Here is a 70,918-nt window from a genome sequence, read left to right on the forward strand (position 1 = left end):
TGCTAACTGCACAGACATTTAGGGAGGAATTTTTTTTTTAGTGCTCGATATTGAAATGAACAGGTTTGGGGATTGACAAAAGGAAAACATAGGATAGGATCCCCATAAAACGGTCCAAGCCTATGAGCATTTGGGAATTGTACGCGCGCGCTGTTTTGCCCCGCTCAGGAAGTCTGGACCTTAATTCTTAATTCTTCAAGATAATGTTGAAATTTGTCATCATTGACCTATCCACGCTTAGGTTATGGGCAAATTTTTTTGTGAAGTTGTTAACAAGATTAGAATTAGGTTTCGAGTCTGAGTCCAAATAACTCATTAGATAAACAGAAGGAAGCCATCCCCGATCCGGAGGGTTCGAGGGCACTCTAAAGGTTCTGGAAATCCATCAGAAGAACATTAAGTAGCTTTAAAGAGCATCCAGGCTTGTAAAAAATTTGCTGGCTGATTAACATTTAGTAAATCCACTTAAGTGTCTTCAAATCCAGCAGGCATACAAACTGGGATTACCACTGACCAAGCCTTCAGTAATGCACTAAGATAAAAGGCTTAACGTATTAACCTTAAGCATAAAGATAGATTGAAATTTAAAATCTGGTTTCAATAGGATCCAAACACAAAACAGGTCATTGCTTAGGTGAACGCAGTGTTTGAACTACATGCTATTTCGATATTTGTATCATCACTCATTCTGTTTGTATCATACAGGCCTTAGTCCTCTCCTCTCCACAGCACAGGTGTTTGTATTTGTATGTGTGTGTACAAGTGTGACTGATCCCATTTATCAGGCCAGTTAACCCTTGGCAGCAAATAGTAATTCGGAGGAGGACACCAGAGGGGGATGCAGGCACTTGCTCTAATTAAATTCCCCCTTTCTTACCCACTCGAACCTATGCTGACTGCTTCCCTTCCGCCGGCAGCGGAGACACTGACCTTCCAACCCTGCCTTCCCTTCCCTCCTACCTCAGCGCTGAAAACTGCAAAGTGACACAAAAATGGTTTTATGTTCTAAAGAAGTGTTTGTATCTCTAACTTCATGTCTCTTACTCTTGCAAAAAACAAAAAAAGGAAAAAAAAAACATTATAAACAACTAATCTGAATGAAACAAATGAAAAAAGAACCACTTTTAGCAAGAACAAACCCGGTGGTCGAACCAGGGTCACGGAGGACAACCATTTGCCTCGAGTGGTTGAAGTGATTAGGGGAAGGAGAGAAAAAAGCAAACCTCTGAAATACAAAAGACAACAAACACTGAGCAGGTTGGTCAGGCCACTACCTGCAGCTCATAAACATGAAACTCCCATCCACAGACATCTGCAGAAACGTGCAGTGACAGAGAGGACAAAAGCATTGTTGATGACATGCAGTTGTGTCTTATAAAGGCATGTGGAGTGTAAGGCAGATGGATGAGCTGGCAACTCTTAGAATAAAAGGATATTATTATCCTTATTATGATCTGTAAGCAAGGGAGTTTTTTTGTTGATGTAATAAACATACTTTCCCAGGTGTGTTTGGCTAATCAACATATGATGATGATGGTTTTCTCCTTTCAGCTATGGATACTTTCACTGAACTGTTGACCTTTTCTAATTCAGCCTGCTTTCAGTGTGAGTGACATATTATCTAAATAATGACTCAGAACAAATGTGTCCTTCCTCCACTTGTGAAGTAACGACAGCGAATAAAATGGCATTAATGTGAATAAGTGTTTGCACTGGCATGATGGTGTACTGCAGGCTTTTGTGTGGCATGCTTAGTTCAAAAGATGGTTAAAAGCAGGGTAATCTGTCTGGCTGACAGCATCAAAGAGGCTGGGATCACTAACAGTGACAGTCCCGGGCTGAGGCGTAGCCGCAACGGCTCCACTCGACTGTTTGTGAAGGCTGAACCTGCGTGTCCGCATGTAGGCACAGGTACTGGTATTTGAATATGCACAGAAATAAGCACAGGTTAGCAGAACAACTGCAGCCTCAGCTGTTTTAACTACACATTGGAAGACTGATGGAGATGACCCTTATTAAATTACTTATCCATGTTACTGTAAATTATTGCAAAAGCTGCTTTCAAACGGATGTGCACCGTTTGATCAGCTTGTGCCCGTGTACGAGCTAACTAGTAACTAGCTTTTGTGTCTGTACACAACTACAGTGCATTTTTAAATCAAACATTCCAGCTGTGTTTGAAGTCCCAAGAGATGTTGATGAAAGTGAGGGAGCCCATTATTAACCTTAAAAAACAAAAAACAAAAAAAACAACAAAAAAAAAACCTAATACAGCTAAGACTATAAAAAACAAACAAACAAAAACCTAAGGGGTGGCCAAATGAACGACCTGGTATATTGTAAAAAGGAGGAATGCACGGGTCACCTCTGCCACAAAGACCTGGAAGATATTTCAAGTTGCTGATTGTAAAAATCTTTCTTTGTTTAAGAAAAACCAAATCAAAGAAAGCTCTAGAGGAGGCAACGTGTAAACTTCTGGTTACCCTCAACAACGGTATGTCGATATTAGACTTTCCATCAAAACAGACTGATGAAACCAAGATCAACTTGGACCAGATGATGGGATGTGAAAAAAGAAAGCATGGAGAAGGAGAGAAACTGCTCATGATTGTCTAAAAACTGGATTTATAAGACCTTTCTTCACTGCACTTGTTGGATACTGAATGTTGGGGAACTTTGTGACTTTGATGCTGTTTGTATGCAACACAGAGATTTTAGGTCTGACCAACGGTCTCAGTCGCAGGCAAAAGATGACAGTCAAAATTCTAAGAGATCATTTATTAATACAATGACTCAAAAATGAAGGATAAAACAGTCCAGTGTCCCACTTGAGTACAGAATAAAACACACAGTTCAAGGCCAGAGCAAGCTATGTCACAAGCCAGTTGCACTTCACATGTTGACTGCTTTAACAGGGATCAGCAATTGTCTTCCAAGACCCACCACCCTGTAAGAAGAATGCCAGTAATCACTGTGCCTCAGCAACTCAACTCTGCCTTTAGGCTGTGGCATGTAGTAGGTCCTGGCCTGCACAGAGAGACAATATCACCCAGTTTCATCATACAAGTTACAGAGTAACAAGCTATCCATCATAAACACACCAGGTCATATCACATACCTGCACAGAGAGACAATATCACAGCAGTGTCTGCAGTGTGGGCTATAAGTAGACTAGAGTATCAGTGCAATCAAATACACCTGCCTTCAATTAGTCCAACCCATCACAGCCATAGGGAAACAGCAAATGTGACACACAAAACCACTCCCACTTCACACAATAAACATGGAGATTAATTGATACAGGCAACATTGGCAACATTAGTCCACCACCATGTTACAAATACCTCCTCTTTCAATGTGCATCCCCTGTGGTGCTCGAGGGTGTAACTCCCACACAGTTATGCAAACGTTTTGCAAAACCCCTTTAAATGAAAGCTAAAAGTCTGCACATCTTGATTGGTTGATTTAAAATGCAATGATGTAGTGATGGACAGAAGTATAAGAAAAAGTGCCATTGCCTAAAAACTTTTGGTCCTAACTCTAAATATATTTGCTGCTTGTAAACCTCTAACTTTTGTATTAGTGTACATTCTTTTGTATTATAAGCTTTTCTATGAAAATACTTTACAAATAGCCAAAAACTACACAAGACGATAATCTCGGCCACTAACCCAATTTTGGTTTAGGACTTACACTTAAAACAAACAAACAAAGCAAAACAACTTTTATAACAAAAGAGATGTTTTTCTATTCTAGGCTCGTTTACTATTGACATAAAACTAAAGCGACACGGGTGAGTGTATCTGCATGCATGCATAGAAAGGGTCACGCCAACATCTCATTTATGTAATGGCTCCACATTTATCGCCGCTGACATGACTGACGGGTGGAAATGACATCACTAACATTTAAATTGTTGTCCTTCTCTCTGCAAAGTAATACACGCTAAGTGATGCATATTCCACCAACAAGCTATTTTCTACTCTCATTCCCTATGTCTTTACTCCATGTTTCATACACACACGCACACACACACTCTCTGCGTTTCATTTGGCTGTCCCCACAACCTCTCTGTGTCTCTGTGATATCCAATTGGCATAATTGAGCCAGGTCAGATGATAAAGGGACCCATAACAATCTATGCAAGTAAAATAAAAAGCAGCTCCCACTTATTACTTTTGTACTCTTCCTGTGCCAATCACCAATCAGCCTTCCCTTGCACAACAGCAGATTTAACAGACTGACATGTCTGCATTCATTAGAAGAAAAAAAGTGTGACATCCCAGAAGAAGTAAAGCGAAACGAGGAGAGGTGAAGGCAGCAAAAGTTCAGCAGAGTGTGAGCTGAGATAGATGAGATGTGACAGGCTGCCACTCTTCTCAGCACCTTCTCATCAGCATGACACAGCTGTCACAGCCCTATTTCAGGAAAATTAAACGGCCTTACGGTAAACTGGCCTGCCTTGGGAGGAGGGGCTGGAGGAGCAAGGAGAGTATGTGTGTGTGCGAGAGAGAAAATGAATAAGCTTATAGTATGCAGATGGGCTTTCAGTGTCTCTCCTCCCCCAATCTGTTCCCCTCCAGCAAGTGCCACCCTCTCCTTTTGACATGATAATGGCTCCAAATTGATGAAGACACTTCACTCACTCGATGACAACTCTACCAGCAAGCGACATGAACGCCTCCTCCACGCCCCCTCGTCCATCACTGTGAAGGCCTTCCTTTCTGCTTGCATGACACAGGCTGGGTGGGAAGTTGTTTAATCAGCTAATTTGCTCTCCTCTGGCCACCTTTAATGACCATGCCACCTCTGGATTATCTTGTCATCCTATCCTCTTAATTCTCGCTGATGAACTGCTCATCAAACTGTTAGCCTCTTTGTACCTTTGCCACACTTAGCAAAGGTTATAGGCCTGCAATTAAAACTAATATGTCAGAGCACATTCTTCTCTTTAATTGACAGAAAAGGAAGCATTTCTACAACAGCCAAGACATCCCCCAGTTTGGAGAACATAGTTGTGAAGATGATGTCATTGTGTGTCTGAGGTTGTGTATGTCTGCCTAAAAACTGAGCAAACACAGCTCCTCATAAACAAATTTCCCACGTGTGGGACTAATAAAGGTTATCTTATCTTATCTTATTTAAAGACATCAGAAACTAAATTTAAGCCCTTTATCTGTGTGGCCTTTGCATGTTGAGGTGGGAACATGCTTAATTTTGATGGAAATGCAAACTGTACAATGCATGTAAATCAAATAATATGGCTTTAGCAGTGATTCTAGATGTCATCCCTTTAGATTGGAACCACGTTGTGAGGGCTAAAACTAAAAGTTCCTACATTTAGGGTCCGCTAAGCTACAGTGAGTTTGCTTGAAAAAAAGAGGAAGAAAAAGTAGCATGCGCACTTGTAAGGGGTATCTCTCCAGCACTTTAAAAAGAGTCAACCTAGCTCTGTGTCCTGGTTTGCTTGACTCGGGTAGCCTAACCTGCCCCACATGTCTCTGTTATGAGCTGAAGATCAGTCCTATAGCTGCCCATTTAAGCCACTCTCTTGCAGATTCAGCACAACCACAACAAGGTGGCCACGCTGCCGGTGAAGGAGTTGTGATGCCTTTAAAATAATTCATAACATCCGACCTGTGTTGACCTTATACAGCAAATAAAAACTATCGATCCACCTCCCCCAACTCCCACTTTAAAAGACTTATTGTGGAGCTCCATTTCATCTAATCACTTGGCAAAAGAGTCCAGTGTCTAGATAAAAAAAGAATAAATAAAAAAGTCCCCGGGCCAACGTGTTGCTCTCACCTTTGCAGATGAAATTACCCGAAAAGCTGTTACAAATCAATATAATCAATGCAATCAGCTAACTGACACAGGCAATCTCCTGCCAGTAAGTAAAATACCCCCGGCGGAGATCTTTCAATCTCTGGTGCCATAATTGCCCCCAAGGGCGACGTTAGGGTGTACCGTTTTGTACACTTAATTAAATTAGTGAGCTCTGTGGACAGGGTGGGTTGCCGGTCTCAGGGAGAAGGGATAGGTCTGGCTCTGTGCCAGTAATTAAGCCAATACCTTTCTTGATTACGCCAATCCCCCTTAATGAACTCATTATGCATTTTAACCCAAACACTCCCATGAATTAATGAGCGCACAGAAAGCTCCTTCTTCAAAAGGACGCCCCGATCACAAGCCCGGGCTGTAACTCATCCACTCTACGAGGGAGACGTAATGTCCATATTTCTCCCTCTTTCAGCCGCAGCCAAGACTAATCTGGACTTGAGTGACAGCAAAAGTTTTCAGTCTGTACACATAAAGCTTTAAAGAAACACGGGCCCTCATCTGGCAAGTGGCAACAGGAACTTACTGGGCGACTTTACAAGGTCTCCCCGGGATCGTGTCTGAATTCAAGGTCCAAAACAAAGACCACGTGACTTCTGTGTGGTCATTTTTGCAGAGATATGATGACGTGCACATACGCACACGGGTCCCAAACATATGTGCAAAATGATTTAAAGAGACCCAGGAGCACTGCGGGGTGGGAGCAGCCCTGCACTGACCCATAATGTTTTGCTAATTAAATAATTCACTAATTGATTCATCGCCAAATCAATAAAGCCTGCAGATGGTTTATGGTGTGAGAGCTAAAGTGTGCTTGTGATTCAAGTCTTGGAAGGAGGAATGCAGATCACTCAGGCACACACAGCATCCGAACCAGCGGTGTGGGTCCACTTAATGAGTGATAACCAAAAGCATGTGAAACTGTGCTAAAACGCAGGCGGCCGCTCTGTTGACCTTGCACTTGTGTTGTATGACATCATTCAGCCCCTCACATGGACATGATCGTGAATATAAAAGGTAGGCCCAGAGTGTGTCTGTATCCCTGTTGAACCCATAAAAACAGCTCTGTCCTGAACCCAGCACCCCCACTCAGGGGAGGCTGGGATTTGTAGGTGGGCCTGAGGAAAAAATTAGATGGAATATTATTAATTCAAGTGTAATGATTCCTTAGGGTGTTTGTGTATAAGAGGGCATACGCACTGTAAATATGCGAGGCGGGTGAACTTTACGGCTGGTCATATTTGTGTGTTTGCGCCCGCGGAGGTAGACATTACCTCTGAAAGTAATTGGGGCAGCCGTGAAGTGTGACACCTCAGTGATCTGAGTGGGTGTTAAGGCTGTAAATTCAGCTACATGTGCGATTGGATATTTGTTTGCGAACACAAGCGCAGGAGGAAAGATGCAGAGAACGGCCACCAGCGCTCGGTGCCATCAAATGAAGGCTGTGATTGTCAGCCACTGGATACAATTTAACGGAGACTGAGACAGCTTGATTGAAATATAGAATTCTTTTAATTTAAAAGTGTGCGCAAAAAAACAAAAACGTATTTGAAAACCACATAACACCGCAGATTAATCTTTTAAAGGCCGGGTTTTGGAGCCAGGCAGCAGGCATTTCCTTCTGTTCAGCCACTACTTAATTTATACTTCTGCAGTGAATATGATGCTTACGGGAGATTTATGCTTCTGCATTAAATCTACATATAGGTATATAGTAACCACGACTACACCACCATCAAAAACACTGGTATAAATACTTGGTAGTGCCGTTGGCCACTTTAATCATTGATGCATTGTAGTCACTACATGGATTCACCACAGAAGTATGCTGGCCAGATCCCCCAGAAAACTAAATGTGAGGTAGACAAATGTGTTCCTGTGGGACAAATGGGACACAATGTTGTAGTCTAAATATTTTGATTATATTTTGGTGTTATCTCAGCTGCTCTTCTGTCCCGTAACAAATTTTGCCCTTCACTTTAGGTGTGTCCAAAGATTGTTACCCTTACCCTTTTTTTAAAGCTATATCTGACAATTTTAGCGATTTTCATAACCCGGATATTCTGTGCTACGCCACATACACAGTTAATTTGGGCACTGTCATGTGATACCTCAGTGATTTCTGTAGCTTGATAACCAATATAGGTAAGATGTAACCTCAAATGTAGAAATTAGGTTTTATTCGTCATTAGCTCATTTGGCTAAAACACTGATGGGCTCATGGTAAGGCATCTGTCCAACTGCCCACAGTTCACAAGACCCCTACAGTACTGGACACAATGACACCTAATGCATCATTACCAAAATTGTGCTCAAGGTCCTATTTGTTGTTTTTTGGGCACTTTTCCATTTCATAGCATAACATCCCTTCCTACTACAAGCTCATCAGATTCTCACTCCTGATGTATCAAAATGAGATTCAAACCATTTAGCAAAGACGTTAACATACTGCTGATAAAATTACGCATGCAAAAATGATAAAGGAAGAACTTAAAATATTGCTTTGCCACACAGTGCATACCACTGGTGTCGTGTTAGGTGGTGATGATCATGGAGGGAGTGGTTGACTCTCACATTAATTAGGCAGGGTTGGGGCTTTCATCAGTAATATGTAATCAATGCTATGACATGCTGATACATTCACGTATTTTCATGCTTTTTGTGTCCATGGTTACTACTGACCACATGATCACATAACACTCCTAAACTCACACACACTTTAATTTGGTGGTGAACGAGATTAACCTTTTACTGGAGGAGACTGTTTGTAAGCAAACTAATTTTAATTCTCATTAATTTGTAGAGCCAACTAATGACACGGAAATTGATAACTTGCTTTCTGTACATCATAAATTACTATTATCTGCGAATTGTGATTGATCATCCACCATAATATCACATTTACAAATAAAATTTTATAGGCTGCAAATTGATGCTGCATCACAAAACATCAGGTTATCAAAACAATTGAAATGCAAATATCTGATGATCCCCTAGGTTGAATTTATGAAGTTTAACCAACTAATTAATGCTTTCAGAATGCTTTTTTTGTTTGTTTTTTTAAATTGGGCGATGTGTCGTAGCGGTAACTATACTTAAACACAGATTCACATAATTTATTTGACAGACTACTTTTAAAATGCCACGATGCCATTTTATTTCACAAGTATATTAAAAACTGTGTACATAGTGCTACAGTACATATTTACCACATTTATCCTTTTACTTGACAGTGAATAAACACAACTTCAAAAGGATTTTACAAAATCAAATAACACACTCATCTGTGATCTTCACCACTGTGTCTGTAATACAGGAGAGATTTCTTACTGCAGGCATCAAGCCAGTTTGTGCGCCATTAACAGCCACACAGAAGTTCATAGTCAGTTTACATAGACAGGCTTAGTAGGAGGTGGTGATACAGTTAAATGCTGTGTTAATTACTGTTCCAGTACATACCAACAATTAACTGGACTTCTTAGTTTTATTATAATGTACTTCATCACTGCAGGACAGCCAAAAATGAAATTTAAAACGCCTAAAAATTTACTGTGTCTAGTAACCATTTAAAAAGTATCATTAGGGTCTAATGAGAAACACCATCAGACCCTTTGGGATGTTTGCGTACCCTGAGAAAACAAAAGTGTCAAACTAATCACTCATGAGTGAAAACGCAGGATTCAACACAAACATAGCTGGAATGGAAAATATTTAACTGTTAAAACACAATACAGTGAAAAGTGAAGTTTAATAAAAAACAAAACAAAAACCAACCCTATAAGGTCACATAAAATTGCAATTTTGATGACAAGCATGCCATGAAGTGATTCCTCAGTGTCATTAAAATTTGAATTTACCGTTGTAACATTAGAACCTGACATCTCCAATCATTCTCTTTTCTTTTTTGTGTGTGCAAGTAATTGAATATGTGGAGAAATGCAGACGAGGAGACTCCTGCCTCTTTTCTCCATCTCTGCTAAAACGAGAAAGCTGACGATTACGGTACACACGTGTAACTAAGTGTTACACATAATAAGGAATAATAAGGAATTAAAGGGGGAAAAAGAAAGAAAGAAAGTGGAACATATTCCTTCTTGCTAGGGAATGTCATCTGGGGCAGCTTTCACTCACAGGAAATTTTGGCAAAGCTTTTATGTTTATCTTTTATCTTTACACCATTGTCATTAAGAAAACAAAAAACAACCACACTATAACTGAGAAAACAAAAAGTTGAATATCTTAAAGTATTATTATAGAAATATGCTTATTTTGTAAGGCCACAGCCAGTAGCTAGGCAGCTTTTCTTCATAACTGAATTTTAAGTTAATGTACACCGATTTTAACCTTCATATAGAGTAATAAAGCTAGCCTGTTGCCCTCATCATAGTCCCAAACTAAAATTCCACCCTGCTAGTTCCAGCCTCAAACTGAATTGACAGAGTGGTGTCCTCTTTATTCTACTCTTGGAAGAACGTTGAGATTACAAAACAGACCCACTTCATTATCAGATGCACATAGCCTCAGCCATAATTGGCTTCTGGGTGTAATTACATGTAAGGCTTCTCTGATTCTTCAGAGCTTTAGGAGGACTATACAAATGTTTTGTGATACCCAAACTGAACTGGAACATTCAAACTAAACTCATGCCAAGCTCCCCAAGATGAGTGAAAATTGGTATATTAGAGTCAATAAATAAATCAAAGAATTTTAACCTGGAACTAAGATGTTCCTTTCAAAGGTCTACATGACCACACATTTGGTTCACTGTGCAGGATCAGACCATGTTGGTTTGGGTGTTTGGGCTGCGACTCTGCAGGTCCTGTACTTGATCAAGAACCCAGTTGATGTTCGGTCTCTCCTGAGGATTTGACACCATTATGGAGCTCAGCAGCATCTGCAGACCCTCTGAGTATCTGGGTACAAGACAAATACCAACTTTAGGTTTGATACAGTGCTGTCAAAGGTCTTGAGTTACCCCCTCGCTTCTTTAGATTTTGGTTCCAAGGAGTCAGAATTTCTTGTAAGCTTTTTTCACTCATTTTCAGTCCAGTCCTTGTACCGAGCATTTTCAGAGGAATCTTTTTTGTTTGTTAAGCAACTTCACACTGACATATGAATGATTCAAGCAGAAAAAGGCACCTAACTCAAAGGATGAACTAGTGTCTATAGATGACAGACAACTCGGCACAGAACCCATTCTAAATGGTTATTTTAGGCACTTTGTTAAGAGCAGCATGTCACAACTTTAGTTCAAACTTCAAAAAAGAAAAAAAAAAAAGTGTTCACTGAAGCCTAATCAGAAACGGTCTTTGGGGAAGGATGGCTGTCAAGAAGCCATTGTTAAAGAAGGGAATAAACATGGAGAAAATGTTCAGGGTGACCAAATTACACAAGAACTGGACTGAAAATCAGTAGGAACAGGTCTTATTGGGTGATTAATCCAGATTTGATAACTGTGGTTCAAATCTTAGTCAGTGTGTTTGGAGAAGTACAGGTGAGAGGTACAATAGAGTGTCCACACCAATCTATGACGCATGGTGGAGGCTCTATCATGATTCGGGGCTGCATTTCAACCAGTGGTGTTGGAGAACAACATTTGTGAAATTATCAACACAGAAAAGTGAGGTTAGATACACCATACAGTGCCATGAGGAAAGCATCTGGTTGGCAACTGCTTCATTTTTCAGCATGTAAATGATCCTAAAGCTCAAACTTCAACATTACTGAAAAACTATTCCTGAAGACTACTTTTAAAAAAAATGACAGAAAGCTTGTCTAAGAGAGTTCAAGCTGTGTTGAAGAATAAAAGGTGGTGATACCAAATCTTGACTTTCAAACTTTTGAAAGAACTTCAAAGAACTGCAATACCTTTTCCTTCCTATGAAAATATGATGAAAGGAGGGGTAGCTTAAGACTTCTACACCGCACTGTAAAGCATGTGCGGTGTTAAGCATGCACAATTTTTATTAACAGTGAAAAGGTTTCCAGGGTGTAGCCAGGCTCACAGCCACATAGCTTTTTTTTTTAAAAATGAAAGAGAAACTAAACTTAGTTTTTTTGTACTACATTTGAGAGGTCAGTGTTGTGTTAGCTTAACTGAACAGTACCAAAGAAAATTCAAGCATACAAAAATCTTGGTAAGGTACCTATTCCTGTTACTATCGGTCCTAAAATCAGTTGCACGCCATTTGAACTGGAACATGCTTTTATTCTCCAGGGCTTCTCAATTCAAAACAACTGTTTTTTCCTACTACTCTGCAAAGCAGTAACACAAACATTTAAATAAATAGGAAACTTTCAAGCTACAGCCTGAAGACTGACCTGCAAGAGGGAGGGATGGATACTGGATTCTGGACAGCCAGAGCAACACTGTCTCCCTTCTGAAATATCAGATCGTACGGCCCTTCCAACATCATCATACAGTAAAGCACACAGCCAAGTGACTGGAACGGTGGGGACAGCAAAGCACAAGAAAGAGGTTTCATCTGTGAGTGACATTTACTGAGAACAAACATACGCAACACAGACAAGCCAAGAGGAAAAAGGTCTACACAGCTTTACCCAGATATCAGTGCGCTCATCTATAATGCAGTGGCTCTCAACATTGAAGAGTTCAGGAGCCCTGTACGAAATGGTGCACCGCTGGGCGGCCCAGTCCTGTATGGTCATGGCTTCTCTGGATCCTTTTACCTGCAATGAAGTCATTTTTATTAAATCCATTGTGGGTTAAGTAGTTTAGGGGCTCTAGCGGTAAGACGTTGGATGGATGTGTTAAAGAACCACAAAGTAGTTTCAGAGACATACAAAAAGCAAATCTAACAATAAAAGCTATGGAAATGTTAAAAGTCACATGTGACATTGCTCATTACACAGTCAATTATGTTTAAAAAGAAAAAAAAAGAAAATCTAGAAAGAAAACAGCTGTGTCCTGAGAAACTAAAGACAAAACCCAGACATTTAGCTGTATAACCTAAATATGAGCTTCACTACTCTGCCATCTAGTGGTGGAGCTCAGCAACATTTAAATTCAATAAAATTGAATTGAATTCAATTAAATAAAAGCCTGAAAATTACTTTTCAGTATAAACAAACACAAAAAAAGTAGTGAGGACGGCACTTTGTTCTTACACATTCAGAGCACAAAAATGCTGTGGTGACCAGTCTCACCTCAGGCTTCAGTTAAACTAACTAAGTCTTTTTTTCCACAAAAAAACCCATAAAGTCACAAATCTTAAAAATCCTTCTTAGACCCTGGATTTTACCTCAATCCTGGCACGGTTCATTGAGCCAAGGTCCATCAGAACTGGCCTGTCATCCTCATCAAGAAGCACATTTGTGGGCTTTATGTCTCTGTCAAATTATAGCACACAGCAGGCATTTAGATGTAGACAACTCTGTCGGGTTAAAAACAAAAAACACAAAAGCAGGTTGACTGTTGCATCAGTCACTCATGCCTGGAGGCCTGTTGCTGACCATCTGGCAACAACCAGTCACTCGGGTAAGCTGTGGGACGTTGGACAAGAAGTAAAAATGCTGTGCAGTCCCACATAAAGAGGAACATCTGGTCACTCGAGCTGAAATTGCCATTTTGATGATAACCAAACTACCTTTAGTTTGTTTTTCAAAAGAAGTACAACTATTTAGACAAATAATCTTGAGACAATGTGCTACATTTTGACTGGTTCTTCAATACATGCACTTTTCTAAAGCCTGGCTTTTAGTCAATGTGTATGAAGGGAAGTATTTTTAGCATAGTCACATTGGGTATAACATTAGTCAGGCTAAAGTTCCAAATAACCAAAAAGTAAGAAGCTTTGCAAATTTTTGTGAAAATGATAGAAACTACAACACAGAAAATGAAAAGGTAGTATATAGTGAGAAATTTGTTTTTCTAAAGTTATTTTTACATTTTGCACAAGAACAATTATTCTGTGAAGTGACATCGTCTGTGTGCATGTGCCATAACTTGTTAAAAATTACTAAAATTGTCAGATATGAGATATACAGATGCTACTGACAACTATTTAGTAAGTTGGCAAGAAAGTTTAAAAGGTTACGTTCAAATATATTGCATTTGAACACGTCCCAGCATTGTAAACGTGTCCCACTTTGACCCACACAAACACTGTGTTTGTCCCATATGTTTGTTGGAATGTGGTCAAGCTATTTGCAGCTGACCATCAATAAAGACAATATGGCAATGAGCTGCAAGACACACAACTGGTTCAACTTATTTAAGTGGTGAAATAATGTTTTTGTTTCTAAATGCATAAGTATTGTGGAGCTTTCTAAAAGATAAAAATTATGGATTTCCCCCCTTTATGGGAGTAATGAATCTGAATATGGCAAAATAATCTGGTATTTCTTTTGAAATGTGTGAAACATGATATGCATGTAGTGCACTCGCTTGTCATTTCTGCACCACCATGCACTGCTGCTGAAAAACTGCATACCCCAAGTCAAAAATAAACAGATCGGAAGTAAGATTAAAGTTTTAATCAAATAATGCATAACAGCACAATGATGTTTATTCTTTTTTTCATATAGTTTCTCATTCAACATCTCAGATGGTTAGGGATTACCTGTGTGCATAGCCTTTGTCGTGAATGGCCTTGAGTCCAGAGCAGATACCACGAAAGATTTGCAAAATTTGTTTTTCAGGCATTGAGCTCCCCTTGTCTCTCAGCTTCTCCAGAACAGACCACAGACTGCCTTTCTGTTTGCATAAGCACGCAAGCATATCAGACCAAGATCATTTCTCTCAAGATTATGCTAATGATAACTGCTGCAAAAACTTACTCTCATATATGGCAGAAGTAGCCGGGCTTCAGTCTTGCCTCCATGATCAACAAAGGAATGTGCAACCAGGCTCAAGACGTTGGGATGGTTAAACATCTGGTGCATCTCCACCTCTGTCTGAGCCTCCTGGCGACCCTCACGGTCATGACATAGGATTCTCTTCAGGGCATAGAAGTGCCCATCCTTTACCCCTTCAACCAGATCAACGAAACTGAACCCACTGAAAAGAGAAAAAGGTTTATCAATGCAAAACTGACTTAAAAGGAAAGGAACAGTGACATGCCATACATACTTGCTTTGGTTTGAACAAAGGAGGTGAAGAAAAGTGTGCATGTAGTGGGTTGGAGTTTGTTGAGACAACTATCAGGGGGATTTATGACAAAAGGATAGCAAATTAATCAAAGTTAAGGTTTGCAAGATGGTAGTGAAACCTGCTATGATGTATGCCTTGGAGCCTGTGATACTGCCCCCCCCCCCAAAAAAAAAACACCCACAAAAAGAAACAAAATAAAAACAAAGAGTGGGCAGAGTTGAAGATGCTAAGATTTTCACTGGGAGTGACCTGATTAGACAGGATTAGAAATAAGTAGATCAGAGGGACGGCTTTGGAAACACAGGTAGAAAACAAAGATTGTTTGGACATGCACAGAGGAGGGATAGTAGATATGTGTCAGACAGCAGGAAAAGAGGAAGGCCACAGAGAAGACTCATGGATGTAGTGAAGGAGGATATACAAAGGGTTTGTGTGACAGAGGAAGACTATGGCTAAGGTGAGACAAAGGGAGATAACCACTGTTATCCTAAAAGGGAACAGGTAAAAGAAGAAACTGGAGCCAAAAAGTTTTAATAATCAACAATGCATTAATCCATCTTTCATTGCCTTATGATTTCCCAGCATATCTGAGGTTATAAACTTGATTCGTCCCTGTTAATAAAATAAAATAACGAAGAGAGTGTATAGGATCTGTTTACAAACTAACAACCAGTGCCCATGTTCCCAGTAAGTTGAGATGCGGTCACCAAGTGCAGCTATGAGACTCATGAATGAAGGTCACAGTAATGAGCTACATCGGGATAACTCTTAGAGGATTAATTATTCATTTGTTTCTTTTTCTAATTTAGGATTTGGTGACAAATATAAAATCTTATGATATACTTCTGCGTAGTTAAAGTCATACAGTGTGAAAATGTTTTCTTACCCTTCGTCGAGCTTCTGGACAAAATAATACTTTTTGTTATCAATGGTGATGGAGGCACGGGAGCATACGCACATTGTCTGTCCCATCTTGACTGGTACATTGTCTTAGGGCAAGCTTTTAAAGGGACTGGGAATTTAAAAAACAAACAAACAACAAAAGACAGAAAGTTATCCAAGGGTGACAGAAATGCATAAAGTCTATCAATTGTATTAACTATGTAAAATAACCGTTACTGGAAGTAATCTAAAAGATATCGGCCGTGTATATAAAACACACTGGGTCTTACAGCGCTAATGAACTGTAACATAAATGTTAGCCAACACAGCATTACATTAACACGTAGCATAGCTGAGGATAGCAAAGCTACAACAGGTAATATTTCCCATTAGGGTCAACTTTTAATATTAACTCAAGTCGACCTGTAGCTTTACCTAAATACCTACAAGCTATAAATAACACGCTATGCGATTAAACTCGTTAAGTTCCTTATTCTTACCAGTTTCTGTTTACCAGGTTAGCTCGCTGTCATATTGCTACGTCTATTTTCCTCTTCTTCTATTATCAGAGTGGGAGGGTTGTACTGCTAACAGCGCCAGAAGACGACTAGCGGTGAAATTGAGTGGAGAAAAAAATGGCGGATAACGAGCGTAAAAGGAGGGGTAACACCGACGACAGAGGTGATATGTGTGCTGTTTTATAGTGTATAATATGGTTGAAAAATATAAAGTAGTCAGTGTTAGCTTGATATGCCCCCTGTTTATTAAAACTAAGAAGAGACGTTAGCAGAAGGTGTCTTAAGACAACTTCATGCTAAGTAGATAAGCTTGCTAATGACAAGTTAGCAGTTAATATTGTGTTGACGTTAACCTATTTAGGTGCGTGTCAGATGTACTATTAATTAACAGTTGATAAGCCAAAGGCATCACTCTTTACTACAGTCCACTGTTTTGTTTTTAGCTTCATAACTCGCCGGAATAGCTGGTGTGCTATTAGCTAACTAATGCTAGTTAGCGCTGGCATCTTAGCTTGGGGTTACCTGGTCTTATACATCATGTAGAGTGCTTCAAACACCAAATTCTGATAAGGTTGCGACTTACTACGCACACAGTCGTCACGTGGATTGATAAAGCACCAAATTAAATGGTAGAGTGGTACTTATGTTTCGTTGCTTCATTAATGGCTAGCCATACAGGTAAAGATGATGGATTTATTAACGCCCAGGAAACAGTTGTTCACCTTGGTGAGTTGTCTTGCCTCAAGCAGGGCCGCAGGAGGAGGGAGGCAGAGTGAAAACTAAGCCTGTCTCTTGTAGCACTGTGGGGGGAGAAGGGACCGCAGTCAAACGCACATCCCAGCATCTCACCCACGAAGATGAAGACGAGTCTTCAGCAGACCCACCAGCACCAACCAAAGTCTCCAAAATAGGCTTCAGCATGAGCAGTCAATTGGGGAAGAAAACAAACCCCATATCTATTAAACTGGGAGCACCGGTGAGTATGTGAGACTGTAGACTAACACTGTGCAACGCTGTTATTTAAAAATCTGTACCCTATTAATATAATGGGTGTTGTAACACCCATGAAATTGTTGTACACAGTCTCTGAATAGCATAAAAGTTAGAGCATGGGATTGTAAATGATCATGGCACACTGCTCAGAAAAGTCCTAGAGAGTTTTTAAAAAGTAGTAGTGAAGTTTTTAAAAGTTTTAAAAAGACATGTCATTTGAATCTGGCCACCAGTGTGAAAGGTGTTGAAAGAATAAGGAATTTACCTCATCCAAGATTTGCATGTTGCTGTGTTTATGCTTCCAAAAGACACTGTGACTGCAATCGCAATTTATTACCTTGAGTGAAGTTCTTCAAAATTGTCATTAACAGTCAATAGACCATAAGAATCAAATGACTAGTTTTGGATGATCAGCCATCACTATGACGGTTGCCTCACAAAACACATTTCATCCCTATTTTCTCCATTTTATGAATGTGTTCATATGCATGTTGGTGTTGGTAATATCCAAAATATCAGAGGTCAGTTTCACGTTGACCTTCTGTGTTGTTACATAAACTTCTTTATTCACTGCTATAATTCAGAAGCTGAAGGAAGGATTGTGATTTCTGAGCATGGAGGTGTGATGCTTGATGCTAAGTTGTGGTGTTTTATTTTGTTTTCCTAATTGTCATGTCCCCCAACCTGTTTTTAGAAGCCCAAAGAGACTGCGCCATCACTTCCTGCAAAAAAGCTGGGCCTAGCGTCTGTTTTTAACGAAGATGATGATGTAAGTGTCTGTGCATGCAGGCATGTCACGATCACAAAAAATGCTTGAACAGTAGATGTTCAGAGGCTGATATTAACTTTCTTTTGTCATGTAGAGTGAACCTGAGGAGATGCCTCCAGAAGCAAAGATGAGGATGAAGAACATTGGGAGGTACAGACTGTACTTTACAATTTTGCACTTGGCTTCTGTGGTCAGCTTTGAAATCTTTAATTTCTTTACTTCTGTCACCTTTTTAGGGAAACGCCAACATCTGCAGGACCTAATTCCTTCAACAAGGGCAAACAGGGATTTTCCGATCATCAAAAGCTTTGGGAAAGGAAGCTCAAGTCCCAAGCAGAAAACTTGTAAATAACTACAGCAAATTTTGTCACTACTAGCTAATTTTGTATAGGTTAACCATGTTAAATATCAGTGAAGGCTCAGATAATTAGTCATTAGAGTCCTAGTTTTTCCAACTTCTCTGTGGGTCTGTGATGATGAATACTTTAAGCCTGCTTTGATTGTGACTGAATTTGTTTCCACTTTGAAATACTGGTTGACCTCTGTGTAAAAGGTGTGAACTGGTGATGAAAAGAAATTCCCCAGTATGATGGCTACAATTGTATTTGCTTTTTCAGGTTAATGAAAAAAACAAAACTCTCACCTTACGCCCCACATTTTCCTTTGCTCCTCTCCAAAGCTGGTGAGCAAGTGTGCTGCTTGCTTAATTTCTGTGTAAAAATGTAAATAGGAGTGCCACAGTGTTTTATTTTTAAAATGCCACAAATCAGAGTGTGAGACCTATGCTGTCTTGAGTGTGAAGTACACTAGACATGGCATGAGCTTGTCAGTTCCAGATCCTTGGTTTTCACCGGCTGTGCCACCTCAGTGTTTATGTTATGCTTGCTTTCTTTTACCCATTCAGGCTAATTACTGTAGAAATATGTCTGATTTCATTTTTATGTCCAAAACTAATATGTCTGTAGTTGACCTCTGTGTGAAACCCAGACTGAATGCGGCATGATGTGGATACCAGGGTGCGGGTAACAGTGCTGTTGATATGTTAATCAGGCCCATTTTAAGTTGCACCTCACTGATATACATTGTGCTTTACAGTCTGGGGGAAATCCATCTTAATGAGAAATATGAACTTTGAATTTCTGTGGGTTGAGTCTTCTGTTAACGTCCCCTAATAAATTCAATCAACGTTATGCTGAAATCTGTTTCCATTAAATATTTCCTTTTTTAAAGTGTGTATTTATAAGTCAGTCTTTGTAACATGTGAAACCAGGTACATACTCACGGACACTAATAAAGTCAGTATAGGAGGTGACTATAGTATAGTAGGGCTGAGTTTCGATAATCGATTTTCCAATTAAAATCAATTTCACCTTGAATAAAGCGACATCGATTCATTTCTCACCCGATGGCACGTACACGCCGTTGGGGCTGAAAGCTGACAGCTCACAGATCCTGATGCTGCAGATTGTGTCACTCTCCATCCAAAATTGACTGAACCAGCAGCAAAAGAAGATCCAAACTATGCTTCACATTTCGCTTCACATAAACATCATTGTGAATTTCCTCTTACTTTTGCTTTTTTTGGCTTCTACCACAATAAAATCACACTTCCTACACAGCTTTCTCTCTCTGTGTTTTTCAAGAACAGTTTCTCATCTCAAATCTCTTTTTTTTCTGCATTCGTTTGCTTATTACCCACCAGTCTACTGTCGTTTACAGCGGTAGACTGGTTTAAAAAAAAAAAAAAAGAGACATCCAACAAGAAAGCCTCATTTTTTTATGTTCAATACCAAAGAAATGTAAATTTTTTTAAATTATGCCAAATTGCAAAACGCTTAGCTGTGTCTCTAATAAAACCTCTAACATTGCTCTGCTTCACTTCAGCAGCATTAGGTAATGATCGTATGCTGATTCATGTTTTTTTTTTTTCGGTTTTTGTTCTACTGCAGAATATTTTTAAGGTTATCTGCTTTAAAGCCAGGCCAGGAAAATCTCCTTCATGTTTTTCTGTGTTTTATCCTCAGTTACTTTGACACAAAGGCATCTGCTGTGATGCTCACACCTCTGATAAAGTCTTATAGGTGTCAGTACTGACAATTGATCAGACTTATAATATTTCTGACTTAGTCAAAATTGACTGAATCGAATCGAATCGTGAGATTATGAAAAAGAATCGAATTGATTCTAGAAATAGGGGCGATACCCAGCCCTATAGTGTAGGAGGTGACTCACCCTTTTTTCCCTCCCAAAATGTTAAAATGATAGCTATGAATCCACATCTGTGTCATGGAAATTTCCTTAACGTGTGTTTTTGTTCTGACCTTGAGAATCAAAATACATTATTAAAGCCAGGAAGAATTTTTTTTTTTATTGCAGACGCTCAGAAAATAAATATGAATGATAAACTGTGAGCTCTATATAAGAAAAATAAGTACAAAGCAAAACCAAGGTGTTAAACAGTATTTCAAAGTTAAAAAAATACTATGCACAGTATACACATGAAAATATTTCAGGTATCATAAGGATTTCTGTTTTTTTTTATGATGATTTCCGTTGACGTTCTGTGGTTAATTGTGGTTGAATGGCTTTTGCTGAAAGTGCTTGCAACATTTTAATGAAAACTATATTAAGAGAACTTTCACCTTTACAGTACACAGTAAATAAATATAATGTACAGTAAGAAAAGAAGAGTAACCTTATAAATTCTATAGTTTCTTCCAACACCAAAAAAAATCAGTAATGCTACCTCACTGAAACTAGCTTCACTTTGTTTTTGGGCATGGTCTTCCTTAAAGATCTCCAGAAGTTGCTGTGGGAAGGTTCCCCTGACCTCCAATCCAGGCTGGGTAGCACTCCCAAGGCCCTTTGCACAAGTGTGGGCAGGGGGGGATCAGGCTGGATAAGAGATGGCGAGGCTTTAGTGGTCCATAAAAGCAGGAGTTTTAGGACAGAGTTTTGCAGCAAAGCCTAAAAATGTGTAAAACCCCCAAAAACAAAACAATAATGATAAATAAACGATAACAATCTAATTGTTAAGAAATTATAAATATTTTCTTGTTTAAAAAAATTGCACCTTCATCGTAAAAGAAGATTCACACAGCTATTGGTTTCAATTTAAGTCACTGAAGTGATTAAATGAAACTTACAGGATTGTATTCGGGTTGTGCTTCTTGCAAAATGAAAGTTTTCCACTGGCAACTTCTACATAGTCATTATTTGCTAAACATAAGTGTGAAGTTTGGAAGGAAAATTGCATGTTTTCATAATGTGTCCAGGGAAAAAATAAAGCTTTAGAAGGTACACTTAACTGCCAAAAGTATTCAATTACCATCAAAACATTTGTTAAAATGAAGTCCACAGCCACAGGTGTATAAAACCAAGCATCTAGGCATGGAGACCGCTTCATCTTCCTCCAAGAGACCTAGAAACACTTATTCATGCCTTAATCACCTCTAGACTGGACTACTGCAACTCACTCTATTTGGGTCCTTAACACTCATCTCTCCATCGCTTGCAGTTAGTCCAAAATGATGCTGCACTTCTTTTAACAGGTGTTAGAATGCATGAACACATCATTCCAGTTTTAGCAAATTTACACTGGCTTCCTGTAAAGTATCGTATTGATTTTAAGATTCTTTTACTTACTTTTAAAGTTTTAAATAATATGGCGCCCAGTTATTTAAACAAACTCCTCAACATGTATGACCCCAAAAGAGGGCTGAGATCACCTAACCAGATGCTCTTAGCACAACCGAGGCCTTGATTGAAGCATAGAGGAGATCGGGCCTTCGTAGCAGCAGCACCCAGACTCTGGAATAATCTGCCAGTGGAGATTCGTACTTCAGAGTCTTCAGTCTTTTAAGTCGCGTCTTAAAACTCACTTTTTTACTTTGGCTTTTAATTCGAGTTCAGTTTGAGTACCTGTTTTATGTTTTTAATGTTAATTCATTGTCTTCTCATTTATCAGTATTTGTTTCTAATTTATCTATATTTGTTTCCTATTGCTTTCTCTTGTTCTTAACTGATTGTGAAGCACTTTGATTAACTGTTAGTTAACCAAAGGGTTAGTTGTTTTTAAATGTGCTATACAAATAAATTTTGAATTGAATTGAATGGAATCTGGAGCTCAGTGAACTCCAGTGCGGTACCGTGATATGATGTGTATAAGAATGTCTTTTATTTATGTATTATTCACATTATTTTATTGTATAATGCCTTAGTGCCACTGGATTTTAGCATGTCTCACACTCAAGCAGTTAGACAGATGGTGGGGGTCTGGTAAGGAAGTTGGGGGGAAGCAGACAACTCCACAGGAAGAGTCTTTTGTGTCTTCGAGGACTCTGGGAGGTAGCAAGGGAGTGTGAACCTTAAGGTGTGAAACAGCTGTGTACTGCCTTTTGTTCCTAGAGAAGGTATTTAACTGAGAGCCATGCAAGGCTCAGAGAGGGACTCTGCTGACCGTCTGCCCCACGGTCATGCATCCTCTCCACCAAGCTTAGTTTTCTGTTCTTTGATTTGATTAAAGAATGTTAGCTACCGCTCACCACTTGTCTGCAGGCTTTATTTAATGGAAAACTTCCGCAATAAGATGATGTCACAAACAGGATGGTCCGTGTGATCGCTGAACAACGGTTCCGTGGACGGGCTGATCACCCCTGAGAGAAAAGGTACCGTTGGGGGTGTCCAAATTCATGGGCTGCATTTGTAGGCCGATTACGCCACAGCGATGCGACAAAGGCTGCCCAAATTCGTAGACTCCTCCGAATGCAGACAAATGCGTTCTCCTTTTCCACGAATTTTAAGGATGGGTCGGGTGTGTCCTTTATGGCCCACCATATCGCAGAATTCATAGCGTGGATCAGCCAATTCCAGTTTTCAACAATAGCGGCCGCTACTAAGTTTTTAATATTACTCTTATTACTCTTTCTGGGTCACAAAATAAACTTTTAACATATTTTCAGGGGAGAACGTAGCTGTGTAAACTTCAAATATCTACAAAGCTGTTGAAGCAAGTAAGGTGGCCAATTTTTGTATGCGATTGCAGAAGAGATTTAAAACTGTGACCTAGAAGTGTGATTGTGAGAGTCGTTTTTGCCACAGGTTATCCCGGGGGGATCAGTAATCAATGAATTTTAACCTGTCTTACATGTAACAGTCCATCTGGTCTGATTACTACTAGAGATGGACCGATCCGATATTACGTATCGGTATCGGTCCGATACTGACTTAAATTACTGGATCGGATATCGGAGAGAAATTAAAAATGTAATCCGATCCGAAGTATCACAAAATCACCTCACAAAACGCGCTGATTGGCGTAACCCAGCTCTGCGCATCGGAGCAGTATGTGTCACGTGATAGAGCGGCTGTTGTCTGCCAGACCTGTCGGTGGTCTGTTGGAGCATTTGGAGCCTCGCTACATGCTTCCTAACCGCGGCATTTCATCTTGGCGAAAACTATCCCAGAGAAGTAAAGCAAGTGTGTAAGTTCACCCCTGAATGTTTGCATAGTATTTCCACGTTAAGCTTAACAACTGATATATGGATCCACAGCTGGACTGGCCATCGGAGTTCCATATTGAGGTGAAAAGGAAGCGATTTGTCCCATACTTCAGCTAGAATTAAAAAATAGACACAAAGCTGGAGTTATTCTGTCTTTGCTGTGCAGTTGCATCTACTTCTCTCATTCACTCCCCCTTCCTCTCCTGTTATTACTTCAAACATGAAACTGATCAATGATCAGCTGATCGGCTTTTCTGCAGCAAGTCCCGTCTTTCAGCTTGATAAGCTGTTGTTAGAATGTATTTAATATCACTTTCTAGTATCAGCTGAGGATTGCTGGAGCCACGGCTGTAAAAGCTGCTGGTCATGATATCCGTTTGGATATGTGGTGAGAGGGAAACATGAAGATGAAACCAGGAGATGTCTTTACTGAATCATCAGAGCTGAACAGGTGATGGAGAAACAGGTTTACCTTTTAGGTGACATGAATGAGTTGAAGGGAAGTTATGAACTGTTTCTGAGAGATAACACCAGGATCCTTTTTTAGGTAGCTGACGGCTGGTAACTGTGCAGGGGCGGGTCTAGCAAAGTGTTGCCAGGGGGCCAGGTAGGGCATTAACAGGGGAAGGGGGGCACAAAGAAATATTTTTCTTTGTTATGTCATTTAAAAACTTTGAACAAATAATTATCTGAATCTTACAACAAAAGTGGTCATCTGATTAAATGTATAGAAATCCATTATTGTATATAGTAACTAATAAGTGTAATATACACCCTAGTAAGCTATAGTACGTTTTCCTTTGGGAAGGTACCATCTGTGCAGTCTGCAATTCTGTTGAAGAAAGATGTTGAATCTCTTTAAATATTGTAGAAAAATAATTGATTTCTGTGCATTTGTTTTACACGTGCATTAAATTAAAGTTGATTACATCGATTAAGAGCGGGGGGTGGTTCCCTAATATTTTTGCTGGGAGTTGGCAACCCTATTAGTTAGGTAGGTAAGTACTCTATAAAATACCAGAATAGGGAGGATGGTGTAGGTTTAAATTTATTAGATTGATCAGTATTGCTGAACTATAAAATGTTTTGGGTGGAGTGTATTTTTTGCATACAGGTATAACAGAATAGCTTTAGTCCCTTGTTTTTTTAAAACTTGAGTATGAACTTCTGCAAAATGCAGCAAGATATTTATTAAAAACTGTTTTATTGATTACAAAATGCGCTGTATCGGATTCATATCGGTATTGGCAGATATCCAAATTTATGATATCGGAATTGGTATTGGAAAAAAAAAGGTGATATCGTGCCATCTCTAATTACTACAGAAACTATACAAAACAAGAAAAAGTTCTGCTTTGTGAGTATGTAATCCTACCTGAACTCCTGATTCCAGTTCAAACACAGCATTACTGTTGGTGAAGTAGTCATCTGACAGGACACAGATAAGCATTTGGCTTTTCTTTATTGCAAGAACCACATCATTTGTGTATGCTGTAGAGAAAAAAGAAATTAGGAACCCTTTTGGGAAACATCTCTCACACAGACACAGATATATGATCTTTTAACCTCCTCCAGGAATCACATCCCTCTCCAGTAGACAGAGGCGATACCCCCACTGGTCCTCTAACACTTGGGGCAGCAGCACCTCTAGTGGCTTTTTGGTAGCTTTAACTTCCTCGTTAAGTAGGTCGGTGATACACAGGTCTCCTGTCAACAAAAGAAACTGTTACTTTATGTTTTTTAAAAATGTAATAGGGTGAAAAAAGAATCCTTGCTTTGGCTTACCTTCCTCATCATTAAGAGGTGATCTGGAGGAAATGATCTCACCTCCCAACACTTCTTCTGATGCAGGGCTCCACACATACGACAGAAACACATCAAACTCTTTCTCATCTGGTAGAGGTGTCAAGTTGCGAAAGACAGCGTGAGAAAAAAAAATACATATGATAACAGTCTTTCTTTGTGGAGACAAAACAATATATTGACTGCCACTACTACAAAAAGTGACTATTTTAAAGCATTGACACAGCGTTTCAGTTAGCCTATGGATTTAATGCCCATCCTGAAGTAATGCCATGTCCTATAAAGAGGAGAGACAGGTGTGCCAGTCTATGTGCATCTGCATTAACCTCCATTGTGTTTTCCATTTTTAAAGTAGCATCTGTAGATGAGCTGTATCTCCAGCCATTTTACACGCACGATGATTATCAGCCCACCCACCGGCAGGAAGGCTGTAACTAGATACCCAACCAGTGATGGCCATTGCACTGCAAGAAGAAAAAAGCAACAACAAAAGAACAACTTTTAGATTGTATTACGTCTTCAAAGCAGGAGTGACCGACATGGGAAGCTGGATGGGTAGAAGCTGGAAGACAAAACTGAAACAGTTTAACTACACATTAAGCAGACACAGAGCAACCCTCGCGTGCTTTAAGAATTTTGTTTGTGATGAATATGAGTTAAATAGCTTTCTCTTTAGCTTTAGATTGGATTTCATCACATTTTTTGCTTGTTTGGTGATTAGTTTTTTGTTTTTTTTTTGCAAAAATATTGTCTATTGCAGCAGACCACAACAGTGACTAAAGCACAGTGGTATAACAGTGTTATTACACATATATTCTGACTAAAACATGAACACATGAAGTAACAATAAGAACATTATTACCTTTAATTTTCCTTTTCAGCTTGATTGTGGCGCTGATGTTTCCAAATGTATTACTGGCGATGCAGGTGTACGTGTACGTCAAGTGATGTGGTGTCACCTCATTTATCGTAGCTACCTGTATGACCTCGTACTCTTGCGTGTACTTTTTCAAAGACTTCTGTCTGCATTACAGAAATGATGTTGAGAGCTTTGCATGCTACATGAATGGATTTTATAACATTAGTAGTAAGGGACTGATGCGACTTACTTACTGTCTAGTAGAGTCATGTTACCATCATTATTCATGTACCACTCTATCTTTGGTGAAAAATTTAGTTCAAAAGGAAAAAGTGCCTTACATAAGAATGTGTAAGGCTGGCCTAAATTGAGTGGAGGAGAAAAAAAGCCATTAAAAGCAGGTCACTAGAAGTGACACAAACAACTAATGGGCTGCTTGATTTTGTGTGTTCACTTCCTGTACATGTTTTTCTTTAAAATAAGTTTTTCAGAATGATGTAACTAATCACCAATTTCCACTTCCTTTGGCTCATTATCAACAGGAATCCTGGGAGGACTGCGTGATGGCGGTGCTGTGAAGGCGATTGGAAATAAAGTCAGAAATGTGTACCTAATTTACTACAGAAACAGTCATACACATATAGATCTGAGCTCTACTTTGAAACAGCCACTACAACAATTCAAATGACTCCTTGCAATCTGTGTATATCAAGACATACCGACACCTTAAAATTCAGCAAGAAACAAGCAGAAATAAGCCAAGATGCAGGCAGCTCTGTCAGGCTGATTTTTGCATCACAACACTTGTCAGCAAGCTACAGAGGGGCTCAGAGCACAGTATGTTTTAACTGTAACAGCACTAACTTATAGCTAGCTGCATACCCAGAGCTCTTTTATAAGACAAATCTACAGATAAATGAAATGTACTATCACCATATGTATTTGCATGCATTCTAAGTTGTTCTTACACAGGAAAGCAATGATAGCAACAACCACACAAACAGTTAACCACTTAACCACCTACTGTGGGTTAGGCCCTGTGGTATTCAGTTTCTGAGCAGCATATGAACCAAATAATATTTTTTGGTAGAGTGTGTAATGTACAAATTGAGTCTGGGATGTAAATGGTTTTCTTATAGGGCAGTGGCATTCAGGTGTCCCTTGTGTAATTGTATATTTCTTGAAATTGGATTGGAATATGGATGAAATGCCATTGCATCAGTGTAAATGAATACACTAATGACATACTAATGAAAGAACAAATTTGTCTGACCTGGCCTAGAAAAAAAATATTATTGCAATTTATAGAATCTGACTTTTCAAAAGTGTGTTAAAATGGATGCTTAAATTTGGGACATCTGTTTGACGTGCAAATGTGTAAATGAGTACGTACAGACATTAGATCTTGCAAGATATGGCCATGCTGTTTTATCCGGTAGTATGCGCTGGCCTACTTTAGTATTACTTTTTTTATCTTATTAGACTGTAGTATCAGATTTCTAATTGGCCAAACTATCTATTAAAAGCAAGTAAGAGGACGCACATAACTTGGTCTTATATACATACATACATGTGTGTATATATATATATATATATATATATGTAAATCTTTTTGCATTTTTTTTGTTTGCTAGCCTTTAGTGGCACAATCTTTTGCAAGACGACTGCAATAAATAACCTAACAAAACAAAACAGAAAGATGCAAGTTGTGTAACCAATGTGTTTTCTTCCACTGAGTTACATTATGTAAGGATTATAATAAAGCATTATATTAAAATTCCCTTTTTAATAACCTTTAAGAGTGGTGCTGCAGCTGACATGAAGCATGGTATTGGAGCTTTCAGAAAAAAAAACTGTTGTGAATAAAACAATTGGTGCAACTGGTTATGAGTTTAACTTCACAGTTTAGCAATTAAACTGGGAAGCTGGAAGGATGGAAACTGTGACATTAAACTGAGCAGGGCGATAAGATAAGCTCTGTGTGTGATGTCTGCTGTTTTGCAAGTGCACTATAAGAGATCAATGTGGACACTCAAGTGTGCAATAGCAAGAGTACAACAAGATAAGACAAGACACTGTTGGGAAACAACACGCATTCGCCATCAAAATAAAAGACGTGCACCAGATAAGAAGTTGCAACGCGCATTTGCGTACATATAAAAGCCACTGTTTTTGTCTGCTAGAGTGGGATTTTCACGGGATATTCTGCACCATATCTCTGTGCGTTCATCTTTTATTTGAAGCCAGCTCACCTCCTACAACCACTTTTCCGAGAATACGCGCTCCTTCTTACATTTATTTGGAGGTGGAGGAACACCAAAGTAATTGCTTAAAGGAGCTTGCTTCTTCGACATCTTTAAGAATTCTAAACAAATGTCTGTCCTCCTCCAGAAAATCTTATGTACGCAAACGCGCGTTGCAACTTCTTATCTGGTGTGCGTCTTGTATTTTGACAGCGAATGCGCACCTGTGGACCACTTATGTGCACCCCTGTTAATAGCTATGGATCACATAGCAATAGCAGGAATGGAATAGTGCAGTCGCTGAATGTTAATAGCTAGAGTATGTATAGAGCATTAACCAGATAAAACATCTGGCAGCTATTGATGCTGTGCCAATCAGTGTTTCAGTGCAGAAATGTTTTAGTGAATAAATGAAAGCTTAAAGATGCTGGTGTTGAGGCTCATGATTTTAAGCGGAAGAATTATGGGCGAAAATGAATGTTGTGATTGGTAGCTGCACTGAGATGCGCAGAAAGGACGAGAAGTCTGTGCAACTGTGTATGTATGAATTGGACTATGTAATTTTAAATGCCCAGCAGTTAGGTGAAGATTAACAACCCTAGAGTTACAGTTAGGTCAATACCACACAACTTTTTGTAGTTTTGCTTGTTTTTTTGCCTGCTGTTCACTATTACAGTGGATTTTAAAATCAAACAGCCAAAATGCTATTGAAGTGCAGTTTCAGCTTTAATTTAAGGACTTTGACAAATGTGTTACACAAACTGTTTCGGAATTACAGCCATTGTTATACATATTCCCATACTGTTTTTTCTCATATTTGGATGCTGTTCACTGGAACTCTTAGTGTGCAGTCCAAAGAGGTGCAAATGAAGGCCATCATGTTGAGTCTTAATCATGTGCCAAAAACCAGTATGGTAGATTGTAAAAAATAAAAAAATAAAAATGAATGCACTGGCCAGTTCAGCAACACCAAAACATCCTAAAGACCATTGAAGACAACTAAAGTTCTTGATCACAGAAGTTTTAACTTGGTTAAGACAAACAAACAAAAAATTAAAAAAAACTTTCGCAACATCCAGCTAAATTAAGAACTTTGTCAAGAAGGTAGGCATATCACTGACATCTACATTCAAGAAATTGCCTCATGAATGTGCGTACAAAGAGATTACAAAAAGTCGCAATCCACCGATTGCATTTAAGAACAGGAAGGCCAAATTAGACAGGCAGAAAACTTCATGATCCAAAGCATACTGCATTATGTGTCAGAAAAGGTGGTGCAAATGGTTACGGGCATGTATGGCTGTGAGTAGAAAAGGTAATTAGTGTTTACTGATCATGTGACTGCTCGTAGAAGTAGCAGGATGAAGTGTACAGGGCTATACTCTTTCTCTGTACTCTGCTCAGGTTAAGCCAAATGATACAAAACTGATTAAACTCCACATTACAGTGCAAATGGATAATGATGGAAAGCATAGTGCAAAAACAGAGATGGGATACTATTTAAGTCAGTCAGCTGATCTGTAATCCCAACAGAGCATGCTTTGTAGTAACTGAAGAGAGAGACCCCAAACGAGCAGCACCCAAATATTATTATATTCATATTTACAAGCATCCTGTTTGTTGCGAAGAGCTCATGATTTTAAGTGGACGTAATCTTGGGCGGAAGTGATTGTATGTATGTATGAATTGGACTATCAACAGTCTTTGTGGATATGCACATTCTACAAACTGCCTGTGAGAAGCTGGAGACATTTCTCCTAAAAAACACAGTGCAGCTGCTCATGTTTGCATTAGCTTTAAGTTAGCATCACTGCACACACGGGTGTCAGCTCATTAGCTGAGTGGCTAAATATGTAGAAACTGTGAATATTCATCAGTTAGTTAAGAGATGCCAAGACAACCTAGAGTGCATGTGATACTAATACGGAGCCCGCACCATCTTTGGATGTCTGCCGATCACTCTTCATTCCTTGAACTGACTGAGAGACTAGAAGCTAGAGGTGCAGAGACTTTTACTGCCAGATATCTTCCAACAGCGAGTTCTTTTCCTCATCATGCTCTTCCAAGAGCATAAAGACTGCAAGTTCGGCATTATAGGGTACAATATTTTATGTATTTTTTCGTCTTTGAGTGAAGTGACCATCACGTTTTGGGCCACACTGCTCCCAAGCATCACTTCAGGCCTGCAACAAGTTTTCATTTCTGTTGGTGTTATTTTATTTTAACATATGCTGGCTTGAGTGTGTGCACAGAGAGAGTGTGGACCCCCCTTTGTGTTACTGAAGTTGAATTTGAGTTATCCAAATGACCATACCAAACATAATGAGACATTTTAAAGTAATTGTAACCCGGCATTTTACACAATTCTCTGTTTTAGTTTTCAAGATAATTTAATTCAACTCAATTGTTTCTGAAACTGGTCCGAGTCATTTTATTTCCTTAGTTACTAAGGTTGGGGCATTTGATGACTAAGTGTTACATTAGCGATTTGTAAGTGTACTAAATTTGTTACTTTTACAATACCTGCATTTGATAGTTTTAAATAGGTATCCTAGTATTTTAAAGTTCATCTAACAACACTCAAGACACTAAGTAATATTTGACATACTCTTATTGGATTAAAGTTGTTTGGTTTAAAGAACCCAAGGTGCTTACCTGGCACGGTAAGTACGGGTGGGCTACACAATGATTGCAAAGGATTTTCTTCCATATTTTTTAAAATCATCATTGTATTTAAAATTCTGTTTGGGTGCCCAGTTAGTTTTGATCCTCTTTAAATAGGGGGTTATTTATTAAAAAAAACAAAAAATGCTGTAATTTACAGCTAATCTAAAAATATTGATTATTAAGCCCCTTGAATTAAAGCTGAAGGTCTGTATTTCAGTTTCATCTTGATTGATTTTAAAATCCACTGTGGTAGCACAAAGAAAAATGACACAAATTTGTCATCATCCCAAACAATTATGGTCCTAACTGTATGCTACTGTGTTTGCTCAAAATTGGTGGTACTTACAGGGAGTGCAGAATTATTAGGTAAGTTGTATTTTTGAGGAATAATTTTATTATTGAACAACAACCATGTTCTCAATGAACCCAAAAAACTCATTAATATCAAAGCTGAATGTTTTTGGAAGTAGTTTTTAGTTTGTTTTTAGTTTTAGCTATTTTAGGGGGATATCTGTGTGTGCAGGTGACTATTACTGTGCATAATTATTAGGCTACTTATCAAAAAAACAAATATATACCCATTTCAATTATTTATTTTCACCAGTGAAACCAATATAACATCTCCACATTCACAAATATACATTTCTGACATTCAAAAACAAAACAAAAACAAATCAGTGACCAATATAGCCACCTTTCTTTGCAAGGACACTCAAAAGCCTGCCATCCATGGATTCTGTCAGTGTTTTGATCTGTTCACCATCAACATTGCGTGCAGCAGCAACCACAGCCTCCCAGACACTGTTCAGAGAGGTGTACTGTTTTCCCTCCTTGTAAATCTCACATTTGATGATGGACCACAGGTTCTCAATGGGGTTCAGATCAGGTGAACAAGGAGGCCATGTCATTAGTTTTTCTTCTTTTATACCCTTTCTTGCCAGCCACGCTGTGGAGTACTTGGACGCGTGTGATGGAGCATTGTCCTGCATGAAAATCATGTTTTTCTTGAAGGATGCAGACTTCTTCCTGTACCACTGCTTGAAGAAGGTGTCTTCCAGAAACTGGCAGTAGGACTGGGAGTTGAGCTTGACTCCATCCTCAACCCGAAAAGGCCCCACAAGCTCATCTTTGATGATACCAGCCCAAACCAGTACTCCACCTCCACCTTGCTGGCGTCTGAGTCGGACTGGAGCTCTCTGCCCTTTACCAATCCAGCCACGGGCCCATCCATCTGGCCCATCAAGACTCACTCTCATTTCATCAGTCCATAAAACCTTAGAAAAATCAGTCTTGAGATATTTCTTGGCCCAGTCTTGACGTTTCAGCTTGTGTGTCTTGTTCAGTGGTGGTCGTCTTTCAGCCTTTCTTACCTTGGCCATGTCTCTGAGTATTGCACACCTTGTGCTTTTGGGCACTCCAGTGATGTTGCAGCTCTGAAATATGGCCAAACTGGTGGCAAGTGGCATCTTGGCAGCTGCACGCTTGACTTTTCTCAGTTCATGGGCAGTTATTTTGCGCCTTGGTTTTTCCACACGCTTCTTGCGACCCTGTTGACTATTTTGAATGAAACGCTTGATTGTTCGATGATCACGCTTCAGAAGCTTTGCAATTTTGAGACTGCTGCATCCCTCTGCAAGATATCTCACTATTTTTGACTTTTCTGAGCCTGTCAAGTCCTTCTTTTGACCCATTTTGCCAAAGGAAAGGACATTGCCAAATAATTATGCACACCTGATATAGGGTGTTGATGTCATTAGACCACACCCCTTCTCATTACAGAGATGCACATCACCTAATATGCTTAATTGGTAGTAGGCTTTCGAGCCTGTACAGCTTGGAGTAAGACAACATGCATGAAGAGGATGATGTGGACAAAATACTCATTTGCCTAATAATTCTGCACTCCCTGTATATATATCATGAACTTTTAACCATAGTGATAATATCTTGATCATATAAGAAAACAAAAATACACATACATATGAGAACATGAAGACAGCACTTACGTATAACTATGACCTCAACCCCCGTCCTCAAAGTCCATGTCACTCCTCCCTCAATTATTTGTGTGTGACAGAAAAATACTCCATCATCCTTTTCATGGACTGGTTCGAGATATAACACCTCTCTGACTTCCCGGGACGGCCTGTGTTGGTCTGAAACCTTCTTTTTATTCTGTAAGAAAGCACACTTGTTTTGCTGTGATTTCAATGTTTAGATTGTGAAGTGGTTACTACTATCTTGTATGGAACTCACCTTGTACCAAGTGACATTTGTGTTGTTACTACAGCCGAAGCCTGGGCAGGAGATTTGACCACCAGCACACACAACCAGGATTTTAATGCTTTCATTACGCCAAAGGCATCTCATTTTCTCCACTTGCAGACGGAAGAACAGCTTGTTGCCACTGGATAGCAGCGACACGAACATGTAACAGAAATTTGTGAAGCAGCAAGTCATTTACACTCATTGAAAACAATTTATTTTGCATTTGAAGATAGATTTAAAAAAAGGTTTTAAACAAGTTTTGATTAAATTACTGCACTCAATGAACTGGGCCGCATTCAGATTTGTGAAAGGTACTATAAATGTGAAGTTTCATTGACTAATGATAACATTTAAACATCTCAGAGGTGTGATTCACACTTTGACACTTTTAAAGTGAAAACAGGTTTCGCATTCTCATGTGTATATCTGTTAGTGGCTGAGAAGAGGTGTCTTGCTGAAACACCTACGGTGAAAATGATGAGGGTGAAACCCACAGACATCTTTCTATGCTAATAAACTTCAATCTGACATAAGATGACCACTGACAGGAAAAGTGAATAACACTGATTATCACTTCATCTGTTAGTGGGTGGGATATGTTAGGGAGCAACAGTTTGTCCTCAAAATTGATGTTAAAAGCAGGAAAAATGGTCAAGAGTAAGGATTTGAGTGAGTCTGGCAAGAGCCAAAGTGTGATGGCTAGACGACTGGGTTAGAGCATCTCCCAACCTGCAGCTCGTGTGGAATCACTGGTAAAACCAGCGACAGGGTCCTGGTCAGAAGAAGTCGAGTCAACAGAGGCAGTGTGATGCATTTGGATATGTTTTGCTGGGAAACATTGGATCCTGTCATCCATGTGGATGTTATTTTGACACGTACCACCTAACTAAGCAGTGTTGCAGACCATGTACACCCATCTGGGGTGGCTGTAGCTCAGGTGGCAGAGCAGGTCAGCAACTAATCAGAAGGTCGGTGGTTCGATCCCATGCCAAATATCCTTGGGCAAGATACTAACCCCGTGTTTGCCTACTGGTGGTGGTCAGAGGGCCCGGTGGCGCCTGTGTCCGGCAGCCTCGCCTCTGTCAGCGCGCCCCAGGGCAGCTGTGGCTACAATGTAGCTTGCTATCGCCAGTGTGTGAATGTGTGTGTGAATGGGTGAATGACTGAATGTAGTGTAAAGCGCTTTGGGGTCCTATGGACTAGAAAAGCGCTATACAAATGCAGGCCATTTACCATCTGTGGGATGTGCTTGAAAAAAACAGTCCAATCATTGTAGGCCTTACCTCATAACTTACAGGACTTATATAAAGACTGTGACTAAAAAGAGAATGACAAGACAAGATCCATTAATTAAGTTGTGCAGAAAGGTGGGATGATTTGCAGTGTGATCCACTCAGAGGGAGTCATAGTTTAGATTTCTAAATTATGACTTAAAAATAAAGTTAGTAAAATAAACCAAATGTCAGACAACACTGCCAGATACCACAACCCACCTTCAGGGGTTTAGAGGAATCCATGCCCTGGTGGGTCAGGGAAGGGATTCCTTGATTAAACAGTGATTTTTAGTAACATTTGGCATTTTGTGCTATTTTTATCTGAGTCCTCGTTAGGGTCTCTATGGGCAAGAGAAACAATTACAGCAGCAAAAAACAAAAAACTGTTCCGGGGTGCAGTGTCTTTAAACATACCTAAAATAGGAACAATATATCACTGTATACAACATATCAGTACTTGAACTTAGCATTATTTACTTTGTGAAACATGAATAATTTCCAGAATGCTTAGCTTCAGCTATAAACAGTTTTCCACAGTCTAGGAATTGCTCTTCATTTCCTCCTCCTTCAGCACTGGAACTTGTACTCTTCATATCCACCATCTTTGAACAGTTACAGTATGGCATCGTAAAGTTTTGTCCCTCCGCAGCTTTGTAGTGCTTCTGAAGATCTGGACACACAGATGAGTCGTGTTGTTGTCATATTTCAATCTAAAATAGTCACTCTTCACACTTCCTCTAAAAAAAATACAACATTTTAAAACACTTCTGCTGTAATGTATGATTTACAATTTGTATTATGATAAATACCTGATTTGTTTGTTTGATGATTTGCTTCACAGTATCCCTTCAAGGAAAGGTGTAGAAAAAACAGGAAATATGCAGTTTCCATGCTGCGTCTTCGAATCTGAGAAAGCCGGTTGTTGGTGTCAGGCGTCGCAGTGATGGAGTTCTTAGTATTTCCTACTTTTCATGTTCTTTCTTCTTCTTTGGTGGAAAATCTTGCGGTTGAAGCAATTCACAGGACATATGTTGCAGCATGTGGTGTCATACAATTTCCTGTTTAGTTACACCCGAACATCATTTCACTGGAACTCACTCTAATATTTGAGTTCCTGCTACTTCTTAGCCACTTCCTGTGTGAACAGCAGAACAACATTTGTCTGTAGGCTTATATTTTACTTGTGTTTTAAGGGAAACCCTGTTTGACAGAGGTAGGGGACCCTTTCAGGATTTAGTGCAAAAAATAAATAAATACATAAATAAAGCAAACCCCAAACACAATTTTATATATATAATTACCACTGTATGATCTTTTAGAACAGATGTGTTAAGAACTACACATCATCTGTTGAAAACGGCAAAATGGTGTGATCCAGTCTCATTGTTGTTGCGCTGCTACATGCACATACAAGTTTATGATGGTATCTGCTGTGTGGTGGCATGCATATTTATTGGGCATCATAGTGGAGATATAATAATAATAATAATAATAATAATAATAATAATGGATACTTTATTGATCCCCATGGGGAAATTACTTGTTTTTCTCTGCATTTGACCCATTCACTCAGTGAAGCAGTGGGCAGCCCACTAAGCAGGCGCCCGGGGAGCAGTGTGTAGGGACGGTACCTTGCTCAGGGGTACCTCAGGGTAGCCGTTAAGTGGATTCGAACCGCCGACCTTCCGATCATGGGGCGACCACTTTACCTACTGAGCTATCCCTGTCAGGGATAAGGATAACCTTGAAGCTTTAGGGAAAACCTAGATGACAAGAATCACATCCAAAAGGACTTTTCTGTTATGTGTACATGGATTCTTGAAAGCGCTGGAAACCGTTTGCTGCTAAAAGGCAAGCCGCAGCCAATATCTACTTGCCACAGAGATTTAGGTAAGATCTGTGGTTAAAACGGGAATTCTTTTTTTTCACATTTCTACCTGAAATACACATTCAAGAAATTTGACTGTAAATTTGACTGTTACTGTGAACCTAGTACAAACTTCGAAACTAAAATTATCCTTGCATTATGTGCGACAACAATTGTAGTAATTATTTCCTCCAAACCATCAATGTGTCTTTTAAACCCCAATCCTACAAAACTGCTCAAAGACGTCTTACCATTAATTAAAGCTTCAATCTTAAATATGATCAGCCATTCTCTATTCTGTACCACAGGTCTTCAGGCTGACAGTAGTTAAACCATTACTTTATTTGAGCACTTAAAGCACTTTATATAACTTGCGTCATTCACCCATTCATGCAAACACTTTTTTCTACGTAAGTGCTTTCTATCTAACATTCACACACATTCATACTCCAATGGATGCATCAAAGAGCAACTTGGGGCTAGTATCTTGGCCAAGGATATTTGGCATGCAGGAATCAAACCACCAACCTTTTGATCAGTAGATGACCTGCTGAGCTACAGCCACCCCACAAAGACCTCAATCACCTTTAATTTCTTGCTTTTAAATTCAGACAAAACTGAGGTTATTGTACCCAGCCCTAAAAACATGTTATCTAACTAGATGCTTATTGTGGATAGTATTGACCCTAATCTCCACATGCCACGTTCTCAGTAAGAAAATTTAAAATGGTCTAATTCATGGACACTGGCTGTATTCAGAGTATTTTATGACCACCTTTGTAGACCTCAACCTGACAATAAGATTATTGTGTTATTAAAAGAAACAGGGGAGCAGTAGAGGTTTTTGTGTGTTTTTATTCAGTCCTTTAATTGGAATTTTGTGCTGTCAGCGTTAATCTCGTTAATGCCATAACCACATTAACGCGGCAAATCTCCGTTAGTGAGTTAGCGCGGATCGCCTCGTGGGTGGGGCTGCAGGGCGTCACCAGGTTAGTGTGGTTAGCTCGTTAACGCATTAGTGCCATGCAGCCCCACGCACGGGGTGAGCCGTGCTAACTCGCTAACGGAAAATTGCTGCATTAATGCAGTTATGGCGTTAACCTCATTTTAACAAGATTAACGCTGACAGCACTATTGGAATTATACTGACTATACATACGTTGTTATGTGACGGCTGTGTGCAGGCAGGAGAAGGACCCAAAGTGCAGACTCCGGAGACAGAAAGTAACTCAAAACAGCTTTAATGCTGAACTCAAAAAGGTAACAAAAACTAAGACTACAAAATACACCAACACAGCAAGATGACGGTAGATCGCAACAATGACAAACTGAAACACAGGGCTTAAATACATAGAGGGAGCAATCAGGGAATGGACAACAGGAGGGAAACACAGCTGCGGCAAATCAGAACTGACGAGACAAGGAAGCGTAAACTGAACTCACTGAGATAAAACAGAGACCTTCAAAGTAAAACAGGAAACACATAACACAGACTGAACAAAAGACACAGACTCACATGCAGGCACTACAACAGAGGGAACAGAGACGTGGGACCAGGGCAGACACAGACACTGACTGGACGCGGGGATATAGCGGACAGGGGAGACAGCAACTAAGGGTTACACAGGGACAAACCATAAGACATAACTCTAACAAAAACCCAAAGACTAAAAATTATAAATAATATAATAAACTCAAAAACCCTGGGTCAACGACCCAGGCATCCTAACATACATAAGGTAGGATAAAAATACATTTATTTTAATTTTATTAATATATAAGATGAAATGTGCTTTGAACATATTTGGCCAAAAGGCACTATGTTTCAGTAAGTGCAAGCAGTATGTACAAGCGAGGAAGATAAAAACTGGACAAAGAGTAGGATGATATGGCATTGGTAATAATAAATGAGAAAAGTTCAAGTATGGTATGATGAAAACTAGGAGTTACATTCACTGAAACATTATGAAAACAGTACTTGGACTGAACTCATCAGGAGGAACAGCCTAAAGGCTGATTTAAAGATGCCTAATAACACAACAAGATGAAGCAATTTTACACATAAACTTCATACATTTAAATTCTCTGTAGCTTACTAAAACAGTTGCTGGTATTGTCATACTGTACAGAAGAAATGTTTGCAAAAACAGGAATAAAATTGATTAAATAGAATAAAATAACAATGCCGAATTAAAAAAAAAACCCATAAATATTAATTTGTCTTAAACTCAAAATATAAGCTCTTGGTGACGTGTGTAAACTTACTCATATGTTAAGACCAGATAGAAGTTATTAATTCTGACTTGGCTAAACATTTTATCATGAAGTAATATCCTGGATTGTGTGTGGTAAAAGCTTTACTGTTGGCGCCTGCTGTGGTGCAGGAAGGTAATATCGTAGCTGCTTCCAGAAGGAGGAGGAAGTCAGCATGGAGCTTATGCCCTTCCAGGTGACGCAGTTCCCAGCCTTACTAAGAAGCTGTAAAGCCTCTGGAAAGGAATCCGATTTTGAAGCCATTGATGTCTCAGTGGTGATGAAAACCAAGCGAGTCTGCCGCTCCACTAGGGCTTCGTGGATCGCACTCAGCAGGCCAGATTCTGGATCAGGGTCTGGAGAGACGGGAACCAAAACTACCGCCCGGCTCTGCTCTACGCAGTCTAGCACAGCGTCTGCGATTGCTGCAAACAACCAGATTTCAGAATGCAAATCAATTCATGAATTTCTATCTTTATTTATGTAAGTAAATGTTCTGCAGAGGATCCTTCTCAATCCATACCTTTCCCTGGTAAGATGTCACGATCATAAAGACAGAGACTGTAACCAAATTTATCTTCCAAAACACTCTCCAGCCATCTTTTGTCGCTAGGATTTAATCCTCCAGCCGCGTCGCATTTGTAACACATTAAAAAGGCATCATAGCATTTTCCATCTGAGCAAAGGACAATAAACTCCGTCACTGTTGTTGCTTTGTCTGCAGCCCACACAAAAAGCACAAATGCTTAAACATGTGTTGTCAGGTAAAAAGAAACAAAAAGCATTTCTCTCACCTGAAATGCCACCAGACCACTTAAGAGTGTCTCTTAGGAAAAGAGTGATGTCAATCTTAAACTTCACATAGATAACTACAGTCACAAATGTCACCACAACAATGATGACAAAGCAGACACCAAGAGACGTGTACGAACGGGAAGCTGCAGGGAAATAATGGGGAGGTTAAAATGATCAAATATCAGCTACTTAACTCTTATTTAATTGTAATAACGTGAAAGATGCCTTTTCAATCTGTCCTAATCATGCTTATATATAATATAACTTATATTTTAAATTGTTTAAAAAAAATACTCAAATGTTCAGCTGGCCATACCTTTTTGTTTTAGAGTGATAGTGACTAAGCTTGTTTGGTAGCCAGATTGCAGTTTACAGGTATAATTTTTTGACAGATCGTCCTCTGACACTTTTCTGAAGATTAGAGATGTTCTCATTCTGATTTCCTCTGTGCTGATGACCCTGAGAAGAGAAGGAAATGACTGAGGCAGATCTAAACGCAGAATTCATATCTGAGCTGATGTGACTACATATAACATCAGTGTGACCCACAGAGGACCTGTGTGTGAAATATTTACCGTGTATCATTATAGAAAACTGGTAGACTAGTGTCTGTATCCACAAATGAACTTCCACTTAACCAAAACAAGTCATCCATTTTTGACATCATAACTGCTTTACAATCAATCACCACTGTTGAACCTAGAAAAAGCAGAGTTAACACAGGTTGTTATAAACGATTAACATTTAAGCTTTAGCCAAGAGTGTGAAGGTGTATGAATATAGACAATAACTCACCTAAATCTACCTCAAATACCTGCTTGTCCTCTGGTGAAATTATCACTGCTTTCTTAGTTATTTCTGTGGAAATAAAAAAAACCTTTTGAAAAGCACATATTAAAATCATTCAAAATAAATATCTGCAAAATGTGTTTTTCTTACTGTTTGGTTGGACATCAAGTTTCACCGTAGAGGTCATGTTATATATTTGACCATCATACAGGTAAGACCGGGTGCAGGTATAGTTGCCACTGTCCTCTTTTTTCACACTTGGGAAGTTACCGTCTTTTGGTGATGACCCGCCCTCCTACAACATATAAGCTCGATTTTTAAGTAGTCAGCTGTCAAATTTGGAAAAACATTAAAACCCTGTAACAATACTTTACAGTTTGATCTCATTCACATAATCTGCTCTGTTTACCTTGTGCCATGTGATGCCGCTTCTGGTGATATTCAGGGTGTTAAAGGGAAAAACAATTTCAGGGCAATACAACTTGCAGAGCTCCTCTGTGTAACATTCTTTAGAGATCTGGTTCATTTGCTCAGAGTCTCTGGACTGTGCTGTGTAAACTTTGAGGCTTATCCAGGACTGTTTGCTGGAATTCCTACCAAGGAAAGAAAACTGTAACATGAAATTTTAACTTTCATTCTGAGCAACAAGCAAAACAAACAAACAAACAAAAAACAATTAATTTGAAAGTAAGAAAAGATTTAAAGGATAATTTTAAAAATGATGTTCATCTACTAAGTGTGGTATTTGTCCATCAGGATTTATTATTAGCTGAGAAAGTTTTGTGCTGCAAACAGTGAAATGAAACTAACATATCTGGCATTCTGTATAAAAATCCCTCTCAGCTTCGCCTTCAGTAATCCATTCCTTTAACGCTGGATTACTGAGAGGCTCTTCTCTGACCCACAGAAACCCGATGACCTGTGATACACTCGTGATTTTATGTATCTTTGTCTTATTTTATTTTATTTTATTTTACCTTATTTATTTTACTCACAACAAAACTCAGAAAACACAACCAATATTTTGAGTGAGAGCTACCATTTCAGGAAAATTGAATTTGATGACATGTCTCAACAAAATTGAGAGAGCCGATAAAAGGCTGAAAATGAATTGTTTCTAGTGTTACATCTGCAATTTTCAGAAGAATGTCCCTCCTAAAAATGCAGAGACGTATCATCGTCTACATAATATCATCAAACATTTCTAAGAATGTGAAGGAATCTCTGTGTGCCAGGGACAAGGACGAAAATCAAGATTGAAAATGAATTAACCATGGAACCGACTACATGGGCTCCACTAATGCAGGTTAAAGCAACACCGTGCAGAGAAGAACATAATCGAGAGCCGCCACAATCTTCTTTCACTCAAAGCTCTTTTTCAATGCACTGGGACAAAGTGAAAAACTGTTATTTGGTCAGATGAAACAAAAGTTGAAAGTCTTTTTGGCAGAATATGATTGCAACATCCTACCACCATTTCAGTTTTAACAAATGAATAAATGTTTTCTATGTTCTACTTTGAATAAAATATAGCTTTATCCCAGCTTTTTTGGAAATCCGGTTGTGCATTTTTCTGAGCTTTCTGAATTGGATCGTCACAGCTCTGGGGAAGAAGTTGTCTCTCAATCTGGTGGTGCATTTTATTATGCTGGTGTAGCTGCAGGACGAAAGACTGGTGCTGCTCCTCCAGGGGAGATGTACAGTCTCTTTGCTGCTGGATGAGTCAAAGCATGCAAAGAGACTGTTCAAGGTGTCGGGGAGAGCTGGATGATGACTGGCCTGTTGGTTACTGTGTTTACAGCCTGTTATGCTCCTGATGCATCTGCACATATATTGTGGGTTGCTATTTTTTTAAGATCTCTTCAATACGCTGTTTGTACCATAACTTTGCTTGCTGGATTTGTTTTTTTCAGTTCCTTCCCATCCCTGTTATAAGCCAGCCTGTTACCTGACCTGTAGGTAGCATCTCGAGCTTTGCAGATCAGAGGTTTTTAGGTTGGGATCAGCTGCACAGAGATTTGGTCTGACCTGCCTAAGTGTGGAACTGCCACTGCCTTGTATGCACCTGAGATGTTACAGTAAACCTGGAATACTATTGTCTCTTGTTTGGAAGTTTATCAATTTGGAAGTTTGGAAACACTGCTTTTAGTTCCACATAGTTGAAATCACGAGCCACAATCACAGCCGCCTTCGGAGTTGCATTCATGTGCCTGTTGATCAGGCAGTACAGATCCTCCAGTGCTAATTTAGCATTAGCCCACCATTGAATATAGGCAGCTACGATCAGGATGGAGCAGAACTCCCTAACCTATTTGAATGGTCTGCATCTTACTGCCAGATGTTCTAGGTCAGGATAGCAGCATGTACCAAACAACCCACCTTCCATTTTCATGCTCTCTGGGTCTGCTCAGTGTGTATTTTGAGGCTAATCTACTTGCTGGAATTCCTGTCAGTGTTATCACAGAGATATTCAGAACCTAAAGCTAATTCCATCCTTTAAATACAGTCTGCACTTTGTAATTTCACATCCATGAACTTGCTGACACACAGCAGTAGCAGAGGAAACACAGTTTCCTGAAATACTGCTACTGCTTTAAAAACTGTGAATGAGATATCTGCTGCAAACAAATCACTGCCGGAATGACTCATAGATTAAAAATGCACGTGCTTAAGAAAATACACTGAAATATGAAAGTTTAACATATGATAAGTAAGGTCAGTTATGTTATTACTGTAGGAGTGCTTGTATCTTACTTGAGAGAGCATGAGTAGTTTCCCTCATTTTTCTCAGAGGCACTGAGAATCACAAGGATTCCCTGTTGAACCATCACCCCCATCTGCCTGTGCTCAGCTGCAGGCGTGTTGTTGTGTAGATGCATCCCCTGCTTGGTGAAACTTCTCCAGAGTGTTTCATTATGATCACACTCCTTGAAGAACACAATTTCCCCTTCCTTGACACGTATTTCTTTGGGACTCTGGGGACAGACACCTGCAAAGTGAAATACTTTCAGCGTGTCATTGATTAAAATTATAACATGAACTAGCTCAAGGGCTGCTTGAACAAAATGTTTGAGTATATCAGACAGAAATCTGGCTGATTTAAAACTTTTTTTTAAAGTCCTGGGGAACATGTGCTTCCTGCCTATCGATAAAGCTTGCACGTAAACTCATTGCTCTGTCTCACTATCAGCCAACATATCAACAGACATTATGAACAAAATGAACAACATGATTTAGAGATTTAGTTTTGCTGTGCAGTTTATTGGCTATGCTTTAGTGAATCGTTTACAGTCTAGGTCAGGGGTCCCCCAACCTGTCCTGCAGGTTTTAGATCTCACTCTGGGTCTACACACCTGAATCAAATGATTAGTTCATTACCAGGCCTCTAGAGAACTGCAAGACATGTTGAGGAGATCATTTAGCCATTTGAATCAGCTGTGTTGGATCACGTACAAACTGAAGGGCACCGGCCCTCGAGGGGCATCTGGTCTAGGTGTTGATCCTAGTCCTCTGCAGAGCCTGAACGATTGATGACATTTTTTACTCTGAGCAAAAACTGAGTAAATATTACTTTGAATGAGCCCAGTGTTCACACTCTAACATGTTCTACTAGAAAACATGTTTCAACGTGTTTTTTGTCATTATATAGCTTAACAGATTTTGTTGTTTAATTAACTGTAATTGCAGCGATACCATAGAGAAGCATCAGTCACTCATATATACTAGTAAATGTTATCACTTTCATTTATAAAATGATATTAGTCACAAAGGCAAACCTTGACTTAAACCGCTGTTTTATGTATGTACGTGCATGCTCTTTTTTAGTGGTTACAGGGCACTACAACATAATCATGCTTGCTATGAGTCTGAAATTTGAAGATGAAAGTTGATCTATGCCAGATAAGAACCCTCCAACCATAACTGGCAGTGTCACGGAGAATGCAATGACAAGTGCAATAAAATAGTCAAACATCTTGCAGCTGACGGAACTGAGCATGGAGCAAGAAAATAAAGTAATTAGCAAGCCAGTGATGCAAAACACATTCAAATGCTTATTTCTTAGATAGGGTGTGATACTGGTGTACTATACTCTGCTTCTTCTATCTGTTATATCGATATTAAGATTATTATTATTTAGATAAAATATATTTTGCATTTTCCCCTCTATGTCTATTTTTCTAAGCACAGTAATTAGGTTACTACTTAATGCTTAATAATGAAAACAACAGCTAAATGAAGAATAATGTGTTGTCACAGGGAAACATTGGAGTTTGTGGCTTAAGAAATACTTACATTTGCTTCTAAATCTTCCAGCTGCAAAGATAAACTGTCACACATTAAATTATCACAAATCAATGAATCAGTTATTCTAAAACCGATTATTTTGTAACATTTGAAAATATGCTTTTCCATAGGTATAGTTTTTGTTTTTTTGGTTTTTTTGCACACAAATAACTAAGAAAGCAGTGATAATTTCACCAAAGAACAACCAGTTATTTGAGGTAGATTTAGGTGGGTTATTGTCTATATTTGTACACCTAAAGCTTAAATTTTAATGGGTATTCAGATCGGTGTAAACATTGCTTTTTAAGCTCAACAGTGGTGATTGATTGTGAAGCAGCTATGCTGTCAGACTTTGATCACTTTTTCTAGTTAAGAGGAAATTAATTTGTGGAGACAGATACCAGTCTGCCAGTTGTTTTTATAATGATACATAGTAAATATTTCACACACAGGTCCTCTTTGGGACTTTGGTCAAACTGATGTTATATGTGGCCACAATCAGCACAGGTCTGCTTCTAGATCTGTCTCAGTCCTTTCCTTCTCTTGTCAGGGACAGCACTGCAGAGGATCAAATTCAAGGACAACAACATCTCTAATCTTCAGAAGGTGTCAGAGGACGATCTGTCAAAAAGTTATATCCGTAAACTGTAATCTGACCTATAAACGAGTTTTGTAAATAAAACTAACCTTATTGGCTCATTATTTATGACTTTGTAATTAAAACTGTCGCAAGTTTATCAGGATTAGGTCAGACTGATATGAAAGCCATCTGTTAGTTTATTACAGTTAAGTAAGAGTAAGGCGCTGATATTTGATCGTTTTAGTTTCTCTGCTGTGTTACACGTAATTTCTATCTCATTACATAATTAGCATATTATATCCTCGTGTCCCGAGGGAATGACAATTAGCGATATTGGTCTCTTACCTGATAAAAATGTGATGAAGATCAACGACAGGATCATCGCGGTATCCTTCGGCAGAGCACTCCAAGCCCTCATTATCTGTGTCGAAAACAGCGGATGATGCAATTCTGCTGTACTCCAGATGTGAATTAACCAAACCAAAAATGCGCAATGATGAAAAGAAGGGAGGGAGGTAAAAAGAAACTGAAGGAAAAGCCCCAAGTTGCGGGTGCAACAGCCCCGCGAGCTTCACTGCTTTTATGATGTATGATATCTTTTCACCACAAGTGTTGCTGCGTCCCCTAAAGCCGTTTACACCAAACTACAAGAAACTGCAAGAACGCAAGTCTACCATGTGCCTTTTCCCATAGCCTTTATGTCATTGCGAAAGCTAGGACGATGTTTTTTTCACACCATTTCAGGTAGGTGGTAACCGCTGTGACATGAATCTCATGGTGTGAACCCCCCAACTGTTTCTTTCAACTAGCAGTTATGTGTTTATGTACTGTTCTCACACACGCACACTGGAAAAATAGCATAACTCTTTTCATCAGCACCGTGGACAACAATTGCAGTCACAGGTCAGTGGAGTGGACACATCTAAGCTTATGCTCTAACCGCACATCATCGTTTTCAACTAATCTGCCAAAGGCCCCAAAACACATTTAGTGACACAAAGAAAACTGTGATCTTTACAAGGAAAGAACAAAAGAGGAAAACCCGTTAACCACAGCTCCTCACAGACTGACTGTATGGGGTCACATTTACAAACAAGCATACTCATTTATTCAACGATCATTTCCAGTGTATTAGTTTCTAATGACACACATAGCATTTCCGTATGAGCGCATATTTTCAGCGCATTATTTAGCATTAGTCATGTTTAAATCCTTCGCAAAAACACAGAAAACTACTCACCTGCAACAGTTTCATCTTTCAGTCCTTGCGCTCAGCAAAGTCAACGACAGCACCACTCAGATCCAAAGCCCCGGTGGGTTCTTCTTCCCCATGTTAGCGCCACTTTATTGATTTTCTTCGCGATATATAATTTAAAACGATACACATGCCTAACAACACCCCCCAAAACAAAACAAAACAAAACAAAACAATTATTGCACAGTTTGCGGGCATGTTGCATAGATGGCAGGGAACAAGGTCAGGAAGTATATGCAATTTATTTCCCAGCATACCCCTCTGCAATCAAAAGTTTCACAACAGGTTCCTGTTATAACCAGTGGAGTTAAAATAACAGCTAAAAGTTTATAAAAAGGATTAGAATTTGGTTTATGACTTAGAACTATGACTTACACATATAATGGAGCTTTTATGTGTCCAATTATGAATATAACAATCCAATAGAGGAAGAGCCTCTTTGACAGTTTTTTGAGTGGGCCTCTCCCATTTCTTGCCCACTGGGTATTGCCCCAGATGTTCCATGTGATGTTACACCTTTCCATTTGGGGACATTTTAACAGAGCTGACTAAGTTCACTTAGACAAGGCACACTTGATGCAACAGTTTTACCAGACTTGCAGGTACACCCCATGAGGAATTTCCTTGATCGGCTCAAATTTCCAATGGTTACCCAGAGTTTTCTTTTATTTGAAATTCTGATTCTGAATAGTGCTGTAGAAAAAATCCTGTTATTGCAACTACATTACTCAGTGTATTTATACTTACAGGCTGGTGTGATTTGCTCTCAGGCAGAGGGAGAAGCAGAGAGCTGTTGGGAACTAGTCCATCCTGTTTAGCCTAGTGTACATCATCTGAACATGAGTTTGACTGTATTGTTTAATTACTCAGTTTTTTCACACTTTTAGTTTACTTACTAATTAGTCTAATTACCTGTAGAATTACCTGATAGTTTCCTCCCCTTATTAAAGGGTTTAGTAATCAACTTCAGTGTTTAATGTGACTTTTGTTTAATGCACTGTGTTGTGTGCCAGTGTTAAGTGGAGATGGAACAATATTCCTGATCTACAGAGACAAGATGAAGATCTGACTACCGACCGGCTGCCCAGGTAGAGATACTGTCATTCTTTGTGTTGGAGTACCATCTTAATGCTTGTTTAAAATATATATTTGCATTTTTTTGTACAGCAAAATGTGGATAATTCACCTTCTTAATGGGATTGTAATGTGTCTGAATCCAGTTACCTTGACCTTTAGTCCTTATTTTTATTGTAATGGGTCCCCCCCCCCCCCTTTTTTTTTTTAGAAACCCCTGCCATAGCTAACCTTCATGTACCATAACACCGAATATAAAATAAAAATCCTTTCTTGCAACTCGGACTCCTGGATGTCAATGGTGCAATCCTGGGTTAAAATGGCTTATTGGTGTGTGGAGGGCAGATTGCTAGAATCCTTCAAGCTTATAGGAAGGCAACAACGGCTCAAATTACCTCCTGTTAACCAAGTTATGCAGAAGAGCATCTCTGTATCCACAACATGTTGAACCACACCAACTCCCACTTCTGAAGCATTTGAGTTTCCTTTTTTACTCTTACAGAGTATGTTTAACGGCACTGTTTTGTACTGTGTCTTTAATCTGTTGCAGGGAAGGTTGGAAATGACAGCATTTTTCTTGATGTTGTACATGAGACTAAATGCGATAATCAGCATATCTGAGAGGGTTTGTGTGGAAGAAATTAATGCCCATGAGCTTGAACAATTATAGCTATAAACAGATAAACAATCATTAGATTAATTTAAACACTGTCAATGTGAAGTCATCATTACACAACAACAGCATTTTGCCCTTTATATGATCTTCTAAGGTTTATTTGCATTCATCCAGTGACTTAATGCCACCTTGTGGTCCCATTTGACTATTAAAAAAACGGGACGTTAGTGTGGTAAGTTTTGCAGATGATTTGCAAAAGTTGCATTGTTTGCGAAACAGAGTTCATTTCAATATAAATGCCCATTCTGCTAAGAGCCATGCAGTATGAAGCAAGGTTGCAGAATAAGAGATGATATTCTGCTGCGTGTAACTCACCAACAGAACAAGCGCACTATGCTAGTTGTAATCAGAAAATCACATACACATAGACAGGAATAAATAAATGATTGTTTATTTATTTTTAAATAAATAAATAGACCATACGTCAAAAACATTAAACGTAGGCCTGCAGTTGCAGTCTGGAAGAGAGAATCGTTATAAATGGAAACACACTTCAGCAACGACAGCAAACCATGCAACAATAATTTATCGTGTTCTGCAGCATTCTTACACACTTACATCCCTTACAGCCCCCTTACAGTTATTGTTTTCACTTTTGCTTTTGAACTTTGTGTTTTGCTTTATTGGAATTACCGCTTTCAGCCAAATAACAGTTTTCAGTTCCATTCAGCCCCGTATGTCTGCATTTTTGTCCTCCACACACATTCTGCAGCCTCATGACTTGTGGAGATTATGTTATGGTATGTTACCTGGTGCCATTGTCAGTGGAACCAGGTAACTAGTCTTTACTGATGATGTGACTGCTGATACAAAGTAGCAGGATGAGCTGTCCAGTGTGCATGTTTATACTCTCTGCACAGATTCATCCAAATCCTGAAAAATTACGGCCATTTGTTTTTCTTTTGATTCTCATATTAAAAGTGGTCTTTGATGCTCTCTAAATTTTGCATGTATAATAAGAAATGTTTAGATACTGTAAGTTGCTGGCAAGTAGTAAAATGTATTGATTGGCCAATATGTATGACCCCCCCGCCCCAGATTACTGAATGTGTGTTTCATGCAGTGCAGCTGATACCAAGTAGTTGATGAAAGACAACACTGCAAGTGGGATTGAGTTTAGTAACAGAGCTGTCCCAGTTTACTGGTGGAAGTATTGGTATTTTTGGTATAATGGTATGGTGTTGCACACTGTTGTGGCAAATCCACTTAGCCCGAAAAATGGATCGGACATCAGTTATAGAAACGATAGTCTTTATATAGGACTTCAAAAAAAGGGTGTACAACACATAAAGTAACTGACATCAGAGCAACATATAATGGCTTCCTGAAAACTTTTCTTTTCCTAGCTAAACATGAGTAACTTCCATCTCTATGAAGTATCTAATGAAAATACGTAGCAGGGTGCCGCCGGTGCGTCGAGCCGCCTGGGGGGCTCTTCAACTGGTGGGGGGGATGGTCACATCTTGCAGGAGCTTTCTTCTCTTCAGGAACTCTCTGCAGGAGGGGGAGATACAGGAGAGGTGGAGGAAGATCTCAGCCTGGGCGTTTACCGTCTTACGTAGTCTGGAAGATGTGTGGATGGTGGGGTGGGTGCAGTTTTCTCTGTGGTGGGGTTGGGTGGACTGTCCAGGGCTCTGTGGAGCCGGGGGGCGCTACTGCACTGGGCCCCGGTCTGATGGGCCTGGGCCCCCCTTCCCTGGCGGGTCGCGGAGGGTGGGGGTGCCTACTGGGGTCAGCGGGGGAGCTGGCCCCAGGGAGGGGTTACCTGCCCCTCCCTTCCTTCCCTCCCCATCTCCAGCTGCCTCCCTCTTCCCGCTCCTCCACAACCACCCACACATGCAGGGCCTTGGAGTGGGGGTATGTCACCAGGGTGCAGAGGAGGCTACCCCCCCCCCCCTGTCCCCTTCTGGCTGCCTCTGCCTCAATTTTATCCCACAACTTAGACATTCACATTATTCACACTCTCATTACACATACATATAGGATCTTGGGGGTGGGCACAATCACGGAGTCCAAATCACCATCAGGGTGTATACCTCACCCCTGACGTCGTTGCCCACCTCTCAATTTTAAATACACTTAGTCATTGAGGGCTAGCAGGAGGGACTATGCGCTTACCTGCTGCTCCTTGGCAGGTAGCTCCATGCCCTCCTGGGTTTTAATTGCACCTTAGAACACATATGCATCAACACTACAATGAGCGGGTGGAGGGAGGTTTGGAGTCTTCTCCCACCCCCATTCTCTGCGGCCTGCTGGAGCGGGAGGGCTAGTAGGAGGAGTTGGCCGTCCGACTGCGGTCTGGAGTGTGGGGCCTCCCTGCTGCTGCGGAGTCGGGGTGGTCTGCCTCTCCCCACCGCAGGGAAAAGGGTAACACCACCTGGGTCTGGGTGCAATTCCCCCCTCCAGGGGCAAGGGTACCTAGACCCGGTTTGTAGAGTACGCTTGGGGAGTGTGATTGTGTGTACAGCGTCTCTTTATGTCTGTCTCCACATTGGTTGAGTGTGGAGTGAGTGCATATGAGAGCATGAGGGTGGGAATGGATGTTTGTGTCTGTGTGTGCCTGTATGTCTGTGTCTATATGTCAGGTTGGGTATCAGACGCCACCTCTCTGGGGACACCTCAGGCCCTCCAAGGTTTGGAGGCCTATCTCCACCCACCACCACTTCCCCTGCCGGTGGCGGACTCCCTCAGGTGTCGGTGTGTTGGTGGTTCTTTGTGTCTGGGGGTGGGCGTCCGGGTACACACCGGCTCACTCCTTGGCGGCCGCTTGTCGGGGCCTGGGGCCTGGGGCTCGCTCGGGCCCCTTTGGAGGTGGGGTGCCCCCGGCCTCTCGGCCTGGGGCTCGGTCACTCAGGCACAGCTGGGGGCCGGCGGAGCTCACGGGCGCGTCACTGCAACTCCCCCTGACTTCTGCTCCGCGGCTGCTGGGCGAGCCCTCATCTGGGACTCTCCTCAGCTCTTACTGGAACAGTGGCGCGGCTGCCCCTCTGTTGGTCTTCCATGGTCTCTTGTGTTCTGGGGGCCTCTGGATGTCTGGAGTTTTGATCTCCTCCATACCTGCTTCACACCCTGGAGGACGGGGCTGTGGCCCCCCCACACTCCCTAGCAGATCATTACATGGAGAAACCTTTGGAATGCAAGCATGCTGATCCACACAGGTATGCACACATGGGTATTCACAGACGCGGACTAAAGCTTTCTTGGCTGCTGCCTCAAAGCACACTGTGCGCTGTCTATCTTGCGTGCTGCACAATATCGTTTATTATTTAGTAAATATTGATATCTATGACTAGCTAGTTTATTGTGATGGTGCTTTGTTTTCTCTATTATTATGTTGCTCTTTGTTGTTTGCTGTCTCCTCTGTTTGTTTTTTTTGTTTGTTTGTTTTTTTTCTCCATACAGGTGACCCAGGAGTTCTTTTTTTTTTTCTCTCTCTTCCCCCCCCTTCTCACTGTCTCTTCTCCCCTTTGGTTTTCTTTCTTTCTCTCCCCCTCTCTCTCTCATTCATTCCCCCTGTCCTATTTATTAAAAAAAAAAAAAAAAAAAAAAAATGACAAAGGATGAACTGAAGCTCTGCCATCATGTAATGTCGCATACTGCTGTTTCTGATGTCATTTAAAAAAAAAAAAAAGAAAATACGTATTAAATGCTCTTTTTGACAGAAAATTTAATCTATAATTAACAGCTCTCACTAAACATGTGGCTAGCAATTAAATCATTTACAAAATAATCAAAATGCTGTTATGAAACAATAAACTGCAATAAAGTTACAACACACACCCAGTCCCTCTCCGCAAGTCTTAGTTTGTCTCACCTGAAGTGAGCAGAGCAGGAGAGAGTCCAGATATCAACATCAATGAGATATGTTACATTGTACATGTTACATTGGCAGATGGTGAAGGGCATAAAGTTTGGTCACAGAGTTTATCATCTTTAATAACAAAAATGTATAAATACAAAGAAACACGAACATGAAATTAGACATCCAGTAAGATGCCACACAGAGATTATTTTTGGGGGGTTCCACATACAGAGGAGAGACATTTACTGTGACAATAATAAATGGATAAACAAATTGGCTGGGAATCAACACATCTTTATTCTCTACAAAATCTGATTTTATTGATTAATTTGTTACTCCTACTGCAGTTGTGCTCATCAGTAAAAACACACTAGGTAGGTCAGTGTATAGGTAAATCTTTCCATTATTAAAGAGTCACACCAGGACTTGTATAATGAACTCCATAAACCCAAGAACGAATATCAATGGATATTAGTGTTGCTGTAAAACCACCACTATTTTTTTCCCTTTTCTACAATTGCTTCTCCTGATGTATGTTGTATTTTGAGTCTTAAGGCACAGTGGTTGATGTCATCAGAGCCTGAAGACAACCATCACAGTTTTATGTTTTATAAAAAAGAAAATAATAAAAATACACCTACACAAATATAATAAGCTAAAGAAACATTTATATCATTCCTAAGACTCGATGATTGCTTTTTTTGCTTGTTTGTTTTACTTCTCCTTTAAATAACGATGTACCCGTAATAACATTCACTACAAAAAAAAATAAAATAAAAAATCGATTATGATAAAAATCTTCGTCCATAAACATTATATGAGCTGGTACAGGCCCATATATCACAAAGAGAGACATATGTTTAATTTTTTTTTGTTGCTAGGCGGATGCCTGGCACCTGGCAATGTTCAGGTGTCTAAAATAAACTCTGAATGTACCTCTACCTGTATACTCATATTAAATCTCTGGGTGCTCTCTGTGGGACGGGCAGGTAATGACGAAGCTTCTTTCAGAAGGAGGAGGAGTGCAACATGGAGCCATTTCAGGTGACACAACCTCGCAGAGCTGTAAGTCCCTGGTGATGAACCTGTACTCAAGGCCTCCTGCTGTTTCTGTTTAGAAGCGAGTCTTCAAACGATGCAGTTTCCCTGTCTTAGCATGACAAAGAAAAACAAACAATCACACTGAAGTTCACTTCAGTAAAATGCTATTGTTAAAATGACAAAAAAATATGAATCTGTAACACATGTTTAAAATAGTATCCCACCTGGGGCTCTGTGGTAGAAGCCAAGATTTTTTTGCAGCCAAAGAATGATGTTAAACATAGTATAAATAGCTACTGGTAATACCACCAACACAGCGAGAAAAATGCATAAACCCATGGCGAGATGTGAAACAGCTGTAGGGAGTAATGGAGAGTAATCAGAACATTAACAACACACTAAGACACTTTTATTTGGTCAGAATGACGGTGACACCCTTTATTGAAAAACAAACAAAAAATACCGATTATTCTGAGTTTACTGATTCATACCTTTTTGCTTTAGGGTGATGGTGACAAAGCTTGTTTGGTAGTCAGATTGCAGTTTACAGGTATAATTGTTTGACAGATCCTCCTCTGACACTTGTCTGAAGACTAGAGATGCTGTCATGTTGATTTCCTCTGTGCTGTTGACCCTGAAAATGAGATGAACATCATCGAGGCAGCTCTAAAAGCAGAATTCAAAGCTGTGACAGATACAAAACATATCAGTTATATAGAAACTGTGTGTGAAATATTTACCATGTATAATTATAGAAAACGGGCAGAGTGCTATTTGTCTCCACAAATGAATCGCCGCTTAACCAGAACAAGTCATCAATGTCTGAAGACGTGACTGCTTTACAATCAATCACCACTGTAGAGTCTAGAAAAGCAGAGTTTACACAGATTTTATAACTGATTAACATTAAAGCTTTAGCCAAGAGTGTGAAAGTATGTGGATGTAGACAATAACTCACCTAAATCTACCTCAAATTCTTGTTTGTTCTTTGGTAAAATGATCACTGGCGGTATAAACGGTTCTATTAAAGAAGAACAAACATTAAAAAAAATCTAAAACCTTTCAAAAAGAACAAATAAAGTGTTTGAAAATAAAATGTTACAAAATTTGTTTTTATTACCACTTGGCTGTACATCAAGTTTCATCTACATATTTATTCATAAAAAGACTCAAAGTGTTCAATTGGCCATACCGTTTTGCTTTAGGGTGATGGTGACAAAGCTTGTTTCATAGTCAGATTGCAGTTTACAGGTATAATTGTTTGACAGATCCTCCTCTGACACTTGTCTGAAGACTAGAGATGCTGTCATGCTGATTTCCTCTGTGCTGTTGACCCTGAAACGGAGATGAACAAGATGATTGAGGCAGCTCTAAAAGCAGAATTCATAGTTGTGACGGATACATAAAGCATACCAGTTACATATAATCTGTGTGTGAAATATTTACCATGTATAATTATAGAAAACGGGCAGAGTGCTATTTGTCTCCACAAATGAATCGCCGCTTAACCAGAACAAGTCATCAGTGTCCGAAGACGTTACTGCTTTACAATCAATCACCACTGTTGAATCTAGAAAAAGCAGAGTTAACACAGATTTTATTAATGATTAACATTAAAGCTTTAGACAAGAGTGTGAAGGTGTATGACTATAGACAATAACTCACCTAAATCTACATCAAATTCTTGGTTTTTCTTTGGTGAAATGATCATTGGTGGTATAAAAGTTTCTATTAAAAAAGAAACAAAAAAAAAAAAACGCCAAAATCTAAAACCTTTTGAAAAGCACACGTTAAAGTTTTTGAAAATAAAATGTCACTAAACTTGTTTTATTACCACTTGGCTAGACATCAAGTTTCATCGACATATTTATTTATAAAATGACTCAAAGTGTTCAATTGGCCATACCGTTTTGTTTTAGGGTGATGGTGACAAAGCTTGTTTCATAGTCAGATTGCAGTTTACAGGTATAATTTTTTGACAGATCCTCCTCTGACACTTGTCTGAAGACTAGAGATGCTGTCATGCTGATTTCCTCTGTGCTGTTGACCCTGAAACGGAGATGAACAACATGATTGAGGCAGCTCTAAAAGCAGAATTGATAGCTGTGACGTTTGTATAAAGCATATCAGTTAATAATAATGGATTGGATTTATATAGCACTTTTCAAGGCACCCAAAGCGCTTTACAATACCACTATTCATTCACTCTCACATTCATACACTGGTGGAGGTAAGCTACAGTTGTAGCCACAGCTGCCCTGGGTCAGACTGACAGAAGCGAGGCTGCCATATCGCGCCATCGGTCCCTCTGGCCAACACCAGTAGGCGGTAGGGTAAAGTGTCTTGCCCAAGGACACAACGACCAGGACAGAGAGCCCGGGGATCGAACCGGCGACCTTCCGGTTACAGATGTGATTCCCAACCCACAGTCGCCCCTACAGTTACATAATATGTGTGTGAGATATTTACCATGTATAATTATAGAAAACGGGCAGAGTGCTATTTGTCTCCACAAATGAATCGCCGCTTAACCAGAACAAGTCATCAGTGTCCGAAGACGTTACTGCTTTACAATCAATCACCACTGTTGAATCTAGAAAAAGCAGAGTTAACACAGATTTTATTAATGATTAACATTAAAGCTTTAGACAAGAGTGTGAAGGTGTATGACTATAGACAATAACTCACCTAAATCTACATCAAATTCTTGGCTGTTCTCTGGTGAAATTATCACTGCTTTCTTAGTTATTTCTGCACAAATTTTTAAAAAAAAAGAAAAGAAAAAAGGCTGATATTTTGAAAAACACATATTAAAGTCTTTGAAAATAAAAATTTACAGAATGTGTTTTGCTTACCGCTTGGTTGGACATCAAGTTTCACCATAGAGGTCATGTTATATATTTGACCATCATACAGGTAAGACCAGGTGCAGGTATAGATGCCACTGTCCTCTTTTTTCACACTCGAGAAGTAGCCGTCTTTTGGAGATGGCTCGCCCTCCTACAACATAGCACATATGTTGTATATGGAAAAACAGTAAAACACTGCTTTGATCTCATTCACATAATCTGCTCTGTTTACCTTGTGACATGTAGTGCTGTTTCTGGTGATATTCCAGGTATCAAAGAGAATATTTTCATCATGGCAATATAAAGTGCAGGACTTATCTGTGTAACATGTTTTAGAGTCCTGGATCATTTTTCCAGACTCTTTGGACTCCACTGTGTATACTCTGAGGTTGATCCAGGAACGCCTGCTGGAATTACTGTCGAGAAAATAAAAAATATATAAAGTGTTTCATTTCTTTCTCTTTTTGAATCCATCAGTTCAATGTTGGATTTGTGCGATTCTTTAGTGATCCTCGCCATGCTGGTCATGTCCAGTGAAAACATACACATCTTTGACTCTCCACCTGCTCTATTGTTGCCAGCTCCACAGTCTCCAAAGCAAGCATCATAGCAGGCCTCACTCCTATCTTGTAAAACCTTCCCCTTCACTCTTGCTGTTCTCCTTCTGTCACACATCACCTGACACTAGTCTCCACCCGCTCCACCCTTCCTGTGCTCTCTCCTTTCCCTCTCTTGTGCATTGTCTATAGCTCTGAATTGTTAACTCCAGTTATTTAAACTCATCCAAGTTCATGACCTCAACTCCCTGCATCTTTGCTTTGCAGATGTTAGCATTTACGACGACAACCTAGCATCCTCAGGTGTGCTTTTGGATTCTTCTAACCTCAGATGATTGTCACATAGATGTTTCACACCATAATGCAACCTGGTTCAGGACAAAGATAAAAATCGCTTTTCTGGTGCCGAAGGATGTTCAATAACAAGCTTTCAAAAATAACCACAAGATAAAAGTTGCTCTGGTATCCTGTAGTGTAGGAAATAGTACTTTATATCAGTGTGGGCACGACATCTATTCATAAATGAGGCCTGTGGCTTTGGTTGATGTCAGTCTTAGATAATTAAACCGTTAATGTGGGAATTGTATTAAATTTTACCGAAAAGAGCAGGAGTAATTCCCCTGATGGTTTACTGAAGCTCTGAGAATGACAAGGATTCTTCCATGAACCAGCACACCCATCTGCCTCTGCTCAGCTGATGTTGACATGTTGAAGAGTTTCATTTCATCCACGGTGTGACTGGTCCAGAACACCTCAGCATCTCCATCACTGTACTCTCTGTAAGAAGGGCACTGCAGTACCGCCATCTCACCTGACTTGACATGTACTTCCTGGAAACTCAGTGGGCACACACCTGTCAATGACATTAGTAATGACATGAAAAAAAGCACCGTTGTAGACTAAAAGGATCAAATTTGTCCGATTAATTTAACTCCGGCTTCGCAGTGCAGTCACTACCAGTATTCTACTTTTAGCATGAGCTGATGTCACAGATATCTTTAAATGCCACATAACCACAGAGTGCAGGCAGCACAGCTAACAAACACATCATAAAGCAGTTGCAGACTCATCCTTGTGAATGTACAACTAACCGTTATCCTGTGCACTTTTCTGTTTCACTGTTCTTCTTTTCATTTTTTTTGTTCATCACCAGAGGGATAAGCCCCTTTTGATGTCATATGAGCATCACTGTGATTTGGTGGAGAAACATAAGGAAGGTTCTTACTAGCAGGTAGACACAGGCTACAGCTTCATTGCAGCTTAGTTTTACATGGTAGAGCTTAGCTAGCCACAAACGAAGCCAAGTCATTTTATGCTAGATATATTTGAACTCGTCTCCCTCTAGTGGAAGCAGGAACATATTCATTATAGGTTTTGAAGGAATAAAGAAAGTCATTTTAATATCTGCCCTGTTTTTCTTTTTATTTAATTCTTTTTTGTGTTCAGTGAGTGTTATGTCTACTGCATTTTAGAGATATCTGTTGAACCAATCAGTTTAATCTTCAGTTCAGTATGTTGGTGTACAGTTCTGTACCACTGTCTTCCAAATGATTCCAGTGCTTATATTCAGGCAAAATTATTAATTGTCCTTTTAAAGCTAGGTGGTAAAGTACACAGTAAACCTTAGCTGAGCTATTAAACCATCAAGTATGTGACCTCCTGTGCTGGAATTCTAGCTATATGACTGGCCTATTAAAGGAACAGATTTATATACCCTTTGCTTAAGTTCACTTCACCTATAAAATGTGAAGGTCTAAATCTTACCTGGCCAGAATAACAAAAGGACCAGAAGTATTTTTCCCTTCATATCGTCAGTCTGAGGAACACCTATGAAGACACATAGAGAAAGTGAAACTTTTCACTTCCCCAAGAAAGAAATAGTGACAAACATATCCACCCGAGGAAAAAAAAAAAACATAATCACGAGTGAAAATGAGATCCTCGAGGGTAAAACTCAGGGGCGTGCACAAATAAGAGATCGCAGGCGCGAGAGTGCCTACTGTGAGCTTGGCACTGTCAGGTGTCTGCCTGGGAGCAGAATGCTTCGCGCGAATCAACTGAGCCGTGTGGAGGGCGAGGCCTAAAGGAAGAGGTCCTAATGTGGTTGGTCACTTTGGTGGCCATTTCAGGTCAGTTCCTTTAATCCTGTCACACCCCGGCTGCAACAAAAACCTGTTTTAAACCGTATTTGTGCACCTTTTATGAAAATACAATTTGCAGAATTCATTATCAACAGTTATTATTTGCGGTGTAGCAGTGGATATACCGACAATTGTCCCTATGGTGAATGATTTGTGTGTCTGTGCGCGTGCACGCGCGCGCGCGTGTGTGTTTTGTTCGAAACGTTAGACAGAGATATGATTCCACCCACATATCTCTTTGTTTGTAAGCACAGCTTGCCCGGATTGTGTGTTGTTTGTGTGTGTGTGTGTGTGTGTGTGTGTGTGTGTGTGTGTGTGTGTGTGTGTGAGAGAGAGAGAGAGAGAGAGAGAGAGAGAGAGCTTTACTTGGGACAAAGTGGCCATAAAGGGCTTTAGAACATGTGCAGCACCTAATATGTGTGAAGTGCAGAGTCCTGTAGGTAATTCTTTTTCTTTCTTTTTTTTTTGCAGTGTTTGTGATTTGATAAGCTTTAGAACTAAGACATCAGCTTTCATATCCTTTTACTTTCAGGATGTGAAAGTGACCTCTGCAGTAACATCCCTGCTTCTGCCAACTGGTTTTTGGTGGTTTTTTCCTTCGAAAACCAAAATAATATGAAAATACCATCACAAGTAAGAGCAATAAATTCAGATAAGGATGCCTTTCAAATCATCTGTGATTAACAAATCACTAAAGATACAAAAAAAAAATTATGCTTAGATGGGAACACTTAGAAATAAGCTGGGTGGGAGATTGGGACAATAAGCAAACAAAAGCTACATCTCAGGGCTCAGTTACCTTGTGAAATATTAAAGTTCACGATAGCACAGTTAGAAAAGGACTGACTTGTTTGGCAGGCTTGCAAAGAGAAAGCCTGTTCTCTCTAAGAAGAGCATGGCAACATGGCTTAGATTTAGAAAAACTGCATCTGAACAAACCACAAGATGTCTGGAGCAATGTCCCTTGCACAGGCAGGACCATAGTAGAGATGCTTGGCATAACCAAATGCAGCATATCAGGATAAACCTGGAATAGTTCTTTCATAGCTGAGCACTCAAAGAGCTTTATACAGCATTCCCCATTCACCTATTCTCAAAGAAGCACCTTTTCTGATATATATATACATATCTGTCGATCGATCGATCGATGGATATATAAAAATAAAACCACAAACACACACACATTTTTATGTAAAGTAGATAAAGGTGTTTTATATATATATATATATATATATATATACACACACGAAGGGAAGATGCTGCAGCTCTCTCTTGGGCTGTACAGGACCCTCACCATGGTAGTACAACTCCGGTTGTAAGATTATTAAACTCGGTAAAATGAATAAGTATTTGTCAGTCCAGGCAGGGTTAAACCGACAGTTTTCATTGTCAATTTTGCGCTTTTGGAGTGAGAAAGACATGCTGTTGTCGCATCATATATTACGATGATTGTTTAATATGTTTACATCACGGTGCATTGTGGGTTAAATATTGCTAGGCTACTAGGAGTGTTGCATTCACAGTCTACACTACGCTGTAGGAATTTTTAATTAAAAAAAAAAAATTAATTAATGAATTAATTTTTTGCGTTTTCTCTGTGTTTCTGCCAGGACCACAGGCAGGGCCAGTTGCTTCTGGGCCGCATTTGACCCGCGGGCCGCCATTTGAATAGGCTTGCTGTACAGCATACACTATGCTGTTAAGTTTCTGTTTAGGAAAACTCATAAATCACATGACAGGGTGGGGCTAAGTTTCACAATGAGTTCACCCGAAACCTTGGCTGATTGTGACCTACACTCGTTCTCACATCTTGGCTTGTGTGATTAGGTAGAGGTTCATTAGGTGGACCTTTGTCCCTCTTGGTGGGTTACTCCCACAGAGCTTAAATCTGGGACTCTCCACCATTTCACTTTAGAACTGAAGAAGCTTCTCAGATGAGAGGTGAAAAGTCTTTAAACAACTTAAAGAAGTCCAGACGCTTTTCTTTCCAAGCTCCTTATACCATGTTTGTATATATTTTTGCATGCTTTTATTTTGAAAGGTTTTTTATGTCCTACCCCATCTTAATCAAAGAAATCATCACATGTGCTCACTCTTTGTAAAAGATGGGAGGTGATGGCAGCATGTGCAGAAGTGGCACAAGAATGAAGACAGCAGAGCTTCAACAGGAGCAACAGGATTGACAGGTCAGACCAGATGGATGGGGACTTGTCCTGGAATTGTATGTGGAACTGGTGTCAGATGTGGTGGAGGACTTGGACCCAGTGGCTCGTGCTATGCTCACACTCCTGGCTCCACAAAATTACCAACACAGCTTAAAATGAGAGCACTTGATTTTTCCGAGCTGACTCCAATAATTACTTCTTCCAAACCATCAACATGTCTATTAAACCCCATCCCTACAAGACTGCTCAAAGAAGTCATAGCATTAATTAATGGTATAACTCTTTTTAAAAATTTGATCAATTTATCTCTGTTAACAGGCTCCTTACTACAGGCATTTAACCCTTTTAAGCCCAACATAGAACAGACCTCATCTTTAGATTTTTACATGCTGTAGTGCCATTTTTTTTTGAGTATTTCAAGATTCTATGCATCATTACAACTGTTATATCCTAAATCTTAATAATATGTATGCATTAAGTCCATAGTAACTAAATAAATTGCTAAAGAGTGCAATAAACTACAAAGAAATTGAAAATTGTTTTTGATTTTACACATTCTTCTACTCAAAATTGCAAATGCAAAAAAATGCACAGTGTCTTTAAATTTCATTTTTAAGATGCACTAATTTTTATTAACTGCAGCAAAACATGAAAATGGATATTATTGTGCACAATTTGCAAAAACAGCATGTGCATCAAAATAAACTATTTCCAACAGTGCAATCAAACCTAAGCATCCCGGGAACAATACAGAAAGAGGCACAAAGTCAAACATGACTTTCATTAGCAAATGAAATGAAAGTCAAACATGACTTTCATTTCCTGGAGAGGAAAAAAAGACAAACAACAAAAAAAATACCTTTCCCATGAAAATGATGTCACTTCCTTTTTTCGCAGGTAATGACAGACATGTGATTGTTTGTGCTGACAACGTGATGTTGTTTATTCCAATGTAGGAAGTGCTATGAACAGCCCGATCAGATTGACAGAGCATGTGTCTGGATCATAATGTTTTTATTGTTGCATGTGCTTTTTATGTAATTTTGTCAAAGCCATTAGTAGTTGGAAACTGCAGCTTGGGACAGGTTGAATTCATGATACAGTGGCTTGCAAAAGTATTCGGCCCCCTTGAACCTTCCCACATTTTGTCACATTACAGCCACAAACATGAATCAATTTTATTGGAATTTTATGTGAAAGACCAATACAGAGTGGTGTACACGTGAGAAGTGGAACGAACTAACTATCCATCCATCCATCTTCATCCGCTTTGTCCGGGGCCGGGTCGCGGGGGCAGCAGCCTAAGCAAAGAGGCCCAGACCTCCCTCTCCCCAGCCACCTCCTCCAGCTTATCCGGGGGAATACCAAGGCGTTCCCAGGCCAGCCGAGAGATATAATCTCTCCAGCGTGTCCTGGGTCTGCCCCGGGGCCTCCTCCCGGTGGGACATGCCTGGAACACCTCACCCAGGAGGCGCCCAGGGGGCATCCTTGTCAGATGCCCGAACCACCTCAGCTGGCTCCTTTCGATGTGGAGCAGCAGCTGCTCTACTCTGAGCCCCTCCCGGATGGCTGAACTTCTCACCCTATCTCTAAGGGAGAGGCCAGCCACCCTTCGGAGGAAGCTCATTTCTGCCGCTTGTATCCGCGATCTCGTTCTTTCGGTCACTACCCACAGCTCGTGGCCATAGGTGAGGGTAGGGACGTAGATCGACCGGTAAATTGAGAGCTTCGCTTTTACACTCAGCTCCCTCTTCATCACGACGGACCGGTGCAGCGTCCGCATTACTGCAGCTGCAGCCCCAATCCGTCTGTCGATCTCCGGCTCCCTTCTCCCATCACTCGCGAACAAGACCCCGAGATACTTGAACTCCTCCACTTGGGGCAGGAACTCATCCCCGACCCGGAGTGGGCACTCCACCCTTTTCCGGCTGAGAACCATGGCCTCAGATTTGGAGGTGCTGATCCTCATTCCCGCTGCTTCACACTCGGCTGCGAACCGTTCCAGTGCGAGCTGGAGGCCCTCACCCGATGAAGCCAACAGAACCACATCATCTGCAAAAATCAGAGATGAGATTCTGAGGCCACCAAAGCGAAAGCCCTCCGCCACTTGGCTGCGCCTAGAAATCCTGTCCATAAAAATTATGAACAGAACCGGAGACAAAGGGCAGCCCTGGCGGAGCCCATCACCCACCGGGAACGAGTCCGACTTATTGCCGGCAATGCGAACCAAGCTCTTGCAACGGTTGTATAGGGATCGAATGGCCCGTAGCAATGGGCCAGACACCCCATATTCCCGCAACACCTCCCACAGGACACCCCGAGGGACACGGTCGAATGCCTTCTCCAAGTCCACAAAACACATGTAGACTGGTTGGGCAAACTCCCATGCACCCTCAAGTATCCTGGAGAGGATAAAGAGCTGGTCCAGTGTTCCGCGACCAGGACGAAAACCGCATTGTTCCTCCTGTATCCGAGGTTCGACTAACGGACGAACTCTCCTTTCCAGCACCCTGGCATAGACTTTCCCAGGGAGGCTGAGGAGTGTGATCCCCCTGTAGTTGGAACACACCCTCCGGTCCCCTTTCTTAAAGATGGGGACCACCACCCCGGTCTGCCAGTCCACAGGTACTGCCCCTGATCTCCACGCAACATTGCAGAGGCGTGTCAACCAGGACAGCCCTACAACGTCCAGAGCCTTCAGGAACTCGGGGCGGACCTCATCAACACCAGGGGCTCTGCCACCAAGGAGTTGTTTAACTGCCTCAGTGACCTCGCCCCCGGAAATTGGCGGGTCATTCTCCTCATCCCCAGACTCTGCTTCCTCCTCGGAAGACGTGTCAGTGGGATTAAGGAGGTCCTCGAAGTATTCCTTCCACCGCCTGACAATTTTCTCAGTCGACGTCAGCAGCGCTCCGCCAGCACTATACACAGTGCAGGTAGAGCACCGCTTTCCCCTCCTGAGACGTCTGACGGTTTGCCAGAATCTCTTCGAGGCAGTCCGAAAGTCTTTTTCCATGGCCTCTCCGAACTCCTCCCACACCCGAGTTTTTGCTTCAGCCACTGCCCGAGCCGCATTCTGCTTGGCCTGTCGATACCTGTCGGCTGCCTCCGGAGTCCCACAGGCTAACCAAGCCCGATAGGACTCCTTCTTCAGCCTGGTGGCTCCCTTCACCTCTGGTGTCCACCATTTGGTTCGGGGATTACCACCACGGCAGGCACCAACCACCTTGCGGCCGCAGCTCAATGCAGCAGCTTCAGCAATGGAGACGCTGAACATGGTCCATTCGGACTCAATGTCCCCAGTCTCCCTCGGAATGCTGTTGAAGCTCTGCCGGAGGTGTGCGTTGAAGATCTCGCGGACTGGGGCCTCTGCTAGACGTTCCCAGCACACCCTCACTACGCGTTTAGGTGCACCAGGTCTGTCCAGCGTCTTCCCCCGCCACCTGATCCAACTCACCACCAGGTGGTGATCAGTTGACAGCTCAGCCCCTCTCTTTACCCGAGTGTCCAGAACATATGGTCGCAGGTCTGCTGATACGATTACAAAATCGATCATCGACCTACGGCCTAGAGCGTCCTGGTGCCACGTGCACTTATGGACACTCTTATGTTCGAACAGGGTGTTCGTTATGGCCAAACTGTGATTAGCACAGAAGTCCAATAACAGAGCACCGCTCGGGTTCAGATCAGGGAGGCCGTTCCTCCCAATCATGCCCCTCCAGGTCTCGCTGTCGTTACCCACGTGAGCATTGAAGTCTCCCAGCAGGACAACAGAGTCTCCAGGTGGAGCACCCTCCAGCACCCCCCCCCCCCCCTGGGACTCTAAGAAGGCTGGGTACTCTGAACTGCCACTCGGCGCATAAGCGCAGATGACAGTCAGGACCCGTTCCCCGACCCTAAGGCGCAGGGAACAAACCCTCTCGTCCACCGGGAAAAACCCCAACGTACCGGCAGCAAGCCGAGAGGATATTAGGATACCCACCCCAGCCCGCCGCCTCTCACCAGGGGCAACTCCAGACTGAGACAGAGTCCAGCCCCTCTCCAGGAGACTGGTTCCAGAGCCCAAGCCATGCGTAGAGGTGAGCCCGACTATATCTAGCCGGTACCTCTCAACCTCACGCACTAACTCAGGCTCCTTCCCCACCAGAGAGGTGACATTCCATGTCCCTATTGCCAGTCTTGGCAGCCGGGGGTCAGTCCGCCAGGGCCTCCGCTCCTGGCCGCCACCCGGCACACAACGCACCCGACCCCTATGGCGCCTCCTGCGGGTGGTGGGCCTGCGGGAGGATGGGCCCATGTCTCCTCTTCAGGCTGTGCCCGGCCGGGCCCCATGGACTAAGGCCCGGCCACCAGACGCTCGCCCTCGGGCACCCTCCCCGGGCCTGGCTCCAGGGCGGGGCCCCGGTAACCCTATCCCGGGCAGGGTAAACTGTTCCCTCGGTGTCCTTTTCATAAGGGTCTTATGAATCGCTCTTTGTCTGGTCCCCGAACTAACTAACTATTTTTAAAGGCAGTTTATAAGGAGGTATCATAAGAAGGAACTGAGCGCGATTTACTAATATATAGAGTTCAATTCAAAGCTATTTGGTGATTGGACTCATATGGCTCAGCACAGTGAGACTGAATCCCAGCAGTGACAGGAATTAGGGCAGGAGACCCTGGAATCTAGATGCTGGTGGTGGTCAAGATAAAGATGGAGGCTTGGATGGAGCTCTGAGATCCTTGTATGAGATGGAGTTTGGGTAAAGGTGGGTTGCACAAAGAATGGAGGCTGACTGGCTAGAAGAAGGCTGTCAGAAAGAAGACCCAGGAAAGCAGACAGATGAGAGCTTCCTTAGTGAACTTACGAATTAGGTTGATTTTCATGTGCAGGTGAAGCCTGTTACCTCTTTATTCCACGGTGAATCAAGCAGATAAAAGATTTGGAGTTCAACTTTCATTTGTTTACTTTACCCTGGAATTCTGAGCATGAAGTCCAAAGATGTGTTAATGCTGGATACACTAGAATTGTGCATGAGACCACAAGAAATCAGTACATGAGCATGTGTTTTATGAGATAATAGTGGGATGTTCTTGCTTGTTTTGTTTTTGTCTTGGTTTGTTTTTGTTGGTTTTTTTTAGCAAAATGTGTGAGCATGCTTCTGAATTCATCGCGCTTCATTTTACTTCCACGGGCATATCAACTGTATGACAGGTCCCAGTGAAGATATTTTGGGGCTCATATTGTTCTGGAGCAAACACAGCAGTAGCATAATAAATAAAATCAATAGTATAATTTCAGCTTTTGATCAGCATCATGGACAACAACTGCAGTCAGAGGTGAGCAGAGAGGGGCAGTAACGCGTTACTGTAATCTGATTACTTTTTTCTGGTAACGAGTAAAGGGATTACTATTGCAAAAACGGTAATTAGATTACCGTTACTTTCCCGTAGGAACGCTGCGTTACTGCATTACTAAAACCATGATTTTTTTTGCGAGAATGTCTCATGACAGCGACATAAGACGTTGGTGACAACAGCTCTCTGCAGATCAACAGTGAATCATATATCGAGTGCGGGAGAGCGTATGAGCGTGCAGCGTTTAAAGCGTGGAAGTACTGACCTTATTTTGAGTTTGATTCCATAAAAAGTGACAAAAACATTAGTGTCCGTTGTGCGTGGGAAGAAAACTTCTTTTTACAGCGAAACCCCCCCCCCCCCAAACTTCCAAGCGAGCACCAAGTGTGCTACAACGTAATGGGAAACTCAGAGAAACTCGTGGATTCTTCCACTGACTGATGCGGCACACCTGCACCAGGGTAAACCTCCGCCTACCCCACTCCTGCTTTACAGGTGAAAATAGAGCAAAAGGACCGCTAGTCTTTGACTTTATTTATTTTCTGCTGTGTTTTACTTGCATCTATTTGAAAGACTGAGTGTAAACACAAAAAATATTTATGTGCTAGAATGTGCAGAAAATAATTTTAAATGTTAAACAAATATCTTCCAGTCAGAGAATGTTGCATATAATTAAATTTTTGCTTGATGCATAAAGTTAAAAGATTAAAACTAATAAAACAAGTTAAAAAAAAGAGACTTTTCCATTTGATTACATTTTGTATGATGGATTATGTAGAAAAAGTAGAATTGGGCTGAAAGATCTATCGCTTTATCACCTCTTCAGGTTGTAAATCGTGTTTTTAAAAAGTAACTAAGTAACTAAGTAATTAATTACTTTTGAAAATAAGTAATCAGTAAAGTAACGGGATTACTTTTTTGGAGACGTTATCAGTAATTAGTTACTGATTACTTTTTTCAAGTAACTTGACCAACACTGGAGGTGAGGTGAGTGGACACACATATCTAAGCTTATGCTCTAATCCCACATCATATTTTTTAACTAAACTACCAAAATCCCCCAAAGAGATTTAGCTTTGCTGAAGTAACACAAAGACAACTGTGATCTCTACAAGCACAGAAAAAAAGAGAGAACAACAGGTCTTCGCAGACTAGATGAGGTCATCATGACAAATAATCACACTCATTTAAAGAATTGCTCGCTCAATGAGCTTTTCCAGTGGACCAGCTTCTAGATGTAGCACGCACTCACACATGTATTGCAACATATTATTTTTAACATAAATTGGTAGCAATGTTTCAGTCCTTCACATAGACACAAAGGCAAACAACTCACCCATCAGAACTTCGTCTTTCAAGCCTTGCTCACAGCAAAGTCAATGACAGCATTGCTCAGATCCAAAGTCCTGACAGCAAACTCATCCTCTCTCTGCTCTCCTTCCTCTTCTGAGAACCACTTTCATGATTTACTTTCTAACAATAAGACAACAAAACATGCCTAGTTGATGTTAACAGGTTTGCGGGATTTTTCTTAAATGAGAGAGAGACAATGGTCATGAAGGACAGATTCCAGACCTACAACATGGTTTCCACATCCAGATTTTTCCAAACAGGTGCTTGTTTAAATTCATTTCATTAGGGAAAAACTGATGGAACCTTGAATTAAACATAGTGTATCTTATGCTATTTATATTATCAAATATCCACTTTACAAAAGTAATGTGAATAAAATTCTCCAATGTTGTATGAAGCAGTGTTCCTTTGACTTCTTTTGTGTGACTCAGCTCCTCTGTCTTCTGATGCAGACGCATTGCCTATGCTCACCCGGTTCCACATTACTAAGACCCATATTTTGTTGGGTGGTGAATTTGTAGATACATTGAGCCTCCACAGCCTCTAGGTGGCCCTCAAGCTCAGCCTCAGTATCTTTGGGGAGAATTAAAATGACTGGCGGCGCGCACGGGTGCAGCGGCTCTTAGCTCTCCAGTTTGGTGCTCGTTTTTACTTTTAATTTGGATATTTTTGAATGTTTGCAACGCCGCCATCTCTTACAGTCGCCAGAACCTAATTGACCTAGGTTTTAAATATAGTTTGTCTGTTTCTGGCGACTATCAGCGAACACACAACATCCTGGTGGAGATAGCGAGACCGCCAGGGTCACCGTGGATGGTCTGCCCGCCCAGCAAGTGTAGAAGGCGACGGAGGGAAAGAAAGCAAAAGAGGGGATGCCGGTCGGGCTCAGACGCTAGGCTACGCAAACATCCACACCGGCCAGCACTTCCGAGCCTTTTCCTATCGAACGCCAGATCCATCACCCACAAACTTGACGAATTGGAGCTACAGATAGCCAACACAAGCTTTGCACGTAACTGCAGCATTATTCTTATTACGGAGACGTGGCTTCACCCGCTGATTCCCGACGCTGCAGTCGAGTTAGCAGGCCGCACGCTACACCGGCATGACAGAAACAGCAACTCAGGTAAAAGCAGAGGAGGGGGGCTATGTGTTTACGTGCATAACGAGTGGTGTTGTAACAGCAGGATCATTCACACACACTGTTCTCCTGATTTGGAGGTTCTGGCAGTCTCGTGCAGACCTTTTTACATCCCGAGGGAGTTTACAGTAGTTATTGTGATAGCTGTTTATATACCGCCGGATGCTAACTTTAGCACGGCTCTCAGCCTCTTGCTCAACACCATAAACAAACAACAGCTTGCCCACCCCGATGGGGTTTTTATTGTCGCCGGCGACTTTAACAAAGCGTGCCTAAAGACTGTGCTTCCTAAATTTATCCAGTTTGTGGACTTTGCTACGAGAGGAGAACACACTTTGGACCATGTCTATTCAAACATCAGGCATGCTTTCAGAGCGACACCCCTCCCCCACCTGGCTGGATCTGACCACCTCTGCATGTCCCTCACCCCCACCTACACCCCCCTGCTGAGAAAAACAAAGCCCCAGACAAAGACAATAAAAACCTGGCCTGAAGGAGCCCTTTCTCAACTGCAGGACTGCTTCTCAACAACTGTATGGGATTTATTCTCCAGCCACAACCTCCAGGAGTACACGGACACTGTACTCTCGTACATCAGGAACTGTGTTGACAATGTCACCGTCAACAAAAGGGTCAGGGTGTTTCCAAATCAAAAACCCTGGATGAATAGCGAAGTGCAATCCCTCCTAAAAAGCCGCAACACTGCCTTCAAGTCAGGGGACAGGGCTGCGTATAGGGCGGCCAGGGCAGACCTGAGTAGAGGCATCAGGAAAGCTAAGGCTGCCTATAGGAGGAGGATTGAAGATCACTTTGCTGACAACGACCCCAGAAAAATGTGGCAGGGGATCAATCACATTACCAACTACAGAAGCAATAACCAGGCAACATCTAGGACTGATGCCTCACTGGCTGAGGATCTAAACCGTTTCTTCGCCCGCTTTGAGACGACCAAGCCCTCAGCTGCCACACCACTTCCACCCGCCCCCAGCACTGGCACACTAACACTTAGGGAGCACCAAGTGAGGTGTGTTCTAAGGTCAGTGAATCCCAGGAAGGCGGCAGGTCCTGATGGAATACATGGAAAGGTTCTCAGAGCATGTGCTGACGAACTGACCGGAGTCTTCACTAAAATCTTCAACCTTTCCTTGTCATCAAACACCGTCCCGCCCTGCCTCAAAACCTCCACCATCATCCCCATCGCCAAGAAGACAGCTGTGGCCAGCCCAAATGACTACAGGCCTGTTGCACTTACGCCTGTAGTGATGAAGTGCTTTGAGAGACTGGTCTGTCAGCACATCAGGGCCGGTCTGCCTCCCACTCTGGACCCCCACCAATTTGCCTACAGGACAAATCGTTCCACCGAGGACGCTATCACCATAGCGCTCCACACTGCGCTGAGTCACCTGGAGCACCGAGGAAGCTATGTGAGAATGCTCTTTCTGGACTTCAGCTCAGCATTCAATCATATCATCCCGGAGATCCTGGTCCAGAAACTGTCTCACCTGGGACTCTCCACCCCCATCTGCCTCTGGATCAAGGACTTCCTGACAAATAGACCACAGTCTGTCAGACTCGGCCCCCACCGGTCCAGCACCATCACACTCAGCACCGGGTCTCCACAAGGATGTGTTTTGAGTCCCCTCCTGTTTACGCTCTACACATCCGACTGCTCCCCTACCCATCTCTCAAACACCATCATAAAGTTCGCGGATGACACCACAGTGGTTGGACTCATCTCAAGGGGGGATGAGTCGGACTACAGAGATGAGGTCAACAGACTGACTGAGTGGTGTTCAGTTAACAACCTCCAACTGAACACCACGAAAACTAAAGAACTTATCTTGGACTTCAGGAAGGGCAGAGCAGACCCGGCCCCACTTTACATTCACGGGAGCTGTGTGGAGAGGGTACACTCCATGAGGTTTCTGGGCGTGCAGATATCTGATGACCTCTCCTGGACTGCAAATACTACAGCGGTGGTTAAAAAGGCCCAGCAGCGTCTCCACTTTCTGAGAGTGCTCAGGAGGAACAACCTGGAGGAGAGGCTGCTGGTGACATTTTACAGAGCCACCATAGAGAGCATCCTAACGTACGGCATAACAACATGGTATGCAGGGTGCTCAGCTGCAGACAGGAAAGTACTGCAGAGGGTCATCAACACAGCCCAGAAGATCACTGGCTGCTCTCTGCCCAGCCTGGAGGTCACTGCAAACTCTCGGTACCTCAGCA

General features: G+C 41.0%; 4 protein-coding genes and 1 long non-coding RNA gene across 7 annotated transcripts; 1 reads left to right on the top strand and 4 right to left on the bottom strand.

The window, feature by feature from the left end:
• Window positions 1-2,763: 2,763 nt before the first annotated feature.
• Window positions 2,764-3,160, bottom strand: LOC143418334 (uncharacterized). Its single transcript, XR_013098320.1, has 2 exons — window positions 3,119-3,160; window positions 2,764-3,027 (listed from the first exon to the last, which is right to left on the bottom strand). It is a non-coding gene; the product is annotated as an uncharacterized LOC143418334 (long non-coding RNA).
• A 5,813-nt stretch (window positions 3,161-8,973) lies between these two features.
• On the bottom strand, window positions 8,974-16,472 carry stk16 (serine/threonine kinase 16). Its single transcript, XM_004543402.5, has 8 exons — window positions 16,336-16,472; window positions 15,840-15,965; window positions 14,641-14,860; window positions 14,424-14,557; window positions 13,104-13,191; window positions 12,403-12,531; window positions 12,163-12,284; window positions 8,974-10,754 (listed from the first exon to the last, which is right to left on the bottom strand). Exons 2-8 carry the CDS (start codon window positions 15,923-15,925, stop codon window positions 10,616-10,618), a joined length of 918 nt encoding a protein of 305 aa, XP_004543459.1. The 5' UTR covers window positions 15,926-15,965; window positions 16,336-16,472; the 3' UTR covers window positions 8,974-10,615.
• Window positions 16,390-19,313, top strand: pcnp (PEST proteolytic signal containing nuclear protein). 2 transcript variants are annotated; one of them, XM_004543401.4, is made up of 5 exons: window positions 16,390-16,516; window positions 17,103-17,329; window positions 18,041-18,115; window positions 18,210-18,265; window positions 18,352-19,313. In XM_004543401.4, the coding sequence occupies exons 1-5, from the start codon at window positions 16,471-16,473 to the stop codon at window positions 18,461-18,463; spliced, it is 516 nt and encodes a 171-aa protein (XP_004543458.1). In that variant the 5' UTR covers window positions 16,390-16,470; the 3' UTR covers window positions 18,464-19,313. The 2 variants fall into 2 exon arrangements, with proteins under 2 accessions (XP_004543458.1, XP_023010462.1); XM_023154694.2 differs by having other exon boundaries at window positions 16,428-16,516; window positions 17,100-17,329.
• Window positions 19,314-20,468: 1,155 nt separating this feature from the next.
• Window positions 20,469-35,751, bottom strand: LOC101475202 (interleukin-18 receptor accessory protein). 2 transcript variants are annotated; one of them, XM_012917061.5, is made up of 12 exons: window positions 35,540-35,751; window positions 35,208-35,400; window positions 33,445-33,595; window positions 33,195-33,363; window positions 26,788-26,850; window positions 26,529-26,640; window positions 26,282-26,442; window positions 25,746-25,883; window positions 25,402-25,509; window positions 25,183-25,323; window positions 24,992-25,107; window positions 20,469-21,010 (listed from the first exon to the last, which is right to left on the bottom strand). In XM_012917061.5, exons 1-12 carry the CDS (start codon window positions 35,619-35,621, stop codon window positions 20,858-20,860), a joined length of 1,587 nt encoding a protein of 528 aa, XP_012772515.2. In that variant the 5' UTR covers window positions 35,622-35,751; the 3' UTR covers window positions 20,469-20,857. The 2 variants fall into 2 exon arrangements, with proteins under 2 accessions (XP_012772515.2, XP_004543461.3); XM_004543404.6 differs by having other exon boundaries at window positions 20,469-21,082; window positions 35,540-35,747.
• Window positions 35,752-37,809: 2,058 nt separating this feature from the next.
• On the bottom strand, window positions 37,810-58,603 carry LOC101475796 (uncharacterized). The gene is made up of 25 exons (XM_024802660.2): window positions 58,317-58,603; window positions 57,150-57,405; window positions 56,228-56,411; window positions 56,002-56,146; window positions 55,835-55,897; window positions 55,616-55,739; window positions 55,053-55,195; window positions 54,812-54,874; window positions 54,593-54,716; window positions 54,339-54,481; window positions 54,105-54,167; window positions 53,887-54,010; window positions 53,638-53,780; window positions 53,371-53,502; window positions 53,240-53,255; window positions 45,644-45,867; window positions 43,189-43,423; window positions 40,844-41,027; window positions 40,585-40,729; window positions 40,441-40,503; window positions 40,221-40,344; window positions 39,962-40,104; window positions 39,645-39,788; window positions 39,374-39,526; window positions 37,810-39,275 (listed from the first exon to the last, which is right to left on the bottom strand). The coding sequence occupies exons 1-25, from the start codon at window positions 58,357-58,359 to the stop codon at window positions 38,917-38,919; spliced, it is 3,540 nt and encodes a 1,179-aa protein (XP_024658428.2). The 5' UTR covers window positions 58,360-58,603; the 3' UTR covers window positions 37,810-38,916.
• Between the last annotated feature and the right edge of the window lie 12,315 nt (window positions 58,604-70,918).

The sequence above is a fragment of the Maylandia zebra genome, linkage group LG1 (genome assembly GCF_041146795.1).
Source record: "Maylandia zebra isolate NMK-2024a linkage group LG1, Mzebra_GT3a, whole genome shotgun sequence".
Taxonomy (NCBI): domain Eukaryota; kingdom Metazoa; phylum Chordata; class Actinopteri; order Cichliformes; family Cichlidae; genus Maylandia; species Maylandia zebra.

Bases quoted from the DNA above. Each gene is read 5' to 3' on its own strand.
- stk16 (XM_004543402.5), bottom strand. From the start codon at position 15,925: ATGGGACAGACAATGTGCGTATGCTCCCGTGCCTCCATCACCATTGAT. The intron at 12,532-13,103 runs GTAAAATCCAGG...ACTTCATTGCAG, and splicing joins TGAACCGTGCCAGGATTGAG to GTAAAAGGATCCAGAGAAGC. The intron at 12,285-12,402 runs GTAAAGCTGTGT...CCACCGTTCCAG, and splicing joins ATGAGCGCACTGATATCTGG to TCACTTGGCTGTGTGCTTTA.
- pcnp (XM_023154694.2), top strand. From the start codon at position 16,471: ATGGCGGATAACGAGCGTAAAAGGAGGGGTAACACCGACGACAGAG. The intron at 16,517-17,099 runs GTGATATGTGTG...TCTTGCCTCAAG, and splicing joins GGGTAACACCGACGACAGAG to CAGGGCCGCAGGAGGAGGGA. The intron at 17,330-18,040 runs GTGAGTATGTGA...ACCTGTTTTTAG, and splicing joins CTATTAAACTGGGAGCACCG to AAGCCCAAAGAGACTGCGCC.
- LOC101475202 (XM_004543404.6), bottom strand. From the start codon at position 35,621: ATGGAAACTGCATATTTCCTGTTTTTTCTACACCTTTCCTTGAAGGGA. The intron at 26,443-26,528 runs GTAAGTCGCATC...TCTGTAATGCAG, and splicing joins ATGACTCTACTAGACAGTAA to ACAGAAGTCTTTGAAAAAGT. The intron at 25,510-25,745 runs GTTAATGCAGAT...CACCTCTACCAG, and splicing joins AAATGGAAAACACAATGGAG to ATGAGAAAGAGTTTGATGTG.
- LOC101475796 (XM_024802660.2), bottom strand. From the start codon at position 58,359: ATGAAGGGAAAAATACTTCTGGTCCTTTTGTTATTCTGGCCAG. The intron at 57,406-58,316 runs GTAAGATTTAGA...TGTCATTGACAG, and splicing joins CCTTTTGTTATTCTGGCCAG to GTGTGTGCCCACTGAGTTTC. The intron at 54,168-54,338 runs GTATGGCCAATT...CTTCTTTAATAG, and splicing joins CATCACCCTAAAGCAAAACG to AACCGTTTATACCGCCAGTG.